The 60,948-nt window shown below is 42.7% G+C and overlaps 4 protein-coding genes across 4 annotated transcripts; 3 read left to right on the top strand and 1 right to left on the bottom strand.

The window, feature by feature from the left end:
- Positions 1-2,166: 2,166 nt before the first annotated feature.
- Positions 2,167-3,162, top strand: LOC149862628 (olfactory receptor 6C4-like). Its single transcript, XM_090054017.1, has one exon. It carries the CDS (start codon positions 2,167-2,169, stop codon positions 3,160-3,162), a length of 996 nt encoding a protein of 331 aa, XP_089910143.1.
- An 8,120-nt stretch (positions 3,163-11,282) lies between these two features.
- LOC149862629 (olfactory receptor 10A7-like) lies at positions 11,283-17,887 on the top strand. The gene is made up of 2 exons (XM_090054019.1): positions 11,283-11,302; positions 16,912-17,887. The coding sequence occupies exons 1-2, from the start codon at positions 11,283-11,285 to the stop codon at positions 17,885-17,887; spliced, it is 996 nt and encodes a 331-aa protein (XP_089910145.1).
- Positions 17,888-39,823: 21,936 nt separating this feature from the next.
- On the top strand, positions 39,824-41,023 carry LOC149862630 (olfactory receptor 2AP1-like). The gene has a single exon (XM_090054020.1). It carries the CDS (start codon positions 39,824-39,826, stop codon positions 41,021-41,023), a length of 1,200 nt encoding a protein of 399 aa, XP_089910146.1.
- Positions 41,024-52,189: 11,166 nt separating this feature from the next.
- Positions 52,190-53,116, bottom strand: LOC149862631 (olfactory receptor 6F1-like). The gene has a single exon (XM_090054021.1). It carries the CDS (start codon positions 53,114-53,116, stop codon positions 52,190-52,192), a length of 927 nt encoding a protein of 308 aa, XP_089910147.1.
- Between the last annotated feature and the right edge of the window lie 7,832 nt (positions 53,117-60,948).

Genomic DNA, 60,948 nt, shown 5'->3' on the forward strand with positions numbered 1-60,948 from the left:
GACTCAGCAGTAGATGTATTAAATAGCATGCCATTTGCTTGTATAGAGAGTAACTAGTGAATCAGGAGAAACATGAATACATACATAGTGATACTGATACTGGATACAAGGCAAGAAGCTATAACTGTCAGCCAAGAGAAAGAAATATATATTGATCTCCTGCCTTAAAGATGCAAGAATCAGGGATAGACAACAATCTACATGACCCTGTCCAGATGCATATGATGCTGAATTGAGAAGAGATGGGTGAAATACAAGCTTTGAGTGAGGTAAATACTTGTCACCTTTATATCAATTCATCATCTGTTGGTAATGTTGAGGTAATAATGCAATGATGTTGCAGTGCGGTTGTCCGAGACACATGTGTGAAAGATGTTATATGTATATAGGTGATCCAAGAAAAATATCACCAACAAGAATTCTTCCCTAATTCATGATATTCATATTTAGAGAAAAAAAAAGAATACTGAAGATTCAGCTTTTCACACTGCCTATGTAGAGACTTTTATTACACTGAAGACGTATTCATTTCATTTCCATGTCCACAAATTAAGGTCTAGAAAAAAGATAATGATTCCAAGAAGTCTGTCCCCAAGTTTTTTAGTTTTTTTAAACTGTTGGTGTCATTTCCATTTTTTACTTCTTTCCTTCCCTTTTTTTTAATTGCCCAGAGGAGATCTGGGGTAAATGAATTTTTAACTGTTTGCTGTTCTGGCTTCATGTTAAACTCATCTGTGCCTAAAGTAATTAAATAGTTCTGGTCCTTAGACATTTTTGGTAATTGTGTGTAAATGCAGCTTCTGGTGCAGTAAAGTGGAAACATCACTACTTACAAAAGAATCCTTCTATTTTGGGATCCCTGTGTACAAGGTGTAAAACTGGGGAGATTTGACCTCCAATACTTGTGCTGAATCAGGTTGTATGATTTGATTGGAATGTTTATCAAAATGGATTACTTTTATACTTTCATTTTGGAAAATAAATTAGGTGCCATAAAGTTGCATGATAAAATTGCTGTACCGAGATTAATAGACAACATTTTTTAAACCTTGATTTTCAATGCAAGAGCATGAAGACAATAAAGGAAAGGGGAGCATACATCATGTCAGTACAATCAAGCATATTTGCACTTCATGGTATTCATTGCAGGTCTTAATCCTGTGTGAGTTTTGGAAAGGGACAGGTATACACGTGGTCATTTATGCTCATTTCTAAAATGCTTCGTTAAATTGAGCAGGAATTGCTCTGTTAATAGGCATGTGGTAGAAATATATCACCTAACATATCTTTCCTTTTCATGTAAAAAATCAAATATTGAAAAAAGTTCTATGTTAATTTTATTTAAATATGGGTTTTCAAATACATTTTTTCTTTCAGTGGTACAATCCTAACGCACTTATTTTCTGATATATGAAGCTATAGATCAATGGCCCTTTTGTTCCAGAAACAAACAAACAAAATAATTGGAAGAATTTTTGGTTTCAGCAACTTAATAAAAATTGATATAAGAATGAAAAACTTCAGGTGCAAAACTGTGGGGAAAGAAATAAGCAAAAAAGACCAAAAGACAGAAAAAAAACTTATAGTTGTTTCAGGCATAATAGATAGATAAGTTTAGATCTATATCATTATATATGTACATCTCTTTCTGTGTGTGTGTGTGTGTGTGTGTGTGTGTATAGACATAGATCTATATCTATAGATCTATGTGTAATGATAGATATTTCTTTTTCTCTAGAAAAAGGATATTTCCTGGAAAATAAAATGTAATCTGAAATCTAATTTTCTAATTAAAATGCTTTGATAAATACTTTTCAGTCATCCCTAGTCAAGAGCATGGCAGATTAAAAAAAAGATATTAGTGCCCGGTTCTATGGTCCTATAGGCAAAGGTTATTTTCATCTGTCACCTCACATATCACATTGCATTATCCTAATATTAAGTAAATTGGAAGGCTGGGATGAAACTTAAAAACAGAACATGGATTGGGTAAGAGAATTTTTGGACAGCACCAGAGTTAAACTTACAATAGTTCCATTCAGCATTCTGTTGTACAACCGACATAGTACAGTTTATTAATTTCCACTTAGATACAAATTGAATTGCATTCCATATTAAAACTATTGCCCTCCAGTTAAATTTACTATTTTTTCTGTACCTTCTTTGATGCAGTCAGTTGCAAACATAGGATGGAGTAATCAAACATCCATCATGGAATTCATCCTCCTGGGATTTGGGAATATCTCTGAAATGCAAATCCCTCTCTTCCTGATGTTTCTACTGATTTACCTGGTGACCATCTCTGGGAATATCCTCATTGTTGCACTAGTTATGGTGGATCAGCACCTTCGCACTCCCATGTACTTTTTCCTGGGGAACCTGTCATGCTTGGAGACCTGCTACAGCTCCATCATCCTGCCCAGGTTGCTGGCCAGCCTCTTGAGTGGGGACAGAACCATTTCTGTCAGAGACTGCTTCTCACAGTTTTATTGCTTTGGTGATCTAGTAGCAACCGAATGCTACCTGCTGGCAGTGATGTCTTACGATCGGTATTTAGCAATATGCAATCCACTCCATTATGCCGTTATTATGAATAGCAGGGTTTGCTCCCAGCTAGCAGCTTATTGTTGGACAGGTGGCTTTCTGGGCAGCACTGCAGTAATCATTTTAATGTCAGAGCTCAAGTTTTGTAGTGCCAATGAAATTGACCATTTCTTTTGTGATTTCTCACCCATAGTGAAACTCTCCTGTACTGACACCAAACTCTTAGAATTTTTGGTCATCACACTGTCTTCAATATATTCACTGATCCCATTTTTGCTAACCCTGACATCCTATGCTTGTATCATAAGCACTATTTTGAGAATCTCTTCCATATCTGGGAGACAAAAGGCCTTCTCTACCTGCTCCTCTCACCTTGTCATTGTCACAACCTATTATGGGACCCTATTTCTTGTCTATTTGGTTCCAACAGCCTACTTTTCAAAGAACTTACACAAAGTGTTCTCAGCATTTTATGCTGTCCTCACCCCCATGCTCAACCCACTCATCTACAGCCTGAGGAACAAAGAGGTGAACGAAGCCCTGAGAAGAACTCTCAGTAAAATATATGGTTTTGCAAGATTTCCATTCATAAAATTCAACCAGATGGATATTAACTAATGTCTTTAACTGACTCACAGTAGCAGGTTTTGGAAGACTCAGCTTCTCGCTAATTTCAACAGAAAAAAAGAGGACTCAATAATTCTATGAAATCAAGCTGAAATTTTCATAGGATCCCGTGAGTGTTTAAAATATTTCACTGTATTCTTGGACTGCCAACAAACTTTTGGAAAGCCACTTGGTGCAGAGTTTTCAAAGTGCTTTAAGGGCATTAAACACTAATGGTCTGTCGTGAGGCAAAACTTTCATGCTGACCCTAAATCTGCTGATCCGTTTGATACTGGATATGTGAGCAAGACCTGACAATCAGGCACCTGATGGTTAGGCAGAGGGTTCTACATGGTTGATAAACTCATTTGGTGGTTTTGGGGTTTTTTTTTGGTTCTTGTGACTTTTTTCTTAACTTCTTAGAGAGTGGTACTTGAAATTAACCAGTATCCCAATCAGAAATCTTATTTGAAAGGCATACTACCCGGGGCAACTGCATGTGGATTTATATCATGCTTTCTTAGATGACAATAGCCTGAATGAAATATGTGAAATGAAGAAGAACAAAAATGAAACATATTTTGAGGCATGAAGAGACTTTTATGCTAATCTAGTCCAACCTACTTTTTAACACAGACTGCAGAACCGTGGGTGCTGACAGAAGTGCAGGTTCTTAAAAGCGCCATGAGTTACAGGGTGCTCCCCTACCCAAAGAGACATTGACTGTTAGGTGCAGGGGGCTGGTGGATTGAGCTACAGTTTGGAGTACCTGTGTGTCTGCAGCCACTCTCTCCTGGCCCTACTGTCCCGCCTTCCCAGCTCCAATGCCACCTTTAGAATGGTCAAGTGGAAAGGGATTGGGAGGAGCCTGGTCTGAGGTTTGCCAGCCTGCACTGATGTTCCTTTTGTTCTCTTGTGCCTTAATAGGCCCTGAAAGATTTCATGATCAGGATTATTTGAAACACATGGAAGACCATTTTGCACATAATTATCAGAAGCCCTCCTCATTGAAGTTTACCAACCTGCTGCTTCTACAGAACTGATGGATGTATCAGCGCTCGGGTATCCCCCTTCATGGACTGAGGCTATTAATTCTATCTGTACAATGCCCAGGACTACCCACACAGGAGTATCTTCTCCTTTTCTGGCTCAAAATAGGCCAGAAGGTTCCTACCATATACAGCATTGACCATAATTATCTTTTTGACCTAATTTGGCAATACTCAAAGCTTGATTCTGCAAGCCAATCAGATCAGAAGAATCAAGAGCCATCTTCCCTGGCACAGGGAAAACCTTTCTGTGCCTGGCATTTGCCATTTGGGTTCAGTTTTGGCACCTTTATTTTCAGCTTCATCAGCTCAGTTTTAAAAATTGGCTCAGAAAGTGTTTCCCGATTGTGAGCCTTTTTTTTTTTTCCTTATTTTACCATGTGATTCTGCTGTTGTACCAGTGTCCATGTGTATATCAGTTTGTTGACATGGATCACTGGCTTTCCATCAGATATCCTACACTCTCATCTTCTCCATACGGGGAGCCAATCTGTAAGAGTTTGCATCACTTAGTTGCTGTTGGAGAAAAGGGATACATTGTAAAGGCAGGGCATTTGTTAGGATAAACCAAGGAGAAAGCCGTTGTGGCATGCTACAGAGAAATGCAAATGAACTCATGGTCCTTGCTGGTCTCTTCTGAGGCAAAATTTTCATGCTGACCCCAAATCTGCTGATCAGTTTGATACTGGATATGTGAGCAAGACCTGATGGGTTTCTAAATACAAGTAAGAGAATCATCACACACTGGACAACTCCTAGCTCTAATTATTGTAATGTCCAATGCTTCAGGGAAAGGCCAAGTGTGGGAGACAAACTCCATAGAGCAGAAGCCAAATAACATATTTAAGGGGGGATTTCAGGGGAAATATGTTCAGTGCTTCATACAGGTGACCAGGTAAATCTCTGAAGCATGCTATTACCAGACACCTGCCACATGAAGGTAAAGTTACCTTCCACCCTGTTAATACAAATACCAAATCCTGAAACACACATCACACACTCCATGAACATCTGCATCCTATCATAGTGCCCTTTCCATGGATGTGTCAAGTTCAATTTTAAAGTGATTCAAGGTCCTTGCCCTTACTACTTAGTTTAGAAAAGGATTGAAAAGCTTATAACTTTTAATAGTCAAAAAACCCAAAAAACTTGGGATGTCTTGGGATGTGATTGGTTTAATTTTCTATCTACTTGATCTTGTATCAAAATGACTTAAATAGCTCTCCTTCCTCCCTGATAGTTGCTAGGTGGATATATTTCAACATAATCATCATATCTCTCTCCAGCCTTCATTTTACTGAACATTTTAACTAAACAAGTCAAGGTATTTAATGCCTTTTCAAGACCTAGGCCTTTTCAAGACTTAGGTTTGTGATTTCTTTAATACCTTACTAACCCAAATACCTACTCTAGTTTAATTTAAAAAAAAACAAACAAAAATATAAATGACAATAAGTTGTAAACAAGATTCTAAATTGAGTTTTTGCCATTGTTTTGAAAAGTGAAACTAACATCTCCCTCCCTCTCCCTGGAAATCCTTTAATGAGTGCTTTTTGTAACCAACAACCATCTTTATTTCCAGCCTAAGTCACAGAAAACAGTGAGGAGGAGAAGAAAGACCCAAAAAGCTTTTGGGGATGGAATAGGATTGGACAGTCACCTCTGTTCACTTAGACACCTAAAAATGGAATAGAATCTGGCGCTGACTATAGGATTTTAATCTCTAAATTATTAAAGCTTGTGTAATTTCTATTTCATTCCATAAGGGTATATATTTATTCTTGTTTCATATTGTGTTCCTCCTTGTTACTGGCAACAGCTAGTTCTGGGCTATCTGGCCATTTCTGAAAAACTAAGGTTATGAATGAAAATATTAGAAGGGGTGCATCCCAAGACTGATCCCTGAGGAACAACACTAGTAAATTCTCCTGAATCCTTTGACAACCCTTTCAACATGTTCTTGTCTCACATTAAGCCAACTCCTTCATTTTATGACTGTTATTTCACACCCATATTCCCTAAGCTAACTAACAATATATTGTGAGGTGAAGCATTACATGCTTTATAGAGTCATAGTTGGTAGGGTTGGAAGGGACCTGAGCACATCAAGTCCAACCCCCTACCATGGGCAGGAAAGGATGATGGGGTCAAATGACCCTGGCTAGGTGATTATCTAGTCTCTTTTTGAAGACCCCAGAGTAAGAGTGAGAACCACTTCCCTTGGAAGTTGGTGCAAGATCCCGGCTACCCTGACTGTGAAGTAGCGCTTTGTGATGTCTAGCCTGAACCTACTCTCAGTCAACTTATGGCTGTTATTCCTAGTTAATCCTGGTAGTGCTCATGGGAATGATCTCTCCCATTCCCCACTGGTCTCCCTTGGTAAGTTTATAGAAGGCCACCATATCCCCTCTCAGCCGTCTCTTGTGGAGGCCTCACATCATACACTCTGCCCTGCTGCCTCCTGATCATTCTGGTGGGCCTCCTCTGGACCCTCTCAATGCTGTCCATATCCCTCCTGAAGTGCAGCGCCCAGAACTGGATACAATACTCCAGCTGTGGCCTGCCCTGTGTCACATAGAGGGGGAGGATCACCTCCTTGGACCTGCTCGTGATGCATCTATGGATGCATGACAAGGTGTGGTTAGCCTTCCTGACTGCCTCCCCACACTGCCGACTCATGTTCATCTTGGAATCAATAACAACTCCAAGATCCTTTCTGCCTCTGCACTGATGAGAAGGGAGTTCCCCAGCCTGTAGGTATACTGCTGATTCTTCCTCTCCAGGTGCAGTACCATGCACTTGTCAATATTGAAACCCATCCTATTCTCATCTGCCTTTGACACTGCATGTGAATTTATATCATGTAACCTGTATATTTGTAACCTGTCCAGATCTAGTTGTAGCCTGTCCCTCCCTTCTAACATGCCTACTACTCCCCACATCTTAGTATCATCCACAAACTTGAACAAGATGCTTTTCACCCCCTCATCCAAGTCTCTGATGAAGATGTTGAACAGTTCAGGCCCAAGGACCAAGCCCTGGGGAACCCCACTGCCCACATCCCTCCAAGTTGAAAATTACCCATCCACCACCACTGTCTGGGTGCAGCCCTCCTGACAATTTGCAACCCATCTGACTGTGTAGGCATCAACCCCACAGTTGCCTAATTTTTTAATGAGAATGGAGTGAGAGACAGTGTCAAAGGACTTTCTAAAGTCCAGAAAGACTACGTTTACCACGACACCTGCATCCAAGCATTTTGTGACCTGGTCATAGAAGCCAACTAGGTTGGTCAGACAGGACCTGCCTTTAATGAACCCATGTTGGTTGTGTGGTGGGCCAGTAGCGAGCGCTCCTGCATTGAGCTGCCCACCTCCCTGCGCCCAACCACCTTCCAGACTCCGAATGCCTCCTTAGGGGGGCCTTATGCTTGGCCGACCCCTCTCCCGGAGCACACTCGCTAGTCTGGGGATAACGTCGCAGCCACCACCCCAAGAAGGGACTGTCTCAGCCCTGTGTCCTCGGGGAAACACAGGCCTAATAGTCCAACGGGTACTTGAGCCGGTACAGGCACTTGGGGCACTTCCCCAAGTCAGGGGGAAAAAAGCAATGTCTCCATTAGTCCACAGACCTAAGCGGTCTCTTAGGCATAATTTAGATCCACCCCTCAATAAGTCTCCCACACCAGTCAAAAAGGAGAACTTTATTGCTTATGAGGGGTAGGAGAAACTAGGGTACAGGACTGAGCAATATCTTAGAAATCCTAAAGAGCAAACAGTGTGGCTGAGGTAGCCTTTTGATTATGCATCTGTGTTACTGCCAGCTAAATATCTAATCTGATTGAGTAGCTTACTCACAAGCATCTTCCAGAGTTCTCCAGTTTCCCCTCTGGAGTCTTGGGGTGAGAGAGAGAGCTAGGTCCAGATGGTAAGGCTTCTCTGTCTCCCCTGCTTTGCTGCTGCTTCACCTCATGGCTGAAGAGAGAGAGCCTCCCCGCCCCCGCAACCTATATAGCCCCTGTGACCTCATTCACCTGGTCCAGTGGAAGTCAGCCCCAGTTGGCTGTCAGCCAACCAATTTGAAATACATCACCTGTTACCAGGCAGATTCCAGCTCCCCAGGTAGAAACCCCTCACCCAGGTGGCTGATGCCAGTCATGTAGGCAGAGGGAGCAGGTTTCCCCCCTCCCTCAGGAATGCAGCCAGCTCAGGTTACCTAAAGAGGCTGAGGTGTGAATCCTCTGTGCTGGCCCATCTAATCACATAGTCACAGGGCAGAGATTTTGGGGAGAAACCAAGGTGGCTTTCTGCCACAGGTTGCTCCTAAGCATAATCTCCCTTGCTAGTCCCTCACAGATGAGTTCTTGGATAATTTTCTCAAAGAGCTTCCCCAGGACTGAGGTAAGACTAACAGGCCTACAGTTTCCTTTCTCCCTTTTTTGAAAATGAGGACCACATTTGCCCTTTTCCAATCCTCTGGCACCTTGGCAGAGCAGCATGATTGCTCATAGAGCTGTGCCTGGGGTCCCACAATGGACTTTTCCAGTTACCTCAGCACTCTTGGGTGGAGATCATCTCGACCTGATGATTTGAACATGTCCAGTCCCACCAGAAGATCCCTGACTAGGTCCTCTCTGACCCTGGACCCAGCTGTGCCTCTCCTGAGTTTATTCAGGATCCTGGTGGGGTGGGGGATGTCCCAGCTCCTTCTCAGAAATATGGAGGCAAATAATTTGTTAAAGAGGTCAGCTTTATCGTCTGGTACAACCACCAGATTGCCAAACGTGTCCTGCAGGGGCCCCACGTTACCTGGGGCCTTCTTTTTACTCTCTATGTATTTAAAAAAAGACTTCTTGTTGTCTTTGATCTAAGTCGCTAGTCCAAATTTTATGTCTGCCTTACCCTTCCTAACAGTTCCCCCTACAGTTTTGAGCAATGGAGGTATAATCCTCCTTGGTGATGGCCCTTCCCTTTCATTGGGTGTATGCCTCCTTTTTAGCTTCCAGATGTTCCTGAATGCCTTTGGTGCACCGTGGGGCTTTTGAGCACTGTTGCCCCCTTTGATTCATGTTAGGACTGTCACCCTTTGGGCTCAGAGGATCGTCTCCTTAAGGAATGACCACTCATCCTGGACTCCCAACTCCCCTACCCTATGGGACTTCAGTGCCTCCCCCACTAATTTCCTTAACTCATTGAAATTGGCTGTCCTGAAGTCCAGGGCTGCTGCCTTGTTGCAGGCCTTTGACACCCTGCACTGGATGGTGAATTCCAGTAGGTGATGATCGCTATCACCCAAGTGGTCAAGCACCCACAGTCCCCTCACCAGGTCGTTGCCTGTGGCCAGGACCAGGTCCAGCAAGGCATTACTTGGTGGAACCGTGCACCTCCTGGGCTAGGCGGAGGTCCTGTATCTCGGCTAGGAACCTACGTGAGTGGTCAGACCTGGCTGACTGCTTCTCCCAGCAGATGTCTGGGTCATTTAGATCACCCATGATGAACCTTGACTTAACTGCCTCCACAAGCTGACTTGAGAATTCCCAGTCCAGCTCTTCCCCCTGGTTAGGTGGTCTGTAGTAGACACCCACCATTACATCCCTTTGCCCTGACCCCCTTGTATTCTAACCCAGAGCACTATTATTCGGTCTTCCCCTCCTCTCACCCAGTGCTGCTTGTTGAGGACGTGTATTGCTCTTTGATGTGCAGCACGACACCCCCATCTTTTCTTCCATTTTGTCCCGCCTGTACAGTCTGCAGCCCTTAATGTTTAACGCCCAGTTATGGGTTGAATCCCACCATGTTTTAGTAAGCCCCAGGGTGTCTGGGTTTGTGTTAGCTAGCAGGAAGGCAAGTTCCTCCTGCTTGTTCCGTATACTATGAGCATTAGTGTATAGGCATTTAAGGCCTCCTGTGGGTGTATGCACCACTCCTCTGATCCCATGACTGTCCAGACCCCTGCCACTTACCTGGGTACTTCCTGTGTTCGTTGCCTGTCTTGGCTGGGAAGTGTCGTCATTTCCCCCTGTGGCCCCATCTCCCCACAAAGCTAGTTTAAAGCACAGCATATGACATCAGCCAACCTGGAAGAAAAGACACACCTGCCTTTAGGGGAGAGGTGAAGCCCATCCCACCTGAGCATTCCCCCTGCACGAATATCTGGGTTGTTGTCGAGGAACTTAGTTATAGCTAGGTAGATAAACTATGAAATTGGAACTCCACAAAAAATAATGATAATGGAAACTATAAGTCATATATGTAATATCAGCAGTTTCCAGATAGTCTAGATCTTTATTTACTTTATTTAAAAAGAGTTACTCTTCAGTGGCTCTGGGTGGATGTGGAGCTAGAGCAGATTGAAATTCCTCCAGAACTGCATACATGAGGAAAGCTGACACCTGGTCATCTCCGGAGGGCAATCCTAATCCTAGAATGTGTGAGGAAGCTGACTATTTGAATACCCATATTAAAATTAAATCCAAAAAAAAAAAAAAAGAAGGAAAAGAAAAGAAAATATAAGAAATAAGAAAACTAATGTATTTTTTTCAATATTTTTATTTTTTTATGTAAGAAGGAAATATATGTTAGGTGACAGATTTCTACCACTAGGAAGTAGTGGTAAGTAATTTTGACACTGGTAACCTCCAGTGACCATCCAGTTCACTGTTGCCTGATCTATCACTGGACCTGCAATTCATGAGGTATATGGGGTGCTCCAAAATGTTCCCACCTCATCTTCCTTGGACCCTCCTGTCTTTTGGAACTCACTGATGGGTTTACTCAGATGGGATTTTCCTGTTGCATCAGTGCAATTAATTAGATGGTGGCCTAATTTTTTGGCTTTTTCTCTACACCACAACTTCCCCAACATAAAGGGCTCTTTCTCAGTTGTGTTGTGGGGTGTCATAGATCACTATGCATTTCAATGCTAGGGAAGCTAGCCAACATTACTGTCCTCAACATAGTCAGTCTTAATCCCTGATGAAGTACTCAGGCATTTTACATTTCTGCTTCAAGCACTAAGATTATTTGAGTGCCTATCCCCTGGTTGATTCTCGGCACACCTGTCTAGTTGCTCATGATGTAATGCATGGAAACCCAGGGAAAAAAGTGTTGTACTTTCAGCTAGGCACTTATAGTATGCAAATAGAATCTACACTTGGGCACCAACCCACAGCAGGTAGAGGGCTCTTGGGCCTTGGCTGGTAAATCCAACTTTGACTTTCTCGAGATGTTGCTGGCCTATTTCATTCTGTACAGCACCTGTGGGGGATGCTTGGTTATTACAAGTAGAATAGCTATCAGCAGAAGTGACTGTGTTGGCATTCTAAGATGATGACAACAGGTAGGGGAATCTCTAACAGGACACCTTCACCGTCTGGCATTACTGGCATGAGATGAGGGCATGCCTGTTGACATTGGGGAGCAGCAACCATAGCATTCATTGAATCAGTGTGTTCCCTGTATTTATTTAAACAAAGAAAATAGGAAATCAGGGCTTAAACATAAAATGACACAAGCCAGGGCATCAAGAACAGGCAAGATGAGGGAATCAAGGGTTCCAACTTCGGTTAGAAGATCAGTGAGTCAGAAGTCTGTGGTCTCTAAGGGACTGGTCATGCAGAGTCTCTTTGGGTAGAGAAACAGTACACAGAAGAGTCAGAAGGAAGAAATGGATCCAGACTGGAATCAGTAGCCAGGAGGTCCAGAGCAGCCATGCTTACCTGCATGGGACTGGGGCATGGGTGATTGCCAACCTAAGTAATGAGTTAAGGGCCCACAAAGTCATTCAAGTCCAGGGCCCAGAACTCAGTAACTAGGGCCCAAAGTAAGAAACCTGGGACCTTGGGCTGGAAAGTGCCTCATGAGATCATTGCGTCCAGCCCTCTGCCCAAGGCGCAGGATGTTATTTGGGGTCATATCACCCAAGGAAGACAAGAATCCATGCATTTCTTAAAAGTATCCAGAGTAGGTTCTTTTACCACTTCTAGGGGGAGTCTATTCCAGAATCTGGAGACTCATATGGTAAAGAAGTTTCTCCTTACGTCCACTCCAAAATGGTCTTCTTGCAGTTTGTGACCATTAGATCTTGTTTTCCCTTGGGCTGCCCTGGTGAACATACGTTCTTCTAGTTCCTGATGCACACCCCTTATATACTTATAGGCTTCCACCAAGTCACCCCTGAGCCTTCGTTTCTTCAGGCTGAAAAGTCCCATGCCTCTCAGGCTCTCCTCATATGGCCTGCCCTCTTGACCTCTAATCAAGTGTGTGGCTCTCCTCTGGACTCTCTCAAGCTTCTCCACATCCTTTCTGAAGTGTGGAGTCCAGAATTGGATTCAGTACTCCAAGGCTGAGTAAAGCATTCCTAGGGAAGCTGTAGACTCTACATCACTGGAGGTGTTCAAGAAAAGGTTGGACAACCACTGCTTGGGCATGATCCAGGTGTAGCTATGCTTCTGTTCTTCTATGGATATTTCCCATGCTTCTGGGCTTTTCTGGTTTCTCCCTTCCTCCTTTTTACTATATATATCAGCCTTCCTCAGAGGCATTGGGTATTGAGGCCAAGGCTGAGGATTGTGACTGGGGCATGGCAATGCTCTTACTGGGACTAAATCCAGAGGCTACTGGTTGGAGGGTCTTGCCCCTCTAATCAGGGTGAGAGTGATCTCTATATTTGGAATAAGAAAGGAATTTTAACCCAAGGTCAGGTTGGTATGGACGCTGGGGCGGGGATTTCCCTTCCTCTATAGTGGGGTGGGAGGAGAGAGAGGGAATGGGTGGCCCATTCCCTGGGATCTTTGGGGCATATATTTTAAACATTTTAAAAAATCAGGAAATTGGCTGAAGGAGATTTAGGTTCCCCTGCTTTGCCTGTGGTTTGGGTGTTATTTCTTGTGTTGTACTGGGGAAAGATTTTAGAAATGGATACCACTGGGGCAGCAAACAAGTGGATTAGGCTAGTATTAGGCTGTCTCTCAGTATGTGGCTTCAGCACACTGAGAAATTGGTCCTGAGGACAACTTTTATTGAGTGTGTTGACACACATCATGAAACAAGAATTAAAGTTACAAAAAGATTTACTAAAAGCAGAAGAGGGATTACAACAAAGGATAAGGGATAACAATAATAATACTAGTATCAACACAAATGAACAAAGAGAGACGTAATCTCTATTAGACCAAATATCCAAAACAGGAGACTAGGTCAAAAGTCAAAGAATCCAATATCAGTCTGAGGTCAAAGCCAAGAGACTTTGAACCAAGGTTGAGCTAGAAAGATCTCAGAAGAGAGAAGGATATTGGGCTGCAGTGAGCAGGGTCTCTCTTTCTACACGGTGGAGGGACAGCAGCTACACTATTGTCTACAGTCCGCTACCAGTCATAGCCCAGATCAAAAACACCCAAATTCCACCCACTTCGTTTTCTAATGCCAAGTTCAGGCTGACCAAGTTGATAGCAGTTACGTAAGAACCATTATATAGATAGAATTACAAAGCTGATATGACTGATAAGGCTAAAGGGAAAAAAAAGGAAAAGGGTATAAATGGACAACTTCTGCCTAAAAGTTAAGAAAGTTTGCATAGAGTGATAAAAGATAAAATAAAGACAAATGTTAATCTGAATCAGGCTGTGACTATATATATATATATATATATATATATATATATATCAGCGAGTGTGTGTGGATAGTCGAGAAGGCAAGCAAGGTATTCCTCTATAATACAGGGACTCCTAATAAGGCACAAACAAACCTCCCTCCCCACCACTGAAATATATATAATAACCCTCCCGGCTAGTGACATCATAAATTAGAACATATTATAATAACATCCAAGACAAGGCAGACAGGAAACTCGGGGTACCTATAGCTCTTTGGGAGATTATAAGAGGCTATGAAGAGGCATCCTAAGCGCCACCATCACACAATTCAAAGCAGCAGCAATTTGAAGCGAACTACAAAAAAGTTGCATTGCCATCTGGTGAATGAAAAGGCTCATTACACACCTTTGAGTGCCTTTGTTTGCACGCAAGGAATCCATGGATGCAACACTTTAATTCATGGTGAGCAAAACTAAACTACATTTGAGGACTTTTACTTTAATGTGCCAGAAAGACGTTTAAAGTGTCCAGAAAACTCGCTTATGCAAACAGCCATGCTATTGCAGCACAAGAAAGGGCAAAAAACATGGCATGTACAAAGGCCCCAGATGTCCAGTTCATGCTCTGGAATAAAAGCCTTTAGTCATTCTAAAAGGTCACATTCAAATTGGGGTTCAGATATGGTAATCATAGGAAAAGCAATTAATAAACTGACTCAGGCATTTATCCTAATCTGTCACAAGGGCATTATTACTAGGACAAGCAACAACTCCTTGAAGGTTTGAACTTTCCCTGCCTTTTCGTCTCATATTCAAAGGGTTTGTCTTCCAATTAGCTGTCTTCCGAGGTTAGATCTACATTTGTTTTCTTGTTTAAGATGTTTTGTATTCTTTGGGGCCATTTCATTGAGATTAACACTATGGAGGTTAGCAGTTTCATCATATTAGCACACTTGGTTGTTCCATGGAGGAAATAAATACACCAGCCACTTTCACTTCTTAGTCATTTCATGGGTTCAGCAGCAGAAGTGTTAAAGAGTATGCTATTTGCTTGCATAGAGAGCAGATAGTGAATCAGGATAAACATGAATACATACCTAGTGGTATTGATACTGGATAAAAGCAAGAAGCTATAACTCTGGCAGCCAGAGTTATATTGATCTCCTCCCTTACAGATGCAAGGTCCATGAAAGATTCAGGTATAGAAAACAGTCTGGTGGACTCTGTTCAGGTGCATATGATGCTGAATTGAGAGGAGATGGCTGCAATCCAAACTCTGAGTGAGGTAAATACTTCTTTATTACCTTTTACTATCAATTCATCATATATTGGTAGTGTTGAAGTGATGATGTTGCTGTGGTTTTTCCAGGACATATGTGTGAGGCAAGAATCCTTGTGAGTTATATGTTTACAGTTTCTCCAAGGGAATATATCACCGCCAAGAATCCTTGCTTAATTCATGATATTCATATTTAGAAAAAAAATGCATAAGTTTTAGCTTTTCATACTGCCCATGTAGAGGTTTTTATTACTTTCAAGACATATTCATTCCATTCCCCCCCCGCAAATTAAAGTTTGGTAAAAAGATAATAATTCCATGAAGCCTGTCCCCTAATTTTCTTCATTCTTTTTCAGCTGTGGGTTTCTTTTCCATTTAGCACTTCTCTCTTTCCCTTTTTTTAATTGGCAAGGGGAAAACGGGGGTAAATGAAGCCAGAACAGCACATGATGAAAACCTTTATGTTAAACTAGCCCATGCATTAAATTATTTAAACATTTATAGTCCTTAGATGGTTTTTCCAACTGAATGCAAGTGCAATTTCTGGTGCAATAAAGTAGAAATATACCTACTTGAAAAAAGAATCCCTCCATTATGGGTTTCCTTTCTACAAGGTGTAAGATAGGGGACATATATGTTCCCATGAAAAGTCATCTGGATCGTTTGACTGGAATGTTCATCAAAATTTATTACTTTACTCTTTAATAATTTCATTAGGGAAAATTAATTAGGTAGCATTAAGGTGCTCAACATATTAAAATTGCTGTACATAGACAGTACTTGATTGTCAGCGTGCGAAAATCACACTGAGAAAATCAGTGTGAGAAAATCTCACAAAATTTTTAGTACTTCATTTTCAGTGTGCGAGCATGAAGACAATGCAGTAAAGAAAAGGGAGTGTATGTCATACCAGCACATTTGTACTTCATGTGTTCAGTTCAGGTATCATCTTTGAAAGCACTAACCTGCGTGAATTTTGGAAAGGGAAAGACATGTGCACAGTTAGTTATGCTCATTTCTAAAATACTTGCTGTAAATCTGACAAGGAATTATAGAAACGGTAGAAATCCAACACCTAATATGTATTTCATTTTTATATAAATAATCAAAATACTGAAAAATGGACTAGATTTTTTTTGGATTTGATAGGACTGTGGGTATTAAAATATTTTTTCTTTCAGCAGTGCAAGCCTAAAACTGTTCTTTTTTGATATATGAGGCTTCAAATTGGTTGCCTTTTTTCTTCAAAAACAAAAAAAAACCCCTTATGTATGACTGAAAAAAATCAATTGCAAAATTGTGACAAGAGAAAAGAAATAAGTAAATAATACCAAAAGACAAGAAAAGGCTTTTTCAGAGAGGGAAAAGAGATTTTTTAAAGAAAAGAGAAAACAGGTGTTTTTTTTTAATATAATGTCATCTGAAATCAATTTTTCCATTAAAATGCTTTGATAAGTAATATTCAGTTAGCCTTAGTCAAGAGCACGGTGGATAAAATAATTATATAAATACATGGTCATATTTATGTATAAACCCAGGGTTATTTTCATCTGTCACCTCACATATCACATTGCAACAGTCCTAATATCAAGTAACTTTGAAGGCTGGGATGAATCTTGAAAACAGAACATGGATTAAGTGGGTGGATTTTAAGGACAACACCAGAGGTGAATTCATGACACTTCCATTCAGCATTCTGTTCCACAAGCTACATAGCCAACTTTAATTTCCACTTAGATACAAATTGAATTGCATTCCATGTTAAAATTATTCACCTCCAATCAAAATGACTGTTTTTCTGTACCTTTCTTAGATGCAATCTGTTACAAATATAGGATGGAGTAATCAGTCGTACATCATGGAATTCATCCTCCTGGGTTTTGGGAATAACCCTGAAATGCAAGTGCCCCTCTTCCTGATGTTTCTACTGATTTACCTGGTGACCATCTCTGGGAATATTCTCATTGTTGCACTAGTTGTGGTTGATCAGCATCTTCACACTCCCATGTACTTTTTCCTGGGGAACTTGTCATGCTTGGAGACCTGCTACAGCTCCACCATCCTGCCCAGGTTGCTGGCCAGCCTCTTGAGTGGGGTCAGAACAATTTCTATCAGAGACTGCTTCTCACAGTTTTATTGCTTTGGTGTATTAGGAGCAACAGAATGCTTCCTGCTGGCAGTGATGTCTTATGATAGGTATTTAGCAATATGCAATCCACTCCGTTATGCTGTTATTATGAATGGCAGGGTTTGCACCCAGCTAGCAGCTTATTCCTGGACAAGTGGCTTACTGAGCACCACCATAGTAATCATTTTAATGTCTAAGCTGCAGTTTTGTACCTCCAATGAAATCGACCATTTCTTTTGTGATTTCTCACCCATAGTAAAACTCTCTTGTAATGACACTGGACTTCTAGAACTTGTGATTTTCACACAGTCTTCAATTGCATCACTGATCCCATTTTTGCTAACCCTGACATCCTATGCTTCCATCATAAGTACCATCCTGAGAATCCCTTCCACAACTGGAAGGCAAAAGGCATTTTCTACTTGCTCCTCTCACCTTGTCATCGTTACAACCTTTTATGGGACTCTGTTCCTTGTTTATGTGGTTCCAAAAACCTACCTTTCAAAGAACTTACGAAAAGTGTTTTCAGTGTTTTACACTGTCCTCACCCCCATGCTCAACCCACTCATCTACAGCCTGAGAAACAAAGAGGTGAAAGAAGCCCTCAGAAGAGCCCTTAGTAAAATATATGGTTTCACAAGATTTCTGTTCATAACATTTAATGAGACGGATATTAACCAGCCTCTTTAACTAACTCACTGTAGCAGATTCTGGAAGACTAACTGTTCTGGCTAATTTTAAGGGGAAAATGAGGACTGAAAGAATCTGTGAAATTAGGCTGAGCTTTTCAAACCAGCCCCTGTGCGTTCAAAATATTGCACTGTATTCTTGGACTGACTGCCAACACACCTTTGGAAAGCTACTTGGTGCAGGGTTTTCAAACTGCTTTAAGGGATTAAACACAACAATTTCATTGAATATTAATGTGCATAGAATCCATGAATCCCTTGAAAATCCTACCCTAAAATACTGACAGGTATTTAAGACTTCTATCTGTTGCCATATTTTGTATGCAAGCGAGCAGAGGATTTTATATGGTTGATACATTGTTTTTTGTTTTGTTTTGTTGTGTTTTTTATTTACTTCTAAAAGGGCATGTCTAAGTGTGCTTTTACACATGCCTAAATTTAATGTGCATTTGCCTAATGCTCATTAAGGAAATATAGGCAGGCATCTACACATGCATGCACTAAGGTGCATTAATGCGGTGTGCGGACACACTTGGAACTAAATTTAGTACAAAATTAGTCAACATACACAGTGTTAGTTCACCTTAGTGTGTCTACCTGTATTTTAAGGCAGTTTATATACAAAAAACTAGAACTCTTGGTTCCAAAATGATACCTTATTTTAGACCAACTGGGAAATCTCAAGAAAATAGTCCTTTTTTGCAAGCTTTCGGAATCAAAGTCCCTTTCTTAGGCTGTGGGAAAATGTATAGATGGTACAAGATGGTAAAAAGTCCCCATAGGTAGGAAATAAACTTCATTTTTGCACAGAGAAGGCTGAAAATGGAAGGCTGTCCCTCTGGGTCCATGACAGTTTCTTTGTGAGTTATGCTGAGTAGCTCTTTGATGTGTAGATCAGGTAGAATTCCTTCCCTGGAGGTGCCAGATGGCAGGCAGGGATGTAAAAAAACCTTTCTTGTTGTTCTGCAATGAATTTTAAAATCCAAAATCAGCTATAATTGGCATCTTCCATGTTTCAGGGGTGTACTTGGTAGCCATGTTAGCCTGAGACAAGGAGACATACAAAAAACTAGAACTCTTGGTTCCAAAATACTTTTTATTAGACCAGCTGGGAAATCTCAGACCAACATGATAGAAAGGCTGCAGACAGAAGCTTATGAACTGTTTATAAGTCCCTCCCCCAAAGCACTATGATTGGAAGGGGACCGAGGGAAAGAGCACAGTCACTGGCCAGCTACAGATGTCAGTCTTGCCCCCGCCCTGCTCCACGTCCCTCTTCTCAGTTTCTGTTTGCCTGGAAGACTGCCTTCCAAAACTCCAATCTTTTTCTGAATCTGTTCTGAATTGGTTCAGAGGTCTTTTTTGGCCTACTGATTTGATTTAGATTCAGTGATTCAGCCTCTGAATAGGTCCAAATCTTCTCTGAATAGAATTGACAACTGGAGTTTCACACACCCCTAGTTTATAACATGATTTCTTAGATGATGATGATGTGGATGATGTTAATGGTGATGATAGCCTACATTAAATATGTTTCATTTTTGTTATTCTTCATTTCACATATTTTGAAGTATTAAGACACCTTTATGGTCATTATATCTGACCGTCTCCTTAACACAGACCAGAGAACACTTGGCAGTGACAGAGGTGCAGTTCTTTTCTTTAACTCATGGCACTTTTCAGGAAGTACTGTGAGTTACAGCATTCCCATCCACTCAAACAGACTTTGGCTGTTGGGTCCAAGGGGTTGGAGGATCGAGCTCCAGTTTGGAGTAGCTACATGTCTGCAACCACTCTCCCCTAGCCCTGCCCGTCTACCTTCCCAGCTCAGGTGCTGTCTTCAGAATGGGTGAGCTGAAAGGGACTAGAGGAAGCCCAGTCTATGGTTCACCCAGTCCTTCTACTCTTTGATGCATTAATGGACCCTTGATGATTTTATGATCAGGATTATTTGTGACACATGCAAGACCATTTTGCACGTAATTTTCAAGATCCCTGCTTATCCAAGTCCACCGGCCTGCTGCTTATACAGGACTGATGGCTATATCAGTGAGCGAGTTTCTCCCTCCATGTGCTAAGGCTAAATCAGTTTGTACAATGCATAAGACTACCCATACAGGAGCATTTTCTCCTTTTCTGGTGAGAACTAGGCCATATGATTTCTGCCATATATGTCATTGACCACAATTTCCTTTTTGACCTTATTTGACAATACTTCAAGCTTGAATTTGCAAGCCATTCAGACAAAGAGAATCAAGCTGGTAGCATCTACTTTGTCACAGGGAAAACCTTTTCTATTCCTGGAATTTGCCATTTGGGTCCAGTTTTGGGCCCTTTCTTTGCAGCTTCATCATGTTGGTTATTAAAAATTGGCTAAGACAATGTTTCCTGGCTGTGTGCCTTTACTTTTCCTATTTTTACCAGGTGATTCTTCTGTTGTGCCAATGTCCATGCATATCTTATTTTTTTTAAATGGATGACAGACTTTGCATAAGATGTCTTATACTTTCATCTTCCCCATACTGGGAGCCAATCTGTAAGAGTCCATATCACCCAGTTGCTGCTAGAGAAAATGGATAAATTGTAAATGCAGGGAATTTGTTAGGATAAATCAAGGAGAAAGCCTATGTGGCATGCTACAGAGAAATTCAAATGAATGCATAGTCCTTCCCAGTCTGTCCTGGCAAAATTTTCATGCTGACTCCAAATCTGCTGATCAGTCTGATACTGGATATGTGAGCAAGACCTGATGGGTTTCTAAATACAAGTAAGAGCATCATCACACACTGGAAAACTCCCAGCTCTAATTAAAGTAATGGCCAATGCTTCAGGGAAAGGCCAAGTGTGGGAGACAAACTCCATAGAGCAGAAGCCAAATAACATATTTAAGGGAGGATTTCAGGGGAAACATGTTCAGTGCTTCATACAGGTGACCAGGTAAAACTGAATCATGCTATTACCACAAGCCTGCCACATGGGGATAGAGTTACCTTCCACCCTGTTAATACAAATACCAGATCCTGAAACACACATCACACACTCCATGAACACCTGCATCCTATCATAGTGCCCTTCCATGAATGTGTCAAGTTCAATTTTAAAGTGATTCAAGGTCCTTGCCATTACTACTTAGTTTAGAAAACCATTGAAAAACTTCTCTTTTAATAGTAAAAAAAAACAACAAAAAAACACTTGGGATGTCCTGTCTAAATGTTATTGGCTTAATATTCTATCTACTTGATCTTGTATCAAAATTTGCCTTTGACTTAAATAGCTCCCCCTCCTCCATGATAGTTGCCATGTGGGTATATTTAAACATAATCATCATATCCCTTTCCAGCCTTCATTTTACTGAACATTTTAGCTAAATAAGTCAAGCTAATTAATGTCATGTTTCATAACCTAGGTTTGCATTTTCTTTACTACCTTACTAACCCAATTACTCACTCCAGTTTAATCTGAAAAAAACCCAAGCACACATACAAAGAAACACAACTGGCCAGGCTCTGGAATGGATTTCCAAGAGAGGTTGTACCCTTTCCTATCTTGGGAGTCTCCAAGAGGAGGCTGGACAGATATTTGGCTGGGGTGATATGATTTGGTTGGGATGATATGACAGCAGCACCCGTTCCTGCTTGGGGTAGGGGGTCGGATCTGATGATCTGTTTAGGTCTCTTCTGACGCTAAGCACTATGACACGATGAAACTGTAAGTTGTACTCTTAATGGAGTTTTTGCCATTGTTTTGAAAACAAAGCTAACACTTCCCTCCCTCTCCCTGGAAATCCTTCAATGCATGTTTATTGTAACATGCTACAATCTTTATTTCTAGCCTAAGTCACAAAAAAGCAGCAAGGAGGAGAAGGAAGACCCAACAGCTTTGGGGATGGAATAGGATTGGACACTCACCTCTGTTCACCTCAAAATGGAATAGAATCTGGCCCTGAGTACAGGATTTTCCACTCTAAAATGCTAAAGTTTGTGTCATTTCTATTTCACTCCACAAGGTTATATACTTATTTTTGTTTAATATTCTGATCCTCCTTTCTATTTTCCAGATATCTTTGATCATATCTGTGATCTTTACTTACTTTATTTAAAAGAGTTCCTCTCCAGTGGCTCTGGGGGACATGGAGTTGGAGCAGATTGAATTTTATCCAGAACCACATACATGATGAAAGCAGACACCTGGGCATTCTCCGGAGGCTAATCCCAATCCTATAATGTATGAGGAAGCTGACTATGCCTGGGCCATGTTGACAGAGCCCCAGCCTCACAAGCTTCCCCTTTAGACCCTCTGTTGTGGATACTGATCAGTAGGGCTGTGCAAAACAACACTATTCTGCTCTGACTTCCATTTCAACATTTAGACAGAACAGTGTTTTATTTCAAGTTTTCTTTCATTTGGAAAACACTGCTCCATTTCATTTAATCAAAATTGTTTTGCTGTTTCAATGCTGTTCCAACATTTTGCCCATAGGCTATTCTGCACCCAGTGCTGGGAAGTTAGGTGCTGCTTCTGGCACCAGCCAGAAGCACCAGCCTCCTGTCATCTGTCTGACAGATCGGGGACTGCATCCCCAGGAGGAGTCCAGAACTGTATCTGCAGCCCTCCTGAGGGTGTGGGCAAGCCTCCGATCTGCCTGCCAGATGACAGGAGGCTGGTACTACTGGCTGGGACTGGTGCTAAGCATAGCCCATGCTGAGAAGATTGGCACTGCCACTGACCCCAGCTGGCAGCATCAGCCTCCAGCCACCAGCCTCCCCCTGGGAGGAGTTGGCAGAGCCCCACAGCCCTCCTGGGGGTGTGGAGGGTCCCAAATCAGCCTGCCAGATCACAGGAGGCTGCTTCTGCCACCTGAGATGGTGCTGGGCACAGCCCGTATGCAGCACCAGGAATATTGGTGCTGCTGCTGGCTCCAGCTGGCAGCACCAGCCTCCTGTCATCCAGCAGGCAGATCGGTGGCCTTCCTGCATACCCAGGAGGGCTGCTGGGGCTGTGCCAGACTCCTCCTGGGGGTACAGGCCCCTGATCTGCTTGCCCGACTACAGGAGACTGGTTCTGCTGCCCAGGGCAAATCAGCTTATGGGGGAACCCACCCCAGGATCAGGGCAGAGGTGGGTCCCCACATGGGCTGATTTGCCCCAGGTCCTGCACCCTCTTTGGGTCAGCTGTGGTACAGGGCCCGAGGCATATCAGTTTGTGCAGGGACCAGCCTCTGCCCTGGAACTGGGGCAGGGGCAGGTCACCACATGAGTTGATTTGCCCTGGGGCCCACACCCTCCTTGGGTCGGCTCTGGTACAGGGCCTGGGGCATATCAGCTTATGCAGGGGATGATCCTGGAGCAGGGGCAGATCCCTGCACGACCTCATTTGCCCCATGCCCTGCCTCCAGCCCCAGGCAGAAGAACCAGTTTCCTGTCATCTTGCAGGCAGATCAGGGGCCCGCACCGCCAGGAGCAGTCCAGCACAGCACCTGCAGCCCTCTGGGGGTGTGGGTGGGCCCCTGATCTGCCTGCTGGATGACAGGCGGCTGATGCTGCTGGCTGATCTTCCTGGCACTGGGTGCAGGCTGTGTCCATCACCAGTCCCAGCTACCGGCACCAGCCTCCTGTCATCCAGCAGGCAGATCAGGGACCTGTACACCCAGGAGGAGTCTGGCACAGCTCCACAGCCCTCCTAGAGGTGCAGGCAGGCCCCTGATCTGCCTGCTGGATGATACAAGGCTGTTGCTACCAGCTGGAACTGGCACTGAAGCTAAATAAGCCTCGCTTCAAAACTCAAAATGTTTCAAAACTTTCAAAACATTTTGAGTACCCTTATTTCATTTTGAAGCTGCTTTGAAGGATTTTGATTTGTTTAGATGTTGCTGTTTCGAGCTCAAGACACATTGAAACAGCTTCAAAAGGAAACATTGGGTGAAATTTCTCACAGCCCTACTGATCATGCAGTAAGTAGGATTAATATTTTTCCTAGGCCATCAAAGTTTGCATTTCGATATACAACCCCTCTTCCCAACCCAACACAACTAGCTCAGGGACCACAAGGAATGGCTGTCAGGAACCAGTGTACCGGACTGTCTAAACTGTCCTCATTTGGCCCTGGTTGCATGAGTGAGACTGGCTCCAGTGACTTAACAACCCCCACCTCACTCCAATTGCCTGCATAGTTCTAGCTCCCTGCTTGTAAGCAATGGCTATTTTCATGCCCAGCCAGATACTCAAAGGACAGATGCCTCTTTTAAGCCTTGGGTTTCTGATCTCTTGTTTGTAGTTTCCTGGTTCCTACTTTTGGGTCTTAGTTTTCCAGTTCCTGGGCCCTGCCTGTTTCTTTCTAGTGTTCTGGTTCCTGGGTCCAGCTTGTTGGCTTCCTGGCTTCGTTCTTGTTTCTGGTTCCTGCCTGCTGACTCCTTGTTCCAGACCTAAGCCTGACCTCTGAACTCCAATGGCTTTGTGGTCCCTAACTCATGATTTAGCTTGGCAATCACCCATGTCCCAGTCCCATGCAGCTACACATGACTGCTCTGGACCCCCTGGCTATTGATCCCAGTCTGGATCCATGCTTCTTGCTCCTGACTCTTCCCTTTACTGTAGGTCTATCAAAAGTGACTCCGCATGTCCCCCAGGAGACCACAGACTCCTGACTCACTGAGCCCCTGACTCTATTTGGAACCCTTGCTTCCCTGACCTTGTCTGTTATTGATGCCCTGGGTGGTATCCTTTTAGGGTTAATCCCTGATTGCCAATATCCTGGTCTTAGCTCTGGAAATTATAAGTACTGAGACCAGGTAAAGGTGAATCCTCCCTCCCAACTTTTGAAGTGAGTGAAAACAAGGCCAAAAGTTTTTAAACTCCCACATTGCTTTCTCCTCTCTCTATCAATTAGCCCTGATCTCCAATTTAGTTGTACAGCTAGTTTGCCTGGTGATCATTGTAGAGTGATATTTATAGCCCATATCATATCTATGCATGTAAAACAGAATTTTAGATGAAGATATTATTTGACCCAAACCTTCCCATTCTGAGGGTGCTCTGGTTTCTCCCTAGACTCACTTGCATATTTGTCCCAGTCCACTGCTCCAGGATTTCTGTGCACAGCATCCTGGTAAATAGCAAACAAGGCATACTCATCACATTTCCCTCCGACTCCCACAAGCAGGTATTTCTGATGCCCCCCAAAAATGCATTGGTTCCTACCACTTCACCCAAGGTGTTGACAACCTGAGAACTGAAAGAGGCCTAAAGCAACCCTCTAACTGAGTGCTGCTGCGTAGTACCACCTGAGCACTGCAAAGCATGGTGGACCTCACTCACTCCCCTTATCCCACTAGAAGCTGGCCTTCTGTATAAGGCAGCATAACCTTCTGTGTTAAGTTACTAACTGCCGCTGGGGTCCCTCAACCCTTGGATGAGGTTCTGCAATGGCATTTCATCAATTGGGAGTTATCTCAAAAGCTGAGGAAGGAATAATACCTGTTCACTACATGTCTTGTTTTCCAAAGCAAGTACCTGTAGCTCCAAGGACCACAAGTTTTGCAAGAACTAGCAGATACCTAGTGCATAGTGTCCAAGTAAAAATTTTGAAAGGTGCTGGCAACACATGAGTTAAGTTGTGATCATGCACAGAGAACCCAGGCTCATGGAAAATTCCACTGTGTGCCCAGCATGTGCCCCCTCATAGCATCACACAGCGATTAACCTCATCGATTTTGTTTCTCTTATATTGATTCCTCGGTTATCGAATGTTATTTGGCTTTGAATTCAACTTTGATTTTTGCGTATAAACTTTGATTCCGGTTTCTACTTATCTGGTTTTTGACTGACTTCGGCTTTGTTTATTGGCTCCGGTCCGGCTCTTCCCTACTCACCTCAACTGTATCTCCGCTGCATCATATCCTGGCTCTCAACCTCGGCTTTGTTACCGACCACCCGTTGTCCATCACTGGACTGGCGTCATGATGCGTTACAGTTGTTGTTTGTTTGTTGATCCTTATATGAGCTGTTGACCAGCCCTGGGACTTAAGGAGTGGGCAGCCACCCCTATCCCTTGCGGGGTAGATAGCAAGGGCTCACTCTGGAACCCCATGGGCCAACAGACCCCTCTGTTATTCATTGTTATCGTTCCATCCACTGTAACTGAAGATCAACGCCTCAAAAGTGTAAGTTAAATAAATCCAGTTTGTGTTTTGAAACCATATGCTTCCACGCCTCAGATCTCCACGCCAGTAATCCCACCTGTATCGTATCTGATCTGCCACCCTGACCAACCGTGACACCGGGGCCTGGCTCATCCCCACTCCGGGACATATAGAAGGTGTGGGGCATTGGTCCAAGACAGCACGGGAAAGGATGCTTTAAAAATTGGTTGTTTTTCTGAGATGTGCACAGAAAGGAACTTGTGGATGGACTTCCACCAAGATCACCATGCTCAGCTTGTGAGTAAAGGCATCACTCAGGCAAGAGGGTGATGCTGAGGCATTGCAAAAAGAAGGTGATAGAACCAAAGAAGTAGCAACCATGGCAAAGGATATACTGGGACTGCTCAGTGAGAAAATGGATTTTAATCAACAGAAGATTAAGTTCTTGTCCTGTCAGACTGCAGGCATGGAGGCTGGGCTCTCACTTCCATTCCTGACACCAGTGTTTCCCATACCTATTCTCTAACAGGTTCCATTGAGCAATGGATCTACTGAGCATGCAATAGCCCTTTAACAAAGAAACATATGCACATGCTGTCTACCTTTTTAGCTTCAGGTTCTGGCAACATTCAATGGACATTGTACCTTCTTCTCCCTGTGCCTGTAAGCAAACCTTCAGTAGTAGAATGTCAGTGTCCATCCACTGAATGTGAATATTTTTCCTCCACAGCTCCAGTTTGATATTAGTGAATATTTTTTTCCTTTACTTGGTGCTATTGTGTTTTTTGTTTGCTTAAATTAACACAGGAAACTCAATGACTCAATGAGCGTTCTTGTGGTTGCTCCCACATATCAATATGCAGGTCTTGTCTTGTGCCCATAAGCCCAATCCATGGTCACAGTAGAAGTCTAGGGCCTCCTGTTTGAGATTCCTCTGCTGTTGTCACTGTCTTGGAAAGCTAACTGTGGTCTTTTCTACTGATAAGGAAATTACTGTACCAGTAATAACCAACCATTTCCCCGAGGTGCTAGGCACAATGAAATATGCCACCAACATCTTGAGAAGATCAGTGTTGGATATACCATCTGGGACACAAGAGCCCTCCACCTGCTGTGAGATGGCATCCAAAAGTATACTCGACTCACATACTATAAGTGCATAGCTGATAGTACAATACTTCTTTCTTCGTTTTCTTTGCATTATATCATAAGCAACTGAACCTATTTGTGCGGTTTTGCTAAGAATCAGCTAGGGGCTAGTCACTCCATTAATCTTAGTGCTTGAAGCACAAATGACTAAGTACTTCATCAGGGGTTAAGGCTGGATGTGTGGAAGACACTAATGTTGGCTAGCTTCCCAGATGATCCAGCAGTGAAATGCATAGTGATCCATGATAGCCCACAACACAACTAAAAAAGAGCCCTTTATTTTGGTGGAGGTATTGTGTAGAAAGCCAAGGATCTGGTACAACCATAGAATTGATTGTACTTATGCAACAGGAATAAACTATCAGGGAATTCCTGAGGATGGAAGGGCCCAAAGAAAATCAAGTGGGCATGTTTTGGGGTGCCCCATACACCTCATGAATTGCTAATCCAGTTGTAGGTCAGCTGACAGTGAACTGAGTGGTCACTGGAGGTTGCCGGTTTCCAAATTACTTATTGCAAGTTGCTTTTCCATGTTCAAATGTGCTTACATACTAGTGGTCTGTCTTAGCTCGGCATAGCTCTTGAGGAATACAGCTCTTACATGGCTAGAGTCACTGGCACAAGATGGGAAGAGAATTTAGCCAGCATGTCAAGTTCCTGTTCTAGAATGAAAGCCTTAGCCATTCTAAAAGTGACATTCAAATAGAGGTTAAAATACAGCACAGTGTTCATACAAACAGCAATTAATAAACTGACAGAGACACCTTTTGTTAATCTGTCACAACTGCATTATGTTTAGCACCAGCAAACAACTCCTTTAAGGCGAAACATTTCCCTATCTTTTCCTCTGAGATTTAAAGTGCTTGGCTCCCAATTAAATGTCTTCTGAGTTTGGATCGACATTTGTTCTTTTTTTGTTCTTCCTTTAGGATGGCTTGCATTCTTTGGGGCCATTCAATTGAGAGTAGCACTGTAGAGTTTAGCAGCTGCATCACATTAACACAATTGTTTGTTCCATGGAAAAAATAAATACACTAGCCACTTTTGCTTCCAAGTCATTTCATGGACTCAGCAGCAAATATATTAAAGAACATGGCATTTATTTGTTTTGAGAGCAGCTAGTGTATCAAGAGAAACATAAATACATAGGTAGTGATACTGATACTGGATACAAGACAAGAAGCTATAACTCTGGTGGTCAAGTCAGATATGTATTGGTCATCTTCCTTAGAGGTACTAGGTCTGTTACAGAATCAGGGATAGAAAAAAGCCTGCAGAACCATGTCCAGGTGCATGTGATGCTGACTTGAGAGGACATGGCTTGAAATTCAAGTTTTGAGTGTACCAGCCTTAGAGGTAAATACTGCTTTGTCACCTTTTAAAGTCAATTCACAATATATTGGTCATGTTGAGGTGATGTGGCCATGATGGTATAGGACATATATGTGAGGCAAGAATCCTCAAGAGTTATGTTTGCAGTTTATCCAAGACAAGATATAACCAGCATGAAATTTGCCTAATTAATTATCTGCATATTGAGAAGAAAAGAATTTGTAAGGTTTCATACTGTGTATGTAGAATTTTTTATTACACTGTAGACCTGAAAAAAACCCACTCTATTTTGTTTTCTTTTTCACAAATTAAGTTTCAGTAAAAAGAAAGTGGTTCCAAGTATTTTGTCCCCAACTTTTACAATTCTTTTTCAGCAACCTGGCACTTGTCACTTTGCCCTGGGTGGGGTAGGGGATGGTGAGGCCAGCACCTGGCCTGGCCCCTGCAGCCTTACCTGGGGTCTGTGGGCCCTCTGGAGACTGCAGCCACGGCAATCCAGCAACAGGGAGTTTGGCTAGTAGCTGGAGCATGGTTCTGTCTGGCCAAGATCCAGTTTCAGGAAGTGCATGCTGCTGCCATATTTGCTGCCCTGCTTTCTGTGGTATGGGTGGGGAGGGGTTGACACCAGGATCTCCTGTACGTACAGCACATGTGTTGTGGGGCATACCACAGACAAGTCTGGGGTGCCACATATTGCATATGTGTATTCATCTTGACATACTCCATATGGTAGCAATTCCATCACTTAAAGTATATTTCTTTTTTATGTAAAAAAATCCAAATTAAAAATAAAAAACAACATTAAGGTTTTTTTGGATTTGATTTTAATATGGGTTTTCAATTTTTGTTTCAGAAGTGCAGTCCTAAAGCAGGCCAATTCTGCTATATGAGACTTCAAATCAGTTGTCATTGTTCTCCAAAGATAGAGAGAGAGAGAGAGAAAAATAACTTTGTTTCCAATAACTTAATACAACTTAATAAAAAAGACTGAAGACTGAAAATTTGAAGTTGCAAAATTGTGAAAACAGAAAAGAAACAAGTACAGTAATACAAAAACACAGAAAAAATAATGTGTGTTTTGTCACACACACATACGCATGCACATATATATTTTAACTAAAGAGGACAGCAGATGGATTTCTTGACTAACATAATTACCTCTGATACCAAATTTTCTATTAAAATGCTTTGATAAGTAATTTTCAGTCAGATAAAGCAATGAAATTTGTGCATGGTTATAGTTCCTACAGACTAGGTTTATTATCAGCTGTCATGTCACATACTGGGAGCCTGGAAGGTGCTTGGGCCCAGTGAGTCAGATGGCTCAATGTACGAGTGCCCCCTACTGACCCACCACACCCTTTACCTTCTAGCTTCAGGGTCCAGCACTATTCAATTAACAATGTACCTTCTTCTCCCTGTGACTGGAAGCAAAACCTCAATGGTAGGATGTCAGTGCCCATGCTCTGAATGTGTATATTTTCCTTCACAGCCCCTGTTTGACAGTACTGGGTAATTTTTTTTAATTTGCTGCTATTTTTTTCTTTGTTTCTTTAAATAAAGACAGGGGACTCAATGAGCTTTCTTGTTGCTGTTTCACATATATGCATGTAGGCCCTGTCTCATGCCTATAATCCCTATCCGTGCTCAAAATAGATGACCAAGGCCTTCTGTCTCAGATTCCCATTCCTGTTATCATTGGGTGCATCTACACATGTGCCCAGCTGTGTAGCTGTTACTGTGCAGTCATTTAGTACTTCCTTTAGCAAATACTAAACGATTGCACCGTAACCGCTGGTACTACGTCACTGCAGCTTGTCGCTATGGTGACAATAGCTCTAAGGGCTGGGGGCAGCAGTTTGCTGCCAGCAGCCAGGGAGGACACCACCCAGCTGGGCTGCTGCTCAGAGCAACATAGTGGAGGTGAGGGAAGGCATTATGGGGGTTGGCTGGAGGATCATGGTCCTGGGTATGACCTGAAACTGCACCCTGCCAGGGAAGGGTGGCCTGGTGGGACTCGTGTGGTAAAGGAGTCCCCAAGAAATGCTAGCCCAGTTATCTCCCCAGTGAAGGGTGTGTAGGGGTGCCTTATAACCCCAGCTTCCACACCCTGGTGGGTCACCCAGACATAGAGACAGGCACAGGGGCCAGACATGTCTTCGGACACCTGAGCCCGAGGAAGAGGGAAGGTAGCATAGCATGGAGAGAGGGCAGAGATCAGTGGGTTGGGGCTTGGAGCTCTAGTCTCATAATGAGGGGTTTGGATCCCAGTGTGAGGGGCCTGGGGCTCATGGAGGGGCTTGGAGCCTGATGTGAGGGGCCTGGGGCCCAGGATGTATGTTGGGGCCAAGTGTGAGGGGCTTTGAAGCCCAAGGAGGGGCTAGGGCAAGAGTCAGCCCAGTGTTAGGCACAAGGACTATGCCACAGAGAGTAGGGGGACATGATCTAAAAGGGCTGTGTATACAGTGCCAGCATGCAAGTAGTCAAGTCTGATGGCCCAGAGGGGCTGCTCCAGGGAAGCAGGACAGGTTGATTGTGGTCCAGTAAGGGGCAGTGTGCAGGAGACCCTGTGAGAGAGGGCAGAGTGAAAGAGGCCCCCATGAGAGGAGGATGGTATGAGTGTGACCCCATATAGGGTAGTGTGTGGAAGGTCCAATAATGGACTGAGCTTGGCCTGTCTCAAGTCGGAGCTGTAATACACAGGATGCCATCTGTGAGACGTGGTCCACAGTGTAGTGGCAGTACAGTGACATGGATAGCACCCCCTGGAATTGGGGCATTATAATAGGAAACCTCCTGCCTGGGTAACATCATGTAATTATTAACAACAAGGAGTAGCAGGTGAGTAAGTCAGGCCAGTTTGCCTAAGGATAGGTGTGTGGGCCAACACAGTGACTGGGCCTGGGCGTTTGATCCCCATCACAATCTCCCACAGAATGAAGTAGGCCAGCAACATCTTGAGATGGTCACAGTTAGATGTACCAGGCCAGGCCCAAGAGCCCTCCACCTGCTGTGAAATGGTGCCCAAATGTATATTCAATTTGCATCCTATAAGGGCCTAGTTAATAGCACAATACCTCTTTTCTGGGTTTCTGTGCCTTACAACATGAGCAGGTGGACTAAGTGTGCTGCTTTGCTGAGAATCAGCTGGGGGCTAGTCATCCTATTAATCTCAGTGCATGAAGCGCAAATGGCAGATGACTGAGAACTTCATCAGGGAGATGATAGTGGATATGTGGAGGATGTTAATGTTGGCTAACTTCCCAGGTCATCTAGCACTGAAATGCACGCTGATCCATGACACCCCATAACACAACTGAAAGAGAGCCCTCTATGTTGATGGGGTTATGGTGCAGAAAGCCAAAAAAGGGTTTAAAAATAGAATTGACTGTATTGCACCAACAGGAAAACCCCATCTGAGTAAAGACATCAGTGAGATCTTGAAGACTGCAAGACCTAAAAAAAAAAACTCAGCTGGGTACCTTCTAGAGCATCTCATATACCTTGTGAATTGTGAGTCCAGTGGTAGATCAGCTAACAGTGAACTGGAAGGTCACTGGAGGTTGCCAGTTTCCAAATTAGTTATAACTACTTGCTTTTTTGTGTTCAGAAGTGTTCATGTACTGGTGGGCTTTTGCAATTCTGCACAGATTTTGAGCAATACAAGTCTTACATGTCTATGAGTCACTGGCACAAGATGGGAACAGAATGTAGCCAATAGTTTACCCACTAGATGCCAGGTTCCCACTCTAGAATGGAAGGCTTAGGCATCCTCAAAGTGACATTCAAAACCAGGTTGAAATACAGCATCGTGTTCATAGAAAAAACAATTAATAAGCTTCCTCGACACTTATCCTATACTGTCAAAAGTGCATTATGTCACATTATTAGCACCAACAAATAACTCCTTCAGGGCTAGAAATTTCCCTATATTTTCCACTGAGATTCAAGGGAAATTCCTTTTGAGATTGAGGCCAGTGGTGTCCCTCAGAGGTCTGTGATTGAACCAGTACTTTTCAACATCTTTATCAATGATTTGGATGGGAGAGTGCAAAGCTCACTGGCCAAGTCTGCGGATGACCCCAAAGCTATGGGCAGTGTGGTCATGCTAAATAATAGGCTGCAGATACAGGCAGACTTGGACAGGATCAAGAGTTGGGCAGACCAGAGTCAGATGAAGTTTAACACTTCCAAGTGTAAGGTGCTCCATCTGTGGGGTGAACACCCCTCAACATAAATACAGGATTCATGGTAACAGCTTGACTTGTACCATAGCTGAAAGGGACCTAGGGATAATGATCAATCATCGTCTGAATATGAGTTGTTAGTGTGAGGCGATGGTCAACAGGGCAAACAACATGCTGGTATGGATCAACCGATGCATCTTGTGTAGAACTAAGGATGTAATATTCCCACTGTACTCAGCACTGGTGAGACTGAAGTTGGAGTACTGTGTCCAGTTCTGGGCACCACACTTCAATAAGGACATGGAAAAACTTGAGAGGGTCCAGAAAAGAGCCATCCCTATGATCAGGAACATGCAAGGCAAGAGGGCATTTGATAGCAGCTTGGCATTATATCAGAGGAATGCATCAGGAGCTCAGTGAATGACTGTTCACTAGGGCACTCCCAGGAAAGACCAGGACCAATGGATACAAACTCCTGGAAGGCCGCTTCAGGCTTAATACCATGAAAAAACTCCTTCACAGTCAGTGTGTCCAGACTGTAAAATGAACTCTCTCCAGAGGTGGTGCAGTCACCTACCCTGGAGGTTTTTAAAAGGGGAGTAGACAGCCACCTCACTGGGGTTGCCTAACCCTAGTTGTCTGACTGCCTAGAGCTGGGGGGTTGGACCCAATGATCTGCAAGGTCCCTTCCAGCCCCTAACAATCTATGAATCTATGAATTATTCTGTTTAGTGAAAGTAAACCAAAAATATGGCATGAGCCTCCGATGCAACAGCTCAGCAGTTGGCATCTGTCTGGAGAGGTTTTAGATGGAAAACAAAACAAATGAAAAACAAGGGACAAGTGGCTATCAGGACACTTTAGCTGCAAAATCTTGGGGATAATTCTTTTATTGGAAGAATCCCCAGCTTTACTACACTCTGAGGGTTTCTGGTTACATGCTGAAAACGTACAATAAAATAAAAGATGAGGTACTAGAAATCTTTCCTCCAGATTCATGTTTCCTTTCTGAAACATCTTAATGATGTGGATTGTGGTGTGTTTATAGAACAACTACAGACAGTTTATTTATTGCAGATATGCTACCAAAATAAAACATTCTTAGAGACTTAGATAAAACATTCTCTTTCTTCTTCACTGTTCACACTCCCCTAGTTAATCCCCTTATATACAGCTTGAGAAACAAAGAGGTAAAGGAGGCAGTGAGAAATATTGTTATTAAATTCTGTGTTTTCAAAGGAATTCAGCCTTCCCTATGTGATATGTTCAGTGCAAGTGAATTAGAAATAAAAGGTGGTTTGCTTTAATGCTTGTGTGTTACAAGTGCCATTAGACATTTTCTTTAATATGTGAAGTCAGTGGCCACCAAGATTCTCCACCAAAACAAAGCAATGCTGATACTTGTGTTGTGTGAAACTATGAATTCTTCTTAGGGATATTTGAAGGGTTCTTGTTAGAGATCACAGAATAATTGTAAAGCATGTTGGGAAGAGATGTCAGGAGATCATCCTTTCCAGCCCCTTATCCAGAGAAGAATTATCCCTATCTAAACCAAGTATTTCTCTCAGTTGTACTTAAAAGCTTCAGGGGAAAAAAAACAAAACTTAAAACACAAATACTAGGGATAATATCCAAAACATCAAACACAGCGTTTAATTTGCTAGAGATAAAGCAGGGGGATGAGGGCAATGTCAATGCCCCACAGTTTTCTTCTAGTGGATAGGAAGTAGTTTGTTAAAATACTCTCAGGAGACCCACAGAAGAGGACCATGACCCCTTTTAGGGAAGGTGGCACGGTCTATGCAAATCTGACCACAGGGTAAAACTCCTTCCTGAGCCTAATTTTGGTGATTCATCTGACCCCTAAGTGGAGGAGCAAGACCCTCTAGTCAGGAACCGTCTGGTGGGGACAGTGCTCCTGACCAGTTCCAGCAGGAGTGTTATCAGCATACTCCAGTATCATCAGCACACTCCAGTCAAAATTCCCAGTCTCGGCTCTAGACAACACAAAAAGCTTCTGAGAAAGGAGAAAAACAAACAAGCAAACAACCCCTACCCCCCGCCCCCCCCGGCACCTATAGCAAGAGGCAGGTACACATTCTTTCCTGGCCCCATGTGGAGGCCAGAGATGCTCAGAAGCATGGGAAGACCAAATGCCCTCTATTCTACACCACAAGCTACAACCACACCTCTGGCTACGCAGCATGACAAACTCCACCACAGTCCATACCAGTCTGACCATAGGGTGAAATTCCTATCCTACACGTGTCAGGGTGTTTTTAAGGGTTCCTCAGAGGTATTTGGTGTGGGATTTGCTCATGGGTGGGGCTTTTGATTGTGGTATGCCAAACTTCCTGCTGGGACTAAAGCCAGAGGTTACTGGCTGTAGGGTCTTACCCCTCCACTCAGGGTGAGACCGATCATCATGTTTGGGGTCAGGAAGGAGCTTCACCTCATGGTCAAACTGGTATGAAAGGTAGGGATTTTCACTTCCTCTATAGTGGGGTAGGAGGAAAGAGGAGGTGTATGGCCCTCACCCAGGGATCTCTTGAGACTATATTAATGGCTTTTTTGAAAAAATCAGGACATTGGCTCCCCTACTTTGCCTGTGGTAGGTTAGGGCATTATGTCTTGTGTTGTAGTGGGGAAAGATTTTAGAAGTAGATCCCACTGGGGTAGTGAGCAAGTGGGTTAAGTTAGTGTTCAGTTCACCCTCAAAATGTGGTGTCAGTGTACTAAGAGATGCAATGTGTTAGTGTGACTTGTACTCAGTGTGTTGACACACACAGGGGAAAGTGAATTAAAGTCACAAATATAAAACAAAGATTTATTGGAAGAATAAAAGGGGTTTAAACAAAGGGCAAGGGATAACAACAATCATAATAATAGAAGCACAAGAGAACAAAGAACGATGCAATCTCTGCTTGACCAAATATCCAAGACTTCAGCTGGCAAATCAGTCAAAAGTCAATGGAACTAATATCAGTCTGAGGTCAGGAGAACCTGAACCAAGGTTGAGATACAGTGATCCCAGGAGAAGGTAATGGGAGATTTGAGCTGTAGTGTCTTTCTTGTCAAGTCTCTCTGTTGTTCATAATCTGCTACCACTCACAGCCAATCACAAAACACCCAAATTCTACCCAGCTCCACAAACCATCTTATACAAACCACAAAGAACCAAACACAGTCCACAAGCTCCCAAACACACATACAAAGTATCTATGTGCAGATTCTTTGGCAGACTCCTCGCACACACAACCCTTGTGATTGCGAGTATGATGAACTCACACAGTCACCAGGGCACTGCACCGTGGAGCCCTCTGGCCTTTGTCAACTCTCCAAACATTTGCAGACCATGCACATAGCAAGAGTTCGAACCAAAGACATCCAACAACCACAAACTACACACACACCCAGCATCAAAGAGGCAAGATCTTATCATCCAGAGTCATCCCACTCTCCACAGCCAATCCTCTGAGGCAAAGGTCCTGTCACCCCCTGTCAAATATACCAAATCCAATCACTTCACTAAGACCTCTCTCTCCAAAGGCGCATTAATCTGTTAATCAACGTTATCTCTCAGCTTTACCTGAGAACAGACACGCATCATTCCCACCATTCAAATTCACCCAACCATGCATGCCCATGCTGATGAAATGGGCCAGCAGGGGGAAAGTACATTCTTTCCTGAGACTTCCAAGACAGTTTTATGGTGCACGCCTGGCAGCTTCAGAGACTGGCATTATGGCATCTCTTTAACCATATAATAGCTGACATTCAAACCCAGGTTGAAATACGGTACGGTGTTCATAGAAAAAGAAATTAATAAAATTTCCAGCCCCTTACCCTATACTGTCACTAGTGCACTATGTCAAACAATTAGCACCAACAAACACATTTCCCCCTGAGATTCAAAGTGTTTGTCTCCCAATTAGTTGTCTTCTGTGGCTTGATCTGTGTGTGTATTTTTCTTCATTGTTTTAGATGTTTTGCTTGGGGGCAGGGGCATTCCACTGAGAATAGCACGATGCAGTTTAGCAGTTTTATCATTTTAACACAACTGTTTGTTCCATTGAGAAAATAAATATACTGGCCACTGTCACTTCCCAGCCATTTCATAGGCTCATCAGCAGAAGTAGTATAGAGTATTGCTTGTATAAAGAGTAGCTAGTGAATCAGGAGAAACTTGAATACATAAATAGCAATACTGATTGTGGATATTGGGCACAAGGAAAGGAGCTATAATTCTGGAAGTCAAGTCATATATACATACTGAACTCCTCTCATAGAGATGCAAGGCCCATGTCAGAATCAGGGTTCGAACACAGTCTGCAGGGCCATGTCCAACTGCATGTGATGATGAATTGAGAGAAGATGGCTGCAATTCAAGCTTTGAATGTACCAACCTTAGAAGTAAGTACTGCTTTGTCATCATTTAAAATCAATTCACCATTTATTAGTAGCATTGAGTTAATGTTCTTGCTGTGGTGGAGTAGTGACTGGTACCTGATGATATTGGATTAGGAACTTACATGTCTGAAAGGTTGTACATACTTCCTAGAGATAATGGGAATAGGGTTGATGACGGAGCTGTCAAACAGATGTACCTCTGGAAGAGGAAGTTTTATGTATCCTTAAGAGCTCAATAATGGAGTGTAGACAGTCAGATAAAAGGTGGTACTTAAGAGATGCTATAGAAGTATTTTTATCTAATGGTCCTTGGCCACTTGGTAATTTAGTCCCTCAGTTGACAGCAGCTGGATAGAGTGAACTGGTAAGTTTTTGAAGAAAAAAATTGCCAAAGGGTCTGAAGAAAAAGTTGCCTATTTAAGGCAAAGTGTAGGGTCAGATCATATCTAGTTCTTAATTTTTTTTCTTTTCATATTTCTTTTCTTTTCAGATTTCCACCTCAATAAACAGTCACTTTTTAATTTTTTTCTTCTTATTATAAGAAATCTTGGGGTTTTTTAATTTTTTTTTTCCTGTTTATTATACCTTACTGATGTCTGTTGTGGCAGTTCCTGGCTATTCTTTCCTATGAAGGTGAGGACCACATCAGTGTAACACAAACTAGACAAAAGCTTGATTCTGTATGCTGTCAAAATCTTCTCTGCTGAAGCTGGCACGGGAAGGATGATATGGGTGGAGCTGAGGGGCATGGGAATGATAAATTTCCTCTTAGATAAAACTCAGCTTGTTCTCAGTGGTCAAGCAGCAGGTCGTGGGGAGATGTTCAGGGCTAAACAAGACGCTTGAATGTGACACTAAAAGCTAACCCAGATTTCCTAAACATTGTAAGTCCCACACAGCACCTGGGAAGTCCACTGTCCTTAGCCTTTGTACAGTAGCCCAGAGCTAGGTCATGAAAACAGGAACCCTTAGGGTCTCCAAACAGCAAAACAGGGAACGAAGGTCACTTCTATAAGAAAAAAACCTGTCTGATAGACAATAACAAAGTGATTATTGGATCCTACGAATTTCCACCAATTATATTATGTTTTATGAAGCCGCACTTTCTGACACTACTTCTCTGTGAGTCTAAGCTCACTTCATCAGATGCTGTGACCACTTCATATAATCAGCATTTAACGAAGTGATCTCTGACTCAGAAAAGACTACGCTATACATCTCTGCCTTAGTTAATCTATAAGGTTCAAATCCACCCTCATTCTGCCTGAGTTCAGATTAACATAGCTAACCAAATCTCTCTGCTTATAAGACAAAATAATTATTCAAAGCAAAAAATTAATATTAAGCCAAAGGGCAGTACTTTACAACAGACCATCTTTCTGAGTAATAGATTGCATTGATCTGTGATGCTGGACATGCATGTCTCAGAATAGAAAAGTTGCACTGTGACATGAAACACTTTCTTTGGTTCATCAAGCTTGTTTGGTTCCTTACCTAAATGCAGTCTTATCTTGGGTGGGGAGGAGAAGGATTACCCTGGGCATAATTAAAACAAGGCTTTGAATACATAAACGTTACCCACAACTTCGATGGGTTGCAACAAGTCATTTTTAAAAATAAAATAAAATTTCAGGGACTCAATTTAATTATTAAAAGCTCTTAATTGAAGAGAAATTACCATTCACTCATTGGCTTTTGTAACCTGAACTCAGTGGACTGTCTTGCTCTTCACATAAAAACAGTAGCTTAGTTCCCAACATTATGGGGCAGCTTTAATTACACACCTTACTGACGGAAATGCCAACATTTCTATAGCTTGGTGGTGCGCTGCTCAAATGCAGTAATTATACAGACTATTCCAGGATCCTTAAATGTATAGATTTCTATTTTCAGGCAGCTGCATGTGAGTGCAGTGTGCATCTACACACTCTACCCCCTCTACCTCTAGGTAGCTGGTTCTCAATGACTGTATTATGAAATAAAAAAATATTGGGGATAGGTGCCATGACTTTAAAGGGGTACGAACTACTGCACTAGGTCTTAGCTCTTTCCAGAGTCCCCATTTCCGATGCTCCCAATATTGGGCCTCGACTAGGCTCGTCTTCATGGAGTTTGAGGCAGACAGTAGAATGTATCATTTGATATAAATGATGATTTATTACATTCTTATTAATAACTTATGGGGATTACACTGCTGAGCATTACAGCACGTCAAAGGAGACATGAGCACCATATCATTAATACGGAGAATATGGATGACAAAGGAACCAAATACTGTAGGAGAGCCCCTTATTATCCAATCCCTTGGGTGCTATCAAGCATAGAACATGGTACAATACTCACATCTTCTGTCTCAGGATACATATATTATTGAATCACTTGGAACACCTTTGTTAAAGTTATTCAAACTTATTCCTGGCCTCATTCTCTAATTACTATTGTGCATTGGCAATTAAAAAAAGAAAAAAAAAAGAAAATTTCCTGTTTAGTGAAAGTAAAGCAAAAATTTGGCAGGGGCTTCTGATGCAACAGCTCAGCAACTGGCATCTGTCTGAAGAGGTTTTAGATGGAAAACAAAACAAAAAGAAAAGAGGGAGCAAATGGCAACCAGGGCACTTTAGCTGCAAAATCTTGGGGATAATTCTTTTATTGCATTAATCCCCAGCTTGGCTACACTCTGGGGGCTTCTGTTACAAGTGGAACATGTACAATGAAATAAAAGATGAGGTACTTGAAAATTTTCCTCCAGATTCACGTTGCCTTTCAGAAACTTTTTGATTATGTGGAGTGTGGTGTGTTTATAGAAATAATCCCAGGTTGCTACTTTATTAAAATCTTCCTACTTCATAATCTTTTTCTGGTTTTGTGTTCTGTCTCCAAGCTGCACCCAGGGGAGAACACAGAGTGGGGAAACCAAACAGCAGTCAGGGAATTCATCCTCCTGGGATTCAGGAGCATCTCGGACATACAAGTTCTTCTCTTCCCAGTGTTTCTAGCAATCTACATTCTGACCATGGCCGGGAACATCCTCATCCTTGTATTGATTGTAGTTGATCGCCATCTTCACACCCCCATGTACTTTTTCCTGGGGAATTTATCCTGCTTGGAGACCTGCTACACTTCAGCCATCCTCCCCAGGATGTTGGCAAGCTTTGTGACTGGAGATGAAACGATTTCATTCAGTGGATGCTTCACACAGTATTTTTTTTTTGGTTTATTGTCAGGTACAGAATGCTATCTCTTAGCAGCAATGTCTTATGACCGGTATTTGGCAATATGCAAGCCACTGCATTATGCATCCCTTATGAATGGAAGATTCTGCTTACAGCTAGCAGCCATGTCCTGGATAAGTAGTTTTCTGGCTATTAGTATAACAGTACTTCTAATGCTAAACTTAACTTATTGTGGCCCTAATGAAATTGACCATTTCTTTTGTGATTTTATCCCAATCGTAAAACTCTCCTGCAGTGACACATTCATGCTGGGAGTTGTTGCTGCCATTCTGCTTCCTGTATGGACTTTTCCACCATTTTTATTAACAATGACATCTTACATTTGTATCATCACAACCGTCCTGAAAATCAGCACTACCACCAAGAAGCAAAAGGCTTTTTCTACCTGTTCCTCCCATCTCACTGTAGTGACAATATTTTACGGGACCTTATTTACTGTGTATATGGTACCAAAAAAAGACTCCTTGAGAGACTTGGATAAAGCATTTTCTTTCTTTTACACTGTCCTCACTCCCCTAGTTAACCCCTTCATATACAGCTTGAGAAACAAAGAGGTAAAGGGGGCCCTGAGAAACGTTGTTGCTAAATTCTGTGTTGTCAAAGAAATTCAGACTTTCCTATGTTCATGTTTTCAATGCAAATTAAATAGAAATAAATATTGGAGTGCTTCAAGACATCTGCTTTACTAGTACCATTAGGCATTTTGTTTCTATGTGAATTCAGTGGCCACCTAGATTCTCTATCAAAACAGTGCTGATACTTGTGTTGTGTGAGGTTATTAATTTGTCTTCAGGATACTGTATTTTAAGAGTTCTTCTTAGGGATCACAATATCATTGAAAAGTATGTCTCGAAAGGATCTCAGGAGTTCATGCTTTCCAACCCCCTATCCAGGAAGAATCATCCCCATCTAAACCATCCTATACAAGTGTTTCTTTAATCTGCTCTCAAAGGATGCAGAAAAGGTAGAAGTGCTGAATGACTGTTTTGCCTTCATCTTCACAGGCAAGGTCAGCTCCCAGACTACTGCACCGGGCAGGATAGTTTGGGGAGGAGGTGAGCAGCCAACAGTGGCAAAAGAGGTTAGGGACTATTTTGAAAAGCTGGACATATACAAGTCTGTGGAGCCCAATAAGATGCACCCAAGGGTGCTGAGGAGTTGGCTGATGTGATTGCAGAGCCATTGGCCCTCCTCTTTGAAAACTCATGGTGATCAGGAGAGAGTCTCAATGATGGGAAAATGGCAAACATAGTGCCCATATTTTAGAAAGGGAAAAAGGAGGACCTTAGGAAGTACATACCAGTCAGCCTCAGCTCAGGCCCTGGTAAAATCATGGAGCAGATCGTCAAGAAATCCATTTCTAAGCACTTGAAGGAGAAGCAGGTAATGAGGAACAGTTAGCAGGGATTCACTAGGGACAAGTCATGCCTGACCAACCTGACTGCCTTCTGTGATATGATGACTGTATGTGTGGATGTGGGAAGACCAGTGGATACAATGTTCCTTGATTTTAGCAAGGCTTTGGATATTGTCTTCCACAATATTCTCACAGGCAAGCTAAGGAAGTATGGGATTGAATGAATGAACTCTAAGGTTTTCATAAAACTGGCTGGAGCATCAGGCTAAGGGGGTAGTAATCAATGGCTTGATTTCTACTTGGCTGCAGGTATCAAGTGGAGAGGTCCAGGGGTTGGCCCTGGGGCCGCTTTTGTCCAAGGTCTTCATCAATGACTTGGAAGATGGCATAGCATGCAGCCTCTGGAAATATGCAGATAACATCAAGCTGGGGGTAGTAGTAGATACACTGGATGGTAGGGTTAGGATTCAAAGTGATCTAGATAAGTTGGAGGATGGTCCAAAAGCAACCTCATGAGGTTCAATAAGGAAAAGTTCAAAGTCCAGCACCAGTACAAGCTGGGGCTGACTGACTGGGAAGAAGCTCTGCAGAAAAGGGCCAGGAGGTTACACTGGACAATAAGCTGAATATGAGCCAACAGCGTGCCCTTGTTGCCAAGGCGGCTAACGGCATACTCAGCTGCATTGGTAGGCTTTCTAGCCAGAGTATAGTCTGGCAGGGAAAGAGGGAAAGCTGCTTGGATTGCTCCCTCTGTCCCACAAATTGTTCCACTGCCCCCACATCAGCACCTTGATCTCCTCTCCACGCTGTGATCAGCCCCTCCATCTGTGGATTTCTCCTGGACCCCCAAGTTGGCCCCTCTACCCTGGATTGTTGCACTGCAACCCCAATCTGCATGAAAGCAGTGTCACCAGAGCACAAGAGATCCCACTTTCTGCCTGCTTCTGGGCTTCCTGTGGCCCATGCTGTCCTCTCAAACCTGGTTGCATGCCCCACTGGCTCCCAGAGTTGCCTGGAAGCTAACACCACCTTTTTCTGGTCTCCCTTTTCATTGTGAGGCCTGGTAGGAGCTGGATCTGGGTGTGAGGGGGGGACATGGTCTGTAGGGATCTGAGGAGCAGGCAGGGAGGGGGAACCCCCACATCAGCACCTCTGCTGCTTTTAGGATGATCAGGGCAGCGAGACAGTGTTCCAGGAGTTGGGGCACCTGAATGGGGTGGAGGACTAATTGGGGGGGCAGGACTATGATTTGGGGCTAGAGCAGGTGATTTGAGGGACAGAGAGGCAGCAGCCTGGCAGCTCCCCTGCACCCACCAGCTCCCCTTTTCCCCCTCCTTCTTGTTTTCTCCAACCTTCTTCCTGCCCCCACCCCCCATGCTCCTCTCTCCCTGGCTACTTCCCTTCCCTAATTTTTCCTCTCCCCATCCCTATTCACCCCATCCCCTGTTGCCTGGCTTTTTCCAGCTGTCAGTCCAAGGCAAGAGAGTACAGGGTGAAATAATTAGTTGACTTGGAAGCAATGCCTCAAGGATATTGGAGATACCTCAAGGATATCGGTGGTTTAATCTCACATAAAGTCCCAAAAGATAACTCTAACGAGGTAGCAAAGTGCAAAAATAATCCCAGCCCAAAGTGGGATACATTTAAAACACCTAAAGGATACTTGGCATTAGCTAATTAGCCTTAACGTGATTTCATAGATTTCATAGACATTAGGGCTGGAAGGGACCACGGGAGATCATCGAGTCCAGCCCCCTGCCCAAAGGGCAGGAAGTCAGCTGGGGTCATAGGATCATTCACATTGTAAGTGCTGTTATCATGATTGAATTGCGATGTGTAATCTCAGCCATTGTTATAGAATTTAAATAAGTCTTGGTCTTTTAAATGGATAATGAAATGCCCTTAGTTCTTATGTTAGGAGGATTTGCAAAAAGTAATCATAAAGCATCCTTTCCATAGCCATAACTAGTTGGATACTTGTCCTTTGGGTGTTTTTGTTTCCATAACTGTTCATGCTGGTATACTTTGACCCTTTCTGATGGATCTTGCTCAAGGCCCCACACCCCATGCAGCCTTGGTGCTGTTGGTATGGTCCCGGGTTGGGTATATTCTCAGGGCCCCAGGATGCAGCATGAATAGTTCATACTGGCATGAAGCAAAGGTAAGGGGAAGGGATAGAAACTGCATGGGGGGTGAAGTGGGTAAGGGGCTACAGGGGGAAATGGCAGGGTGCAGAGGCAGCACGGGGTGCAGAGACCAGGCAGCATCTGCAGCTATGGACCTTACCTTTAGTAGGGATTGCAGCCCGAGGCACAGTAGCTGCTTCACAGCCACCACCGCCAATGTCCTCGATTGTAAAATAAGGGGCATATTCCTCCATGTTAAATGGGCAGGGTGGGGGGACCTTGTCTTAGAATCAAGTAGATATGATACCTCCCAGAGCCCTCAGTTGCTGAACTTTCATAAAATCAAGTCACACCATTGTCCTTTTTATTCATTTCCTTAGGGTGATAAGAGAGTGGATATTCCAAATTAAAGCCTCAATATAGCATTATAAGAACACATGAACAATAAACTGACTTGTTCCACCAAAACGACAGCAATACATCCACTATGATGAACCTCTGCCTTCATTACAAAACTCTTACTTTAGCAAAGAGCCCATATCATCTCCTATCAATTAATGGGAAAAATCCCATATGTCAGCACTAAACTGCTTCGCCTTTAACCAGTCACTGGACTTTGCTGCAGAACTCGGAGTCTCATTTTCAAAAGGGTGGGTCATATTACTCCAGTGCTCCAGTTTCCACTAGCTTCCAGTAGCTTTCCAAGTGCAATTCAAGGTGCTAGTCTTGACCTCATAGATTCATAGACATTAGGGGTGGAAGGCACCTGGGAAGATCATCGAGTCCAGCCCCCTGCCCCAAGGGCAGGAAGTCAGCTGGAGTCACAGGATCCCAGCAAGATATACATCCAATTGCCTCTTAAAGGAGTCCAGAGTAGGTGCTTGCATCACCTCTGGAGGCAGTGTTCCAGGTCTTGGGGAGTCGGACAGTAAAGAATTTCTTCCTTACGTCCAGCCTGAAATGGTCTTGGAGAAATTTATGGCCGTTAGACCTTGTCATCCCATGGGGCGCTTGTTTATTTAAGAAGGCTTTTGGTTTATTTTTGGCTTTTGGTGGGGTTAAGCTTTGGTTATTTTGGTGGGAATTGTTTATTATTGATTTATTATTTTATCTATTTCTATAACCTTGGTATTGTAAGCTTCTCTAAGCCTTTCAGGGGAGCACAACATGGAAAACAAATGGATGCATGAATAAATAAACAAACACTAGCTATGTTAATTTTATTATTACTGGTAGTATTTAAAAATCAAGTAAACCAATATGAATGCCACTAATTATAGTGGAAGTAGGCGGAATATTTTTCAAGGTAAACACCTGATTTTAGATAATAATCGTACTGTCCACCAGGTTATAATGGAGACAATCAGCTCATATGGTTATACCTACAAGCAACTATTGGTCTAAACTCAATTATTGAAAAGGAGGTGAAAATATTTCCTTAATGAATAACCTGAAAACAAGTAGTTTCCCTAAGGCAACTTTTATCTCCTTGCTCCTCATGCTGTAGATGATAGGATTCATTACTGGAGGCATCATAGAATAGAACACATCCTCTGTGAAATCCAGAACTGAATAAGAGCTGAAAATAAGCTTTAGATAGGCAGAGGAGCCAGTTAAAATGAATAAGGAAATTACTATGAGGTGAGGAATGCAGGTTGAGAAAGCTTTATTCTGGCCTTTTCAAAGGAGATTCTCAGCGCGGTTTTGAAGAACTGAACATATGACATACAGATAAAAACAAAGCAGGTTAATGCTAAGAAGACACTAAAAACAAGAATCCCAGCTTCACTGGTGTATGAATCAGAGCAGGAGAGTTTGAGTAGCTGGGATACATGATGGAAGAACTTGTTGATGTTGGACCAGCAGAAAGGTAGCTGAAAGGTGTTACCAGTGTGCAGTGCAGAGTTGAGAATTGCAATGACCCACCCAATGGTTTCCATTTGGAAACAGGCTGTCATGTCTACAATGATCTTATAATAACAATGATTTGCAGATGGCAGCATATCTGCCATATGCCATAACAGTGAGGAAGGTAAAGTTGGCTGTAGCAAAGAAGATAAAAGAGGAATTCTTAAGTAACACATTTAGAATAGGAAACTCACCTGCTGTTTAACAGTGAATTAACCATAGATTTGGGAACAGTGACAGAGATGATTCCAAGGTCTCGGATAGAAAAATTCATGAGGAAGAAATACATGGGAGTGTGAAGGTGGTGGTCAAGGGCTATAGCCATGATAATCAGGAGATTCCCCATCAAAGCTGCCAGGTATCCTGTTAGAAAGATGGCAAAGTGTAAGATCTGCAGCTACCGATTCTCAGATAATTCCTGAAGAAGGAACTCAGTCATGGTGGTTTGGCTGGACATTGGCTTTCACAGTGCACTGTACAATGCCTGTGGATGGAAGAATTAAGGAATAGGTCAGGACACGAGTAACAAATGCAACCTGGCTCTCCTATAAAGACCTTATGTCTTCAGTTAAAACAGTACATGCTAGAACCACTGTTTTTTTCCAGAATTATTTTTTAGGGAAATATCAAGTTTTTGAATACATGAAATTTTACACAAATAAAGCTTTCTTGTAGCACATAAAAAAAAAAAAATCAAGAAATCAAACATTCAAAATCTTCATCAGGAAAGGAGACCACCATGTAACTTATTCTATGATAAGTCTCACAATGCATCATGAAATATAAATTCTGGTTAAGGAATTTAGTCCAGTGAAGAAAACAGGGACAAAGACTTCTCATTCTAACCTCACATGAGGTGACACGACAACATGCCCCAGCAGAAATTTTTTATCTTTCAATTGGAAAAAAACTAATTCTGTATTTGATTCTGTATTTTCAGCAACAGTAGCAGCAACAACAACATCCAAATACAGCTAGTGCACATTAGTCTTGAAAATCAGAGTATCAGATGCATTGAGAGACTTATCATAGAAAAGTAGGACCAGAGGCACCTCTGGAGGTCATATACTCCAACCCCTGCCAGAGATAGGACCATGCCTGTCCAAACCATCTGATACAAATCCACTCTCTAACCTGGTTGCAAAAATACATAGTCAGCCATGACACAACCGCAAAAAAATAAACTTCCTACATGCCACTGTAAAGTATGGGGTAGTGGTAGCGGGTGGTAGTGTCCTTGTGCTGTGGGAACTGTTAAAACATGCTCAAGAGATCCAAGGAAGAGAGCTTTGCCCTCCATCCACTACAGAGGAAGGCAAAATCCTCCACAGTCTATACTAGCCTAACCATGGGGTAAAATTCCTTCATGAACTCAAAAAAAAGGTGTTGGTCTGACCCTGAGTTCCTATAACGAGGAACCTCTTGATTTTCATTCCAGTAGGAGCATTGGCACATCTCGGTCAAAATCCCAAGCCCTGAATGAATCCAATACTAAATCCTTTGAGGAAGCCAGCCCCCCCAAAGAAACAAATAAACCCTGATGTGTAACTAAAGGAGGGAGGAAAAATTCCTTCCCAGCCACATGCAGCAACCAGCGATGCTCAGAATCAGGGGAAACATGCATAGCAAAGGATTGGCCTGGCTCCTCCTAAATCATCCCTGACCAATATTTGCACTACTTCTTCTTAAACACTTCCAATGATGGAGATTCCACAACTTCCCTAGGCAGTTATTCCACTGCCTAATTACTCTAGCAGTGAAGTTTCTTTTTATATCCAACTTAAAGGTACAATGGTACAATTTCAAGCCACTGGCCCATGTCCTCCCTGTAGCAAAAGAGAAAAGATAATCTTCCCTTTTTTGGATAGCTGCCCTTCAAATGTTTGAAGACAGCTATTATTTCTCCTCTTAACCACCACTTGCAGAAGCTGAACATGCCTATTTCCATCCATTTCTTCTTGTACAACTTGTCTTCCAACCCTTTAATCATTTTTGTTCCTGCCTCTGGACCCTCTTTCTCTTCTCCTTGTCCTTGTTGAACTGTGGAACCCAGCAATGCACACAATACTGTCGATGGGCCCTACCAGTGCTGAGGAAAGAGGCTCTATCATCTCCTGTGTCGTGCACCTAATGCTTCTATTCTGGAACCTGGCAGAGCTCCCCTATGGCTGAGGGAACTGTTTCAGTTTAGATATCATAAGGATCTATTTCAATGTATGCGATGAACATTATACATTAAAGGATAGCTCCAGTCCAAACATTTTACAAATGATTCACTAGCAGACACATATACCTCCACACTCTATCTCTGCCCCTTTGTGACAAAAAAGGGCTGACAATAGGGTAGTAAGCAATAACAATGAAATGCCACCAGAGCATCCTTCCCTTCTCCTCCACCATCCTGGGGCAGCACAATAAGCCCTATTTATTATGGCATGAGACATTCTTTACATCTTGTCTCTCATCTTGTTTTAAAATAGATATGATCCTTGAGTCAGTACAGGCTCCTCTGTATGGAAATGGTAGCTGAGGTATCCCTCAATTCCTTCTGTGTCATTGACCTGTGAGACTTTTCTACTTGGGTTGCAAGCTCTTTTAGGGAGGCACTGTTTCTTATTGCCTTCATGCCCCACTCACCTGTTCACAGAGTCTGCATTTAGCCTCCTGCAGCAGGATCAAATGCATTTAGTTCTGGACATGGAGATCTAGGTTCTAATCCTGCTGACCTCTCTGACCCCTTTGGGGAAGTTCAGAATTATAGGCTTTGGTTGTTGGTTCAGCTCTGACCTTAGTTTACAGGATTTACTAGAGTTAGTCTTTAAGGCGAGAGGTACATTTTTTCTTCTACAAAAATGATTTTTTTTCAGCTAAAAAAAATATCCACTATAGAATCCTCTCAGAAAAATACGATCTTTTATTTACGGCCTAATGGGAAAAAAAATACTGCTAATTAATAAATTAGGTTTTAACTTGCAGTCTTCAAAACATGCCATCTGAAAATCTGCTGTGAGAGTTTCTATAGACAAAAATATTCCCTGCATAATTCTCTCTCTCTCTCTCTCTCTCTCTCTCTAATGAAAATTTTCTGCAGGGAATATTTTTCTTTTCACCAGATTCAGACAGTTAATTACATTAATGGTATCTCAAAGAGTCAGGAATTAAATTTATACTCTTTAATTAACTCTTTATATTAATACCATAACAAATTTAATAGAAAAAACCAAACTAACTGGAGATGATACTTGTGGACTTTTTCTTCAACCGCTGATGCATTTGACCCATGTATGCCAGGATTCTTTTCTCATAATATGTCTGTTGATCTACCTAAGCTCTCTATCCCCTAATGCTGTAGAAACTAGAGGTCAAAGGCAAAGATACCTTGGTAGCCTCCAGTCACTCAGACACTGAGTTGCAAAAATAGCTTAAATCTCATTTATTTTTGCAAATGAACTGGGTTTGCAAGCTATCAGGGCCCAGAAGCTTAGAATCTGAAGAGAGGCAGTTTATTCACGTCTCTTCTTGTAGGGCTCCTGGGATGTTACCTGGAGCCTTGCACCACTCAGAAGCACAGGACAATAAGTAGATATTTCTGTAGCTCTTAAAGAGAAAGGAACCCTTGTAATGAAGTAGGCTAACCTGCAGGGTACAGGGCTTTAGGCCAGGATGAACAGCAGGCCAGTGGTCTAGCCTGCTGTTTTATGTGGTTTTGTAGGTGTTAATGAGTTAAGAAACAATGATTAACACCTACAAAACCACAGACTAAGGAGAGGAAATAATCAATACAGACAATCAACAGGCCCAAGACAGACATAGTTGCACAAGCACCATGTTACAGGTTTTGCCTGTCAGCACCTAGAGTTGCAGGGCCCCAGAACCCAGAATCCCTACACCTATCTTCTGGACAGCTGGCCAACTTCATGACTGCACTGGGGCTACCATCCCTGCAGCTTTCACCCCCCTGTGGTGTAACACATAGACACAAAATGAGTTTTGCTTTCAAGAATTTGAGGTGCAGGTCCCCCTGAACCCCTGCACTGATCTTCGTGAAATGTGGCAGGCTTTATGCTCTCAGCAGATGCTACCACCTCTGCAAGTTTCCTCCAAATCAGCCAGAAAACTACAAAGTTCTAGATATTTCATCGATTCCCCATTATACCCTATCACCGGATCTCTGAGACAGCTCTGAAGCTTTAGAGATGCTTGGGCCAGATCAAAGTGGGAACCCCATCTGGAGCTCTGGATCATATCATTGGCATCCAAAGCATCCGGATCCAAAGCTGGATCAAATAGCTGCCTACTTGCACAGGCCTAATGCCCAAAGATACTCTTTCCAGTTCTCATCAGATGTGTCCCATGTTTCTGGGATATACTGCTGAGGCAACCAGGGTAGTCCATCCATAAAGCCACAGACAACAGGCTTCATGCATTCTAACCTTTAGAAGCTAAGCAGAGCCTATACTAGCCTGCCCAGGCAAAGACTGAGGTACTTAATCTTAACGTCTGTGAACTTCCTTGGTTTCCCTTACTGCATTTCTGTTTTTCTCTGCCACCGCTTGATTCCAGTCTGAACTCTTGCCATATCATTATATCCTGGCTACTCTGGCTTTGACTCCTGATTCCATGTCTGATCCTGATTCCTGTCTCCATGGGAATCCAACTCCTGGACTTTAGGTATATATCAGGAAACCATCCCTGAGCTCCCTTGCCCCATCTCTAACAACTGTCATCTGCAAATGCTTATGGGACCTCACAGTTACCAGCAGGAGCCTGTCTGAGTGGATTGGTTTCCTCTTCTTTACATACTGGACCTCCTATTCTCCAATTACTTTTCTGTGATACCTTCTTAAATAACATGTTTCAAAAGATGGGGACAGGGAGATCTATGACTCAAATTTATTTACATCCTACCCCAAAATACAAAAATATAGAAATAAGTAAGACATTTCACACAGTAATGGTGGTGAATAATAAAAAAAAGTTTTTATTTTACAATCATTAACTAGGATTTTTTGCAACTGTTTTCATGATTGGGAAGTCATCACTGCACTTAAATATTCAACTGGAATTGTTACAACATACAATTAATGGATAGAGGAGGTTTTAACCTCTACAGGGAACCCATCAGGCCACTCACCAGATGAACTTGGGATTTCACTTGCAGGGTAAATTTAATACTAGTTTGCTTGATTATATTTCTCAGCTCAAGAATAGGAGGTTTCATTTGCATTCTTGTTTCATGTTACGGTTTTTTACAATAACCTTTTATGTAGTTCAGACACTAATCCTAATAAACCATTATTGGCTTATTATGTATTATATGTGTTTTTTCTGTGATTTTTATGGGTTTCTTAATTATCAAAACAGGCTTTTAAAATTATTTTTAGCCATAGCACCAGTGTGCCAGCACCTTTCCTTCTGGTTTTCCACAGTGACTCATACTCATTTTCAGACCTGCTGTTTTGGAGGATGCAGTCCTTCTTATAGAGCAGTGGCCCTATACTTATTAGGCAACAATCCTGAATCCTCATACATTCTACTCAAATCCCAGGAAAGCCATCAGCACTTTTACTTTTTTAATAATATGCCTTCATGTTAGCCCTAAGATAAAATCACCAAGATGTGCCAGGGACCATAAACATTTTATATTCCCAATTTTTGAGGGCCTTGAGCATTTCTAGTTTTAATGTGCCATTATCAGTAGAGTCACATATTAGATATTTTACCTTTGTGACTATAATCAATGTCAAACTAACCAACCTAAATGTTCTCAGGTACTATTTTATAGTCTTTTCAAATACTGGGACAAGAATAGCTGTCATCCAATCCTCTGGAAATTCCCTGTCTTACAACATATGTTAAAATTTAACAACAGGGACAATGGCAGACTTTCACCTAACTTATTTAAATTCTTTGTGTGATGTATTTAGTAAGTTATATTTCTATCCTGCCAACTATCATTATATTACCAGATTCCATGTAAAATCAGTAGCAAAAGTTAGGTTCCTAATGGATTTCATGGAATCTCTGAGACTTCTCTCTTTTGTCAGTTTCACTTTGTATGATATAACTTACGAACTTTAATTGATATTGTCATTATTATTAGATTTTTTAATTTTTTTTTTCAGTAGAAGGGATATCATTATTGAGGAGCTGATTCTTACAGTGGATACCTTTTTTTTCCTTTCTCAAAGAAGTTTTCATAATATTTACTATAAATTTTGAGACACTATATTAACTTATGTTCCTATGGGAGTTTGTTCAACAACTAAAAACTCCCCATCAAAAGATCTTGGTTCCTACTTCTCATACATTATGCACTGATCTTTTTGAACTCCATTGTCACAGAGAAATACAGCTGTCATGGTTATTTAGGAATAAATATATGGTCTTTCAAGTAGGTACAGCTTGATCCAGTAACATAACCATGTTGACTTAAATAGTCTCTGAGGCACGTGGAAATAAGTTCACATCCCCTGGCATACATTGCAAAAGGCTTTCTTCACCTCCCTGTTTCTAAGAGTATAGATGAAAGGATTTAGCAATGGTGTCACAATTGTGTTCAGGATGTTCACTATTTTGGTTAGCTCCAATGAATTCCGGGCAGAAGGCTTGACAAAAAGAAAAATGGTAGAGCCATACCATATAATCACAACAGCAAGATGGGAAGAACAAGTGGAAAAGGCTTTTTGTTGTCCTTTGGCCAAAGGGATTCTCAGTATGGCAGAGATGATATAGATGTATGAAAGTAGAGTAATCACACATGAGCCAAGGATGATAATCACTGAGATGATGAAAGCTGCTGTCTCAACTGTGCGTGTGTCTGTGCAAGACAGGACTATCCAGGAATCTATGCTGCAGTAGAAATGGTTAATGACATTAGGGCCGCAAAAAGACAACCTGCTGATCAGAAATGCTGGTACTGAGATAAGCAGGAAACCACACACCCAACATGCAATGGCCATCTGAGTAGACAAGGTGTTGTTCATAATAGAGCTATAGCGCAGTGGATAGCATATGGCCAAATAGCGATCATAGGCCATGATAGCCAAGAGGAAATATTCTGTGCAGCCAAATGAGAATATGAAGTACATCTGCAGAAGACAACTGGGGAAGGAGATGGTTCTGCTTTTCCCTAGAAAAATTGCAAGGGTCTTGGGAACAGAAGCTGTTGTGTACCATATTTCTAGGAAAGAGAGGTTGCAGAGAAAAAAGTACATGGGGGTATGGAGATGATGGCTGGTCATCACAAGGGTTATGATAGCCACATTCCCAATGACTGTCAGGATGTACATGAGAAGAAAGAGCAGGAACATGAAGATCTGCAAAGAGTGGGATCCAGGGAAGCCCAAGAGAACAAATTCCATCACAGTGCTTTCATTTGATTTTCCCATTCTGTCCTTTTACGTCCTGAAACCCATAAAGTCAAAAGAGAGAAATTACCAAAGTTGACCATCTATTTTTTCCTGGTGAGCTAAGGGATTATTCCTGGCACTTACATGCCCAGAGAAATTCTATCCTTAGGAAACTAGAACAATATCTCTATATATGCTTACCAACAAAGAATGAGGGATAGGATCTTTTGGGAGTTTAAGTATTGTATCTTTTGCAGCTGAATGTCTGGGACATTCATCTAGGACATCAGAGGACCTAGGTTTTGCCCCTTCATGCAGAGATGATTGGATTTGGGGAGTGGGGTCTCTCTCTTACTTCCAAGTAGAGCACTCTAAGCACAGATCAGATGTTACCAAATACCTTTGCTGGTGAACCTTTTGAAACAGTCACTAATATAATCATTGAAACACACAAACCAAAAAAAGGAGAAAGGAGAAAGCTTCTACCTCCCTAAAAGCAGCAGCCCAGGTGAGAAACTGGGCTTTTCTCCCTCAAAGTCAACAGTCACTTTGCCAAGCCATGCACTCTCTGACTTAATTGTATGCCCTATCCCCCATCAAGTGTTTCCAGTATATCTTGTGCTCATGGCTGCATACTGGACCAGTTCGGACAGAGCGCCAGAAAAAAGCAGGACACAATTGCGGACCTGTGTTGTGGTGGTTAGAGACCTGCTCTAACAAATCAGTGAAAACCCGAACTCCTGCCTCTGCTGGGTAAAGAAGGACTAGCACCCTGGTCCTTAATCTATCCTGTGAGTGTCTGAACACATAATTGTCCACATATGCAGAACTGTGTCCAGGCAGAGAATCCCTCTGGGCATATAAATGCTGCTAAAATAAATGGCCATTTACACAGTTGGGAAGGGTGTAGAATGCTAATTAAAATTACTCTTGCTTTCCATTCATGCACCCATCCATGTTTCTTTAGTGTATCTGAGCTAAGAGTAGAAACCACACAGTCTTCATACTTTCCTGATTAAAATATGAGAACCTATTCCTTCTGGAAAGTGGAATAGAGTTCTGGACTAGCCTGGCATTTCCACTGAAGCACAAGTATTTAGGTGTCCAGTTCCTCTGTGTAAAGAGTCAGAGTTGGGAAATGAACTTCCTAAGTTTCCTTTGACAATCCTGGCCTTTAAGAAAATCTAAAATCCATTTGCAGAACTGAGAGTACAACCCAAGTCTCCTGACTTGCAGTGTGTGTTCTTATTTTGACGTTGGCTTTGTGCAATGCCTAGATTTTCAATGTTTCAAAACTATATATTGTGTTTTTGAAGAGTGAAAATGTATATCAGTGTGTGCAATGCAGCAAGGAGCAAAATACCTTAGAGGTTCTCACACTGCGGTCCATGAACCACCACTGGTCCACAGAAAGGTTACAGCACAATTGAGAATATCTGTACTTGTAAGATAAGACTACTGATATTAAAATATGAGTTCTGTGCTTTGATATGTAGAACAAAAAAGAAAAGGTTTATTAAGTAGACCACCTTCAGCAATTTTCAAGTGGTGCGCGAAAAAAAGTTTGAGAACCACTGCCTTAGACCAACACCAATACATTGCTGAGTCACAGAATTACAGAGCAGCCCTTCATCATTTGCTGTTATAGCCTAGTGTCCAGAAAAGCAAAGAACATAGTTTATCCACACTGTCTTTGCTGTGTTGAATTTCTGGGGGCAATAGAAATGACAATTTGCAAACTCGGTTCCTCCACATTGCCTCACTCATGAGGCTGACTAGCTATGAAGAACAAATGTGATGATGGACAGCGGCATAATTTACAACCTCACTGCTTGAAAAGATCCCTTACTTAATTAAAAGTAAATGACTGCAGACAAAGCATGTCCTTTTTAACTAACCAAATAAATGCTTTTGTGGCACTATAACATTTTTAAAATAATGCAGGGTCACTCTCTGAGTCCATATACTGTGGTATAAATAAATACTACAATATAGCATGGGGAGGAAACTAATATCTTAGAGAACATACTTACATTTGGATAAATTTGCTGCACAGTGGTAACATCTTGAATTAGAAAGGTATTTAATTTGACAAGAAGTATCTGTGGAGCTGATCTGCCAACATTTATCATGAGTGGTTAATGTTTTAAACAAAATATTTGCTTGATAAATATACTAACCTTTAAGTTAGACAAAAGCCTTCGTCTCTAGAAATAAGTAACGTAATGCTTCTTTAATTACATAGTAAAAATGATAGAATAATAACATTCTCTTTCTCTCTTACCCTTTCAGAGTACATATTCTATATTTCACAAAGTAAGAACAAGAGGGCATTCGATTCCATTCAGAGTCAGAAAATGTAAAACAAACAAAATAAATCCTCACCCATGGCATTATTAAACCACAGGGACACACTGAATACAAGATTGTAGTAACAGCTCCAAAATAGGCATCTATATGTTTAGCAGGAAGGACCAGGCTATACATAAAGATAACAGACATTTTGTAGAAGGGACGTTGAAGCCCATGATTTGAGACTCAAACTGGTGTCCAGTTAGTAGAGATCTGGAATTAATTCTAATGCAAAGAGGAGAAGCAGGCTATTCCACAGTGACTAGTGCAAGGCTTTTACATTTTCTGCCAGAGCTTCTCGCCACACTTGGAGACATGGACAGGAAGAAACTGATCTTCCTTTCCTCCATTCTTCCCTGTCTACCCCTCACCTCTCTTTCCTCTTCCCTGTTTCTCTCTTCCTCTCCATAATTAGTACTTTGTCTTTCTGTTGTGTTTAATATCTGCAGTCTTTCTCTTCCTTTCTCTTTTCAAGCCCCAAAATGCTCCTTCAAAACTGCATCATGCAAAATATCAGAGTTCAGGGAAGAATGGTTTATTTCATCACTTCACAAGCTTCCCTTGAGGTTCAACCTCCAAAGAACCTCCCAGCAATGCTGAGAATTTACACAGGGTGTTTCTTGAGAAGTCACTGAAAGAGTCTAAATGGCTAGTGAGGAACAATGGTTTATGCTCCCCTGTGGCAGTGCTGTCAAAACATAAAGCAAACTTCAGATTTTTTACTTGTCCTAGACTTCTGATAATTCTCAGATTCTCTCACTTTCCCCTCTCAAGTTCTACCTAAAACAAATGGAAATTAAGGGGGAAAAGTCCATATTTCCATATTTGCCTTCGATTATGTCTTTCTCTCTCTCTCTTTCTCTCTCTCTGGGCTACCAATGTGTGTGGGGTGGCAGGGGAGGGGTGGGGGGGTGGCTGATTCAAAACGAGCACTGCTAAGACAATAAAATAGTAGTGAAGTTGTTCTGTAGTAAACACTGCAGAAAGATTACAGGAGGCCAGAATGTCTGACATTGCTGATTCCTAGTCAAAGTCTCTGGATTTATTTTGTGAATCATTTTTTCCACACATACCGGTGCTTCATTGCATGGTACCCTGCATCAACCTTGTAAGGGTTCCAGGGCACCCCAGGGTGCTGTGGCACCCCAATTGGTTGAGAATCACTGGTCTAATATAATCTACTTATGGGTTTCTAGCTGGCTATGCTTTCCTGACTTAGTCACAGTTTGAAACTGAGAACTAGGGCTGTATGTAGATGAAATGAGCGGTGTGTGCACAGCACTTTAATGTGGGATAAATACTTCTGCACCTCTTTAATGATGCCAGTGTTTTCATGCTTCGGTGGTGTATTGTGCATTAATTCCAGCTGCTGTAGGAAATTTGGTGGCGTAATGCGCCTTAAATGACTTGGGGCGCCCACATGCTGCCTCTACAGTTGTGGAGCGAAGGACTGGGTTCCATGCAGCTTCTCCCCACCCCTCCCTAGACTGCCTGCCTGCCTGAGCTGCGCAGGGGTCTGGTGGTTCCCTCCACAGCTATAGTGCCCCCTGGGACTGCCCAAGCCAGGTGCCTGTGGATGGGGGTGTGTGCCGCTACTGAAGAGGGAAGCAACAGCCTCTCCGCCAGAGCCCAGGGACCATTCTGTCCACTGGCATCTTGCCATTCCCTCCCCACTGGAAAGGCAATTAAGTCAGCAGGGTGTATGCATGTGACACAGGGGTTTTATCAGTCCTAAATTGAAGCAGTGTTTTTTAAAATCCACTACTTCAGTTTAGGGCCCCTGTTTTGTCTACACATGCCCTACAACACTCAGGCAGTATATATGTGTAGCCCACAACACATGTTCAGTCTATATGTGACAGTCTATGTGTGAAAAGGTAAATGGGTACCTGGTCTGGGGATGATGCTAGCAAGGGAGGCAGGAAGGCCCAACTACTAGTTTAGAACCTGTAATACCCAGATTCCATTTTCTGCCCTACAACCAGCATCCCAAGGGACCTTGGGAAAGTCAGTCAGGGCTAGCTTCTGTTACATGTGTTAGAGGGCTTGAGTGAACTTAAGTGCTAAACAATGTTTCCTCTAAGGAGTAGTGGTCTGTGAGCATACTGCTTTGGTTCCTGAACACGCCACTTAGATCCTGCCTCCCCCTTTCAGCGTAGTCTGCCAGTAAGCGTCCCACAGTAAGCGTGCAGGTAGGAGCGGGCAGGATTTGGACCTATGTGGAGCACTGTGGCCCTTACCCACCACCCTTCTCCAAGCTAACCGCTGCCCAGAGCAGCACAGCGGAGTGCTGTGGGGCAGCTATGGACTGGACACAACTGATTGACAGAACTGGAGGGGAGGTACCAGGGCTGGTGTGGGACACTTAATAAAGGTAAGCTCCTCAGTCCTTATGCAGGGCAGGAAGCGACTCCTTCCTGAGACAGGGCTGGGGGCCAGGGCTTAGGGCTGGCACGGGCTCTGCTGGCTTTGGGGAACTGCTCTGCAGGCTCCACCAGCTCTGAGGAACTGCTCTACTTCCCAGGCCTGACACCATGTGTCTCCTTGCTCCCTGAGGCAATGCAGGGGCATGGAGCAGTTTCCCGGACTTGGTGGAGCCTGCAGAGCAGTTCCCTGGAGCTGGTGGAGCCCATGCCAGCCCCCAGCCCCAGCCCCACCTCGCCTCGCCTCTGGGAGGTGCCGCTGCCTGCCCCACATGAGGAGTGAGGAGCTTACGTTCAGTAAGTATCCCTCACTGGCTCCAGTGCCTCTGCTGCACTCTGTGCTCACCTCCTTATGGGAAGCCACAGCCCAACTCCTCTTCAGGGAGAGGAGAATTAAAAAGTTACTGTGCTGCAAGATTTTTAATTGTGTGCGACCAGGCATGCGTGCAGCTTAGGGGAAATCTTCATGCCGAATCTTGTATCATCTTACTTGCCTTAATGACATATGCATAGCTACAGTCTGAGGCATTTACTCACTGTTAATGATTTTATATTCTTCTATGGCCAATTAGAATTACCCTGCATGCATGCATGCTGGAAATAAGCCAGGGATAGTAACCGTCTTGTGTTTTAGATCACAGTGTAGTGGTTAAAGCACTTGTCCAGGAAGAAGGAAACCAAAGGTCTAGCTCACCAACCCACCTCTTACCCACAGGAGTTTTGAATCTATATCATTTATATCCTAGCATAGTGCCCTACTGCCAAATCTCAAGGAAGGCATTACCCAGCCCTTTCTCCAACCTTCCTCTGGAAGTTTTCCCACACTGCATAGAAACAACAAGAAGAGTATGAATCATAGTATTTGTAAATCTTAGTAAGGGAGTCATTATCCAGGAAGGCCTGGAAGCCTGTGTTCTAGCCTGGGCCCCTTATCCCTATGGGCAGAAGATGTAAAAGTGAGGGCTGTACACCTAATTAATATTAAATGCAAGGTGCAATGGATCAGCTTCAAAAGGATGGCTGAAAAGGGTTTAAAGAACTCAGGTGATGATACTTTATCTAGAGACCAACTCACATACTCCATCCTTGTATCACAGACATCACATGCAACCTTGAAAGTGGAATAGACACTGGTAAATCCAGCTTCCATGGCACTGCTGGTATGCATTCAGTTTACCAATAGTGCCCTCCATCACTGTGTTCAGTGCATTAGTGTCTCCTGGTACTTCTAGATACCATGCAGGACCTGTAATGACAGATATGGTTTCACACTACCATGTACTTTACTTCAGTATTCTCCAGAGCACAAAGTACAGACCATGTTACATTTGATGGGTTTCATGTGTCTATGAAGGCATATTTGCCCTTTGAAGCACTTCAAAATCATCAAAATGCTCAAAAATTATACTTGTTAGAATGAGGTACCATTTAGAGACACTTTGCTTCTTCTTATATTTGTAAATTGGAGGAAGTATGACAGGGAACCCCCATGATCCTCCAGCATCACACTATCTTTTTGATTGGGTTTAATAGAGACAGTCATGAACAAATGATAAGTAAAGGAGGTGACAAATGTATCCAAAAACCAAATGGTGGTACTGATAGGAGACTGCATTTCTGGACACATAGTGGAAGGACAAGACAACCAAAAATAAAATGTTGATCTGGTTCTAAACTTATGCAGAGAACAACCTTCAATTCTAGAAGGTAGATCTTGGACATGATTCTGCCCAACAGGAAAGAACTGGTGGAAGTTGTAGTGGTGATGGTGTTGTATTACAGTAGCTGTAATTGCTTTATTCTGCTAATTGCTTTATATTGCTATTTTAATAATGAACAATTTAGCTATTAAGGTAAGATTAACCTTGTTATTATTGATTTTTATAATGTTTTAATCAGTTATTATTTTACTAGTCAACTGCCCATAAGACTGATAGGAGGAATGGGCAGGGACGGAGCCCCTCCCCCCACATCCAGGCCTCCTCCCCCTCACCGCTGCGGTGGGCCAGCATCTCCCTCCCCGCTCAGGCCTCCTCCTCCCCAACCCTTGGGCCCACTTGTCCTCCTCCTCCCCCCATGTCAGGCCCAGGCCCACTCCTCCCCTCCCACCACCATTGCCACTGTTTTGGCCTGGGTCCACTCTTTCCCCACTCCTGCCATGTCAGTCCTGCTGCTTCCTCCACTGCTGCCACATCGGCCTTGCAGGCAGCGATGACAGAAGGGGGGAGGCATGGGTTGAGGCCAGTTCTGGTGGCCTCACCCCCCTCACCCCACCCCATCCCACAGCATCCTGACCCCACTCCCCACTTTCGATCATTCCCACTTTGGGTGTTGACTTGACAAACAAGACCAATGCTCAGCATCAGCAATATCAGGTTTATTAGACAAGGGAATAACTATGCAAAAGTAAAACAAATACAAGAAACTAAAACAGGTGCAAGAAACTGTTGGTCCACACACATGCACACACACAAAGGTGACTGTGGGTTGGTAATTGGAGACTGAAATTGGCAGTGTGCAGTCCTAGGGGAAGAGAGGGAGAGAGAGATGAAGGCACTGCATTAGAGATGTGCAGTATTAATGCTAAGTCCAAGGGGAATGATATTTGCCAGAAGCACAGGGTGTGATAACTTCAGATAGCTGCAAGTGTTGGATATGGTTGTTGATGGTATATGGTGGTTACAGATAATTGACTGATTATGGATGAGATCGGAGTGGAGTCTGTGGGGTTAACAGGATATGTTTAGCAAAACGCTAGATATGGTGTCAGTTGCTCGCTGAGTCACAGGAGGGAGAGGAAGATGCAGGAGAGGTCCTGAGATTGGTTTTAGGGGTGAGAGGAAGAAGGACGGGTGTCTGTAGAACACAGCTGTGGTGCCCATGGGGAGCAAGGAGAGAGAGAGAGGGGCACAGACTTCCGCAGCACAGAGCTGTCTGTCAGGAGGGAGAGAGAGATATGCTGAAGGGAGAGACTGGAAAACACCACGGTGATATTTACCTATTCAAGTGCCATGGGTTGATGATCGATGGCCAGAAGATGTCATCCCGAGACTGGGGTCCAGAGGGGGTTGCTGGATGCTCCTCTGGTGGATGGCT

This window comes from Crocodylus siamensis, chromosome 6, assembly GCF_052110815.1.
Source record: "Crocodylus siamensis isolate JL-2025a chromosome 6, ASM5211081v1, whole genome shotgun sequence".
Lineage (NCBI taxonomy): Eukaryota > Metazoa > Chordata > Crocodylia > Crocodylidae > Crocodylus > Crocodylus siamensis.

Excerpts from the sequence above, each read along its gene's own strand:
- LOC149862628 (XM_090054017.1), top strand. The coding sequence starts at position 2,167 with ATGCAGTCAGTTGCAAACATAGGATGGAGTAATCAAACATCCATCATG.
- LOC149862629 (XM_090054019.1), top strand. The coding sequence starts at position 11,283 with ATGGAAACCCAGGGAAAAAA. Across the intron at positions 11,303-16,911 it reads ATGGAAACCCAGGGAAAAAA|TAATCAGTCGTACATCATGG; the intron begins GTGTTGTACTTT and ends TATAGGATGGAG.
- LOC149862630 (XM_090054020.1), top strand. The coding sequence starts at position 39,824 with ATGAGGTACTTGAAAATTTTCCTCCAGATTCACGTTGCCTTTCAGAAA.
- LOC149862631 (XM_090054021.1), bottom strand. The coding sequence starts at position 53,116 with ATGGGAAAATCAAATGAAAGCACTGTGATGGAATTTGTTCTCTTGGGC.